The sequence below is a fragment of the Neomonachus schauinslandi genome, chromosome 6 (assembly GCF_002201575.2).
Source record: "Neomonachus schauinslandi chromosome 6, ASM220157v2, whole genome shotgun sequence".
In the NCBI taxonomy this organism is placed as follows: domain Eukaryota; kingdom Metazoa; phylum Chordata; class Mammalia; order Carnivora; family Phocidae; genus Neomonachus; species Neomonachus schauinslandi.
Window position 1 is genome coordinate 25,633,630 of NC_058408.1, and position 64,179 is coordinate 25,697,808.

Here is a 64,179-nt window from a genome sequence, read left to right on the forward strand (position 1 = left end):
GGGCGCCTGGGTGGCTCAGTTGGTTAAGCGACTGCCTTCGGCTCAGGTCATGATCCTGGAGTCCCTGGATCGAGTCCCGCATCGGGCTCCCTGCTCGGCAGGGAGTCTGCTTCTCCCTCTGACCCTCCTGCCTCTCATTGGCTCTCTCTCATTCTCTCTCTCTCAAATGAATAAATAAAATCTTTAAAAAAAAAAAAAACGAACAAAAAAAAAACTTTTTATTTTAAAATATGCATAGGTTCACTGGAACTGCAAAGAAATGTCCAAGGAAGTGCTGAGTACCTTTCATCCAGCCCTTCTGGTATTAACACCGCACCGTACATAACTACAGTGCAATATCAAAACCAGGACACTGACATTGATGTAGATCATAGAGCTCATCCAGATTTCCCCGGTCATACATGCATTCGTGTGTGTGTGTGTGTGTGTGTGTGTAGCTTTGTGTACCCACCACCACAATCAAGGTTACTTACCTAGACCATCACCAGGCTCCCTGTGCCAACGTTTAGAGCAACACACCCTCATCCCTAACCCCCGGCAGCCCCTCATCCACCCTCCGTGTCTACAATTGCGTTAATTCACAAATGTTACATAAATGGAATCACACAGTCTATAATCTTTTATTATTGGCTTTTTTTTTGTCCATCAGCATAATTTCCTGGAGGTTATCCAGGTTGTTGCCTGTATCAGTAGTTTGCTCCTCTCTGTTGCTGAGCAGTATCCTGCGATAGGGAGGTCCTGCAGTTTAACTACTCATGCCCCGCAGCACGTTGGCGTTACCCCAGTTCAAGGGAGGAAACCGACTTGCCCCAGGTCGCACAGCTAGTAAGTGGCACTTAATATACATTTAGTAACAGGCACCCAGTAGTTGTTTATTGTACCAAGCTCAATTCATTGAGGACACTTCCTGCTCTTCTCTGGTGGTTTGCACCGAGGAGGTGCTCCATAGAGGGTTGCCGGTGAGCATGGGGAGGAGATGGCGTCTTACATTTGCACAGGTATCAGCCACGTCTAACGTGTCCCTGTGCCTAGGCATTCGAGAGAGAGGGTGTAGGACCCTCCCAAGGTCTTACAGAAGCGCCCTTCCAGTGTTTCTTGGAATATCAGAAAAGGAAAACTGGGGAAGTAAACATGATCATATACAGGGCTGGCACTTAATTGCCTAAAATGCCCAAAGCTGTTGGTTCCAAATTAATATATGCCATACTTGCACGGTATTTTGCATCTGATTTGCAGGTTGTTCATTTTAGCACAACGCCGAGAAACCCTCTGGGCTCATGCTTCTTGTCGCCACTGGCGTCTCAGCCGTCTCCGGGTCAGGCGTGCTGCTCCTGGGGCAGGCTGTGCTGGGGCAGCCCGCAGACACAGCGGGTTGGGTCCTGAACGTGCCCACCTGAAGCTGGAAGGCCCGCCAGGCTGTTTTCACCTATGGAAGAGAAGCTGCGTTATTGCCACTCGGCAGGGGCCTCCGGAGGCTTAATTAAGGAGGATTTGTGGAGCTGTTGGAAGTCCTCAAGCTCAGGTGTGGAGAGCCAAATGCGATTAAGTGATTGGAAAGGAACCACAAGTCGGACTAGTCTCGCTCTGGGCACAGCGCCCAGGAGATGGGCTTGCTTAAGCACCCCAGCCGTCCCTCCCCCCTTTGGGAGAGGTGAGGTCACAGGGAGCCCGCCCCAGCCTCCAGCGACACATTGTACATAAGTGGAGCGTCCGGGCTGGGACTCTCACAGAGGGTGTTGGGGAAACATGTCGCAGGGCCTCCAAGGGAACCCTCGGTTTTATTCCAATCAGGGCCTTACCAAGGGTCACGCATTAGAGGGACACATAAAGAAGGGTAGGTCCTGCCCTCAAGGAACTGCTAATGGGTTGACCTACCCTCAAAGCAATTAAGAAATCATTAAACACCAAACTAAATGGTACCGGCCCTAAAGCCAGTGGTAGTTGGTGGAAAGGACAGACCAGGTTAATTGGAGAAGGTGTCCTGGAGGACGTGAGACACAGGCCCGAGTGCAGAATAAGCCGGGGAACAGGCTTCTCAGCCGTGCCACCCCCGTGACTCAGATTCAGGGAGGAACTGCAAATACGGAGCTAGGGGGACGTTCACAAAGAGGCATAAAACCAGACTTCAGAGTAATTTTGACCTCTCGGCAGGCCATCTGGGATTGTGTCCTTAGACCCCTGGGAATGCATGACCACTCACTGTTGTCAGAGGCACTTCGGAGGAAGAGCCAAAGAAGAGTGGACCCATGGTTGGGGGTAGTTGGGGCGGTAGAGGGTCTGCTGGGTAAAGGGCAAGTGGAGAAGTGGGGCCAAGGTGCGTGTGATTCAGGACCCGTGTTTTTTTTTTTTTTTAAGATTTTATTTATTTATTTGACAGAGAGAGACACAGCGAAAGAGGGAACACAGGCAGGGGGAGTGGGAGAGGGAAAAGCAGGCTTCCCGCCGAGCAGGGAGCCCGATGCGGGGCTTAATCCCAGGACCCTGGGATCATGACCTGAGCCGAAGGCAGACGCTCAACGACTGAGCCACCCAGGCGCCCCAGGACCCGTGTTCTAAGGACGCAGGCGGAGGTTCGCTACTGCAGGGAGCTAAAGGGGGCGACATTACCCCTGACATGCCAGGGGGACAGGAGGCTACATGAGGCCATAAGGAGAGGTGCCATGAAAGAGTGGGGAGAGGCTGGTCCTAGAGGCGCCCCAGAAGGAAGGGATTTAGCCACGTGGGGTGATTCTCGCCAGAGCTCCAGAGCCCGCCGCTGAGAAATGCTGCTGGATGGAGCATAGCTGGGAGATTGAGAAGCAGCTCACGGGAGTATCTGCAAGAGGCTCTGTGTTTAGAGGGAGTAACAGACAGAAGGGGCATTTTGATGGTGGTTTTCAAAGGTGGGGAGCCAGTAAGAGAAGGAGTAGGTTTCCCGAGGACGGGGGAAGGGAAGTGTTTCCAGGGAGGAAACCTCTCTCCCAAGTCAGAGGGAAGCAAGAGGGAGTGGGCAGCGAGGAGGTGGGCAAAGGAGGTCACGCCTGCCTGGCGCACCGGCCCCATGAGGCCGGCCAGGTGATGTTTGCAGAGGACAGGGTGCGGATGGAGCACGGTGAGCAGCAGATGTAGAAGAGGGCTCTGCAGAGTGCCAGGGCAGCAGTGGGAGAGGAATGAACAGATTGCAGCAGAGTGCGGGTGAAGCGAGAATCCTGAATCTATAGTAGGGCTGGGCTGTCGGCTTCCATACATACTCCTGCAGTGCTTGGGGAGGAGAGGACCAGAGGCGAGTGGGGAGAATTGCTAGGTTCCTCATTGAGGCAGGGCAGCTGTGGCCTGTTTCCCACGCTGCCCAGACTTCTGCAGAGAGACCCAGCCTGGCCTCCTGCTGTGCACAACCCAGCAACACGGTCTGTTTGCCTGGCCTTGCCCTTGCCGTCTGGGGAGCTCTCCACTTCTCAGAGCTTGAAGCCATTTCTTCTTGGCCTGACTTATCAATGGGCCCGGTTCTAAAAGAGTCCCATTTGCCCTCCACGGCTCTCTCTGCGCTGTTCTCATTTTTCTCCCCTCCTCGATCTTGCAGCCGCAGCTTAATAGGCTGCAAGAGGGTCAGACTGGGAAGATGAATGCCAGCCTGTGGGGGACTGCATCCTGCGTCTCCATTAGGGAGGTGATGGAAGGCGGGAAACAGAGAATGGATAATCCAAGGAGACAAATAGGCACAAGGAGCAGCTTGCAGGATAATCCAAACAGTGTTGCCACGCGTGCTTGGTGTGTGCTGTGGTGAGCTCCAGGCCACCGACTTGCTGGTCTAACTAGGTCTGACTTCGAGAACGCTGGTTTCATTTCCCAGGGCAGAGTAGGCCGTGAGAAGAAACCAGGATGGGCAAAGAATGTTTGCTGGACAGAAGCCACCAAGCGAATACTCCTCTAGTGCACACATGAGCAGAATGGAGGGTCCGTGACGGCCACCACTGTAAGACTTGACACCCTGGAGCAGTCCAGATGCTGGCAGGTCACCCCAGAACACAGCGCCCTAAGCAGCGTGTTCCTCGCATGTTGTGTGTCGACCCCTTCGTGGCCACGTTAACGGGGGAGAGTGCCTGGAGAAATCCCTTAGGGGTGGGGTCAGGGCAGCGAACCAGTGTGACATCCCGGTCCCTACCTGTACCTTGCTCAGATGCCCCAGGTCCACGGGCTCCTGCCTCTGGGTGCTTTTTGCCGGAGGGACTGTGAAGACTCCCAGGGGCTACTGCCCTGCCCTCCCCCCTCCCCCCAACATCAGCTGATGCTTCCTTTGCACTTTTGGCATCAGCTAGTTCATGGTCCAAATGAAGGAGGAAGGGGAGGGCCTCTGAGGCAAAGCACGTGAGATCGAAGGGATACCCCAAAAGGCTTCTGGAAATGAACTGGTTGAGCAACAGGGGTTCTGGTTTCCACTCTGGCCTCGGCGTCCTGTATAATCTTGAGCAGCTCACCGAAGCTTCCAGGGTCTCCATGTCCCTGCTAAGGCCAGCTTTCCGTCTCAGTCCCTGGATGGGGGAGGTTAAGAAAACCAGTTTCCAGTCATCATGAAACCAAGCTGTGCCCTAGGCAGTGGCATCCCCAGATCCTCCCAGATGACTTCTGACAGGGCTGGGCTGTGTTTCTCAGGGTCCGGACGAGGGACGGTGGCAAATTTGGAGCCATCTGACCTGTGTTGAAGGCCTTGTTCCCACTATTTATCAGTTGTTTGACCTTGAGCAGGTTAACCTTTACCTGAAGGTCAATTTTTCATCCATAAGACTCATACCCGTCTAACGTAAGATGTTTGTGAAAATCTAATAAGATAATGTGTGAGAAAGCATTTTTGCAAATTCTTACATGTGCTGTCACTCTTAGAGGTTGAAAGGGAGGGATAGCAGGGGACAGGGAAAGATCGAGGGGCTCGGGTCCTACAGACCAGAGTTCACAGTGCAGCTGTTTGGGAATCTGTGGCTTGGATGAGTTGGTGAATGTGTCTTCATCTTGGTTTCATCTTCTGTAAGCCAGGTCAGGGAATTATTGTGAGGGTCAAGTGACATGGTGTTTCTAAAGGATCATGTACATGGTAAATGCTCTCCAAACATGGCTCCCTCCCTGTACCTCAGCCCTCCCAGCCCGTCTGCACCCTCCCCAGGGTCTTCTCTTTAGCCACGTGCCTTCAGGCTTGGGTTCCTTCCTCCTGTCCAGCAGCAGGTGCTTGCTGAGGAATGCACGATGGACCATACCCAGTGCCCAGTCCCTGTAGTCAGTGGGCCATTCCAATGTCCTTGACCTCTGCTTCCCCAGCCACTGCAGCTCCGACGGTGCCCAGGGGGCAGGAGTGCTCGAGAGGGCTCCTTGCTCAGAATAATGCTTTTCCCTGATGAGGGGGCGCACTCCCTGATCTAATCCTTTTTTTAAAGATTTTATTTCTTTGAAAGAGAGTGAGCAAGCGAGAGAGAGAGAACGAGCAAGGGGAGAGGGAGAAGCAGACTCCCCACTGAGCAGGGAGCCCGATGCAGGGCTCGATCCCAGGACCCTGGAATCATGACCTGAGCCGAAGGCAGACGCTTCACCGACTGAGCCACCCAGGCGCCCCTGTCCTGATGCTTCTTAGCCTGGAGAGCTGCCCCACCTTTCCATGACCTGCTTCCTCTATGCGGCAGTGTGGCCAACCCTCCCTTACCCTCCGTGCCAAGGGCATCTGGGAGTCCTTAACCACCAGCCACCCCTCATGGCTCCCAGAAGGATGGCACTTAGGCCATTTGGGCAGATGCCCAAGCCCCTGTGTTGTCTCATCTGTGGACCACCTGTCTCAAAAATCACCCTTGGGGACGATGGGGATGTTAACAATGCACATTCCCAGGCAGCACTCCAGACCAAATAATAGATTCCAGGGCATCTAGCACTCTGCATTTTAAATAAGTACCCGTGTGATTCTTATGCACAGTAAAATTTGAAAACTACTGGTGTCTTTTTTTTCCCTCATTTTTATTGAGGTGGGACTCATACAGCAAAGCCCACAGATCCTTAAGTGTGCAGCTTGATGCATTCGTACACGGGGTTTGTAATAACCCCCCATGTGACCCCAGCCCAGAGGAGGATGCAGAACCCCCACAGGGGCTCCCTCACGCACCCTTACACTCAGTTAACACCTGCAGAGGTGGCCACTATTCACAGTTCCAGTGTCATAGGTTATCTTTGCTGTTTCTGAATTTCATATGACTGGAGTACTTGGCTTCTTTCACTCAGTGTTATTTCATACTACCTACTCCTAAAAGCCCAAACAACTTCTCCTCCATTCCCTGCACTTACCCTTCCCCCGATAGGTAGGTAGGTAGGCCAGCAGATAGATAGGAACAAATGAAAAAAGAAAGAAACCCGCTCTTTCCAGGTCCTCACCTTAAACCCCCTCTTGTTGCAGCTTCCCCCTTCCCCTCCTCCAGCCTTGTGGAGATCACATTTGGTCACCAGCCCTCAAGCATTAGTGCTCCCGGAGGCTGAGCACCCATCGCCCTGTGGCCATGGAAGACCAGGGCCCGTTCCCCTGCCAGGCTCTCTGTTGGCTGCTGGGGCGCCTCATTTGTTGTGTGCGGACTGCCAGAGAGTCCAGGCACATTCCAGATGAAATTGGCCAATTTAAGGTACAAATGAAAAGACAAATGAGATGGAAATTGCACAGAACAAGCCTACTCCTCATCAGGAGGTATCAGTCCTGACATGCTGAGTGGAGCCCCCTCTTCGGGCCTTTCCTGCAGCCGAGGTCAGACAGGCTTCCCGGCCGTGGGAACCCCATCCCCTTGGCACCCGGCCAGGCAGAGCAGCAACCCAAGAGGCTTTGGGGGGCAGCTGGTGGGGGGAGTGGGGGGCAGGGGGGGGGGCAGAGGACACAAAGCAGAAACAGAACAATACAGAAAGAGGGTTCTGTCATCCCAAAAAGAAGGGAAATAAATATTTTGAGCATCTACTATGTGCCAGGCCCTGAGCTGGGTGTTCAGACTACAAAGACTGACAAAGCTCACCCCTAAGGGGCTCCCAGCCCAGGGGAAGGAGAGAGAGAGAAAAGAAGGCGTGAGGAGGACAGAGAAGGCAGGAGAGATGGAGAGGAGTGGGCACACACAGCTGGAAAGGAGAAGCAGAGCATGCCCCCCACCCCCCGGGCAAGCCAAGGCCATTTCAGGACCAGGGATATTCTGGAGCAGTAGGTACAAAGCAGGGAGGAAGGAATTGGAAGGAGGAGCAGCTGGGCCTGCCTCTCACCCCTGCACCAGGGAGGGACAACCATGAGGGCAGCCTGGAGAGAGAGACCTCACAAACAGCTCATTGGTTCTTGGTAAAGTGGCAAGGAGTGAGCTCACTGATCTAGTGAAGGGGACGAACCAATAAGCAAAATATTTGGACGGGGATGTATTCCGTATTGTGTAAAGAGGAGTCAAAACCCATGAATTCTCAATCCCTGGGTCTCATGCATTTTCTGAGTCCAGGGAGTTGCAGAGAGGCAGGGCATGCAAATTTGTTTTCATAGGGATCCAAGCTAAATACAATTTTTGTAATAATAATAATAATAATAATAATAATAATAATAGCAAACACTTATAAAGCACTTACCATGATGCAGGCTGTTCTAATCCCTTAACATGTATTAATTCATTTGCATCATAAATATGTGGGGGGAGGAGGAATAAGAATGCATTTCAAAGCCAAACACAGTGACTTTTGAACTATCTATCTCCTCCCCACCCCACAAAGTCAGCACAGATGAAAGCCGACCACTGAAAGAGCTTTAAGCCCACTCTCCCTCGCTTGGGTGACCATGAAGCAGAAGTCCTGGGGGGGCTAGATTTGGAAGCAGCTCCAGGAGCACTCGAATGATTCCAGATCTTGGGCCAGAGGGTCACCCTCTCCCTCCCTGTCCTCATCCTCATCCCCTGAGCTGAGGTGCTCCAGGCAAGGCCCCACGCTAGGTGCTCAGGGAGAGAGGGACCAGGAGACGTCCTGAAGGCAATGGCTGGTCATGATGGTGAGCATGGCCCTCTCTCTAAGGACTGCTCTCTGCCCATTACCAGAGCCAGAATCCACATGCATCACACCATTGTGGATATCACTAAGCCCCACTGTCACCAGGGAACTAGTTTCCATAGCAACAGAGGTACACTAGACCCTTGACATCTTGAGGGATCCATCACAGCCCTTCATGGATCCATAGAGTAGACACTGCCATGTAATTTTCCCCATAAAATGCAGCCAAGTAGGACTGAGCGCTGCAGTGAGGATGGTTAGCGAGGGCAAAGTCATCAAACTCAGCTCGCTGGGACATTTTTTGGGATCAGGCTCCCGGCCCGTGCAGCTCGGCACTGCGCACTCTTTCATGTCAGGTAGGGTTTGCCTGTTACAGGAGAAGTCACTTTATGAGAAACCTGACCATGCCAACCGTCTGCTGCTTTTCCAATGACAAAGCAAAGAGGGACTTCGATTAAACGCGGTAGACAGAACACGTCCATATTTCCGTCTGCTACCACACCCACATAAGAGCAAAGGAGTAAAAAAGACGCAAGCCTGCAAGGGCAAGGGAGAGAACAATCAGCCACGCCTATACCATTTTGGGAGTTGGGAAACTAACTGACTTGGGTTGATAGAGAAACACTTGGAGACCCCGATGGAGGAACCAGTGAGAAATGGGTAGATTCTTTCCCTCGAACCACAGAAAGGCTCAGAAATTGGTGACATCTGAAAACAGGGTATAGAGTAGGGCCCAAAACAGGAGAGTGCTCCCCCAGAGTGATTCTTCACCCCATTTCACCACAGAACTATCCCTGCTTTAACCCAACAGCCTCCTGGGAAGAACATCAGGGACACTGACCCCAACAAGTGCTGGCTTGGGGACATGGGGACAAGCATGGGTGGAGATGAGACAATATATTGAAAACTGAGCATTTGCTCAAGTTTGCAAGACAATGGGGGAGCCCCTTGCCCATTTCCTCCTGCTGGCTTAGGGAATGCTGGCGGCCAGACAAATGGCCACATCTGGGGGCTCCCCCGAACACCCCCCCACTTGGTGAAACCAGCAGTTAACAGGCTCTGTCCATGCACGCAGAGTTCCGGGCACCTTCGAAATGCCTCACCCATGAATATGAACTGGCGGCTAAGGATTACTAGATTTTTGAGGAAAGCATCAAATATTAAAAAAAAAAAAAGCATAAAGCCAAAGTAAACAGAAAACAACTTGAAGAAGCAAGTCCTATGCAAGGAGCCAAAGAAAACATAAACACCACCACCACCACCACGACCACCACCCTGGACATCCTCAGGGAGAGGAGAGGATTTGATGCCCACAGAACATCCCAGGGGCCTTTTTAAAAATTTGAGAAATAATTTCCAAACCATAAAATTCACTCTTTTAAAATATACGGTTTAGTGGTTTTCCCTCTCTTTACAAGGCTGTGCACCCATCACCACTACCAAATTCCAGAACATTTTCATCATCCCCAAAAGAAACCTCATACCCATAAACAGTCACTCCCCATTCTTTCCTCCCCCCAGCCCGTGGCAACCCCTAATCTACCCTCTATCTCTGGACATTTGCCTATTCCAGACATTTCATAAGTGGAAGCATACAACACGTGGCCTTTGTGACTAGCTTCTTTCACTCGGCACCGTGTTTTCAAGTGGCATTTGTGATATGGCAAGGATCAGCACTTCATTCCCTTTATGGCTGAATGACACTGCATTGTAGGACTATTTCACATGTTATTCATCCATTTATCACTTGATGGACATTTGGGTGATTTTTGTTTTTTAAGGAAAATGCAGAGAACAAGAAGGAGCTCTTATAAATTGAACATATATATTCTGCTTCCTTAAATGAAAATGGTTATTTCCAAATTGCAAGGATCCACTAGGTGCCCAGGACAATTAGTGAAAACAGACCCTCACGAGGACACATTTTGAAATTTCAGAACATCAGGGATAAAGATTCTACAACTATCTAGGAAGAAAGAGACAGGCCTTAGGGTAGCAGCAGACTTCTCCCCAGTACCCTGGAAGTAAGTAGATAGTGGGAAAATGCCTTCCAACCTGCGAGGGGAAGTTATTTTTAGTCTAAAATTATATTTCTAGTCAACCTGTCAATTAATTATGGAGAACAATTAAAGACATTTTCAAACATGCAGATTTTCAAGAAACTTACTTCTTTTTCAAAAGTAACTAAAGGGTGTGCTGCACCAAAATAAGAAAGATGACCTGAAACCCAGGGAGAGAGACAAACAATACTTACCACCATAGGAAAAAGCATGAAAGGATATGCACCAATATAGCAGTGTTTAGCATGAGGAGGTGGAAAAGTAGGTTGTTGGGGGGGAGCCTGGGTGGCTCAATAGGTTGAGCGTCCCCACTCTTGATTTCAGCTCAGGTTGTGATCTCAGGGTCGTGATATCCAGTCCTGCATCAGGCTCCGCACTGAGCAGGGAGTCTGCTTGATATTCTCTCCCTCTCCCTCTGCCCCATCCCATCCCCTCCACCCACCCCCGTACTCTGTCTCTGTCTCTCAAAAAAAAAAAAATATGGTTTACTTCTCCACATGTTTTTCCATATTTCCTAATTTTTCAATAATAGTGCTGTATGGTACCCAAATTACTGTCTATTTGTTGGCAGATGAGGATACAGAGAGCCCGAGCCGGAAGCAGTGCAGGGGAAAGACGTGCTGCCCTGAGGGCCAGCTCTCATTACCGCTACCCTGCCCTGTTGGCGCCCCTCCCAGCTCCCGGGCCGAGTCAGATCTGAGTGTCTATCAGCTCTGCTGGGCTGAGAGCGGCCCCAGGACAGAGCTGGGTCTCGTTCATCTCATTTATCCCCGGCGTGTGGCAGAGAGCAGGTACAGAATCTGTGCTTCAATGAATGGAGAGAGGGAGGGAAGAAGGAGAAAAAAAAAAAAATAGGAAAGAGAAAACCGCCACCAAAAGTAGACCATAAACTGAATGACACCCCCAGGGTCGGGATGCCGTAAATTTTTTATAGACCCCCTGGCTGGGACGTCAGGGTGGCTAGTGATCAAGGAAAGGGACCAGCCTTGGGCTTCCCTCAGGGATCCCCAACCTGGGGCCAGAGGAGCCAACTCCTGCAGTCGATCATCCCCCCAACATAGAACCTGAGAGTTGAGAGGGACTAGTTTTCACATGGCCGAGTCCTTTCACCTTGCGTATCAGAGCCAGAAGCCCAGAGATCCAGTGTGTGACCTTGTACAAGTCACTTCCCTGCTCTGGGCCTCAGTTTCTTCCCTTGTAAAACAAGGTGGATGTGCAGGTGCCCTCCAGCTCTGACCTTCCCAGGCTCTACGACATCCCAGGAAATGGAGGACCACCTCACCCGGCTTAGGTGGGGAAGCCGCTCAAGGCACAGACCCCCGGATGAGGGTAGAAGGTGGGGGGAAGGCTCCGCCTCCCAGCCAGCTCTTTCCAGCAGCTTCTGAAATGGATACCGGAGCAGGACAGCCTGAGGCCGTTTCCCCCCAGGAGGCAGACACCGGCCTGGAACGGCGAGTGTGTACCCACGTGCCTGTGTTACATTCACCTGCTTGGGAACGAGTTCAACCTGCAGCTTTCTGGGCTCAGGGACCAGAGGGGTGGGATGGGTATTTGCATGTTCACAAGCGCTCCAGGTGATCCTGGGGCATGTTGATTTGAGAAGTGTCGGATTAAGGGGGCTGGGATTTGGGAGAGGACGTTCAGTGCTCATAATCGAAATAACTACCATTTATCCAGTACCTGCTCCATGTGGGGCACTTTTTGACATCTCTAATCTTTACAACCACCACCCTGTAAAGTAGGTATTATTACTGTAATTGTACAGAAGAGAAAACTGAGACCCAGAGCAATTAACTTGCCAGACATCACGCAGCTAACCAAAGAGCCAAAAATTTTAACTCCGGTCCTTCTTTGCTCCTCAACACAACCCTGGCTCCTTGCTTCATGCCTAACCAGCTGCTTCTTGCCTGCCTCCAGTGTTTGGAGGTGACCCGCTGAACTGGGGGAGGAGGTGGGGTTCGCGCGAAGGCGGGGCGGCCGAGCTGAGGAGGAGCGGAGTGTCCAGGAGGCCCACTGCCCATCTCTGCTTTTCTCTGTCCCTCTACCTCTCGGGCATTCCTCAGGCTCCTAGGTGCTGTTTTGACAGGGCGTGAGGCATCCACAACCCCCGGCTTCCCTCCTTCTCAGCCTCCTATTGTCTCCCTAATTAAAGACGCGCAGATTCCTTCCCCCTGCTGTGTGGGGCTGGCAGTGCGCTCGCAGCCCGCTGGGGAAGGCGGCACCTGGTATCCTAACTCCGGGAGACACCTGTGCGCCGGCAGAGGCCGCCGCCGAAGGTGGGCGGAGCAGGGGAGCCCCGCATTGGGGATGAGGGGGGTGCCAGGAGTTCTCACCCGCCCCCCACACCTTAGCCAGAACTGCCCAGTCCTCCTTCTAAAGAGTTTTCTGAGTGAGATTCCCCATCAGCCCTGTCACCTGCTCCTGTATTCCACTCTGTGGCGGCTCCCCTGAGAGGCGCCCCCCTCAGCCTCTGCTGGTTGTTCTCTCTGCCTCACCGTGACCAACCCTTTGGCTTGCCCAGGACGGAGGGGGTTTGGGGCGTTTTCAGGATTTAGGTGCTAACACCAGGAAATGGGGATGAATGAGTCAGCTGACCCTGCCTCCTCATTCAGGTCTCTATCCACACGTCCCCTCTTCAAAGAGGGCTTCCCTGGCCCCTCAGAGGAAAATGGCACTCTACCCTAACTCCATGTTTACTTCCTGAACTTGTTTTCTATTGTTGCCATATATTTACCATAAATTTAGCAGCTTAGGGGTGCCTGGGTGGCTCAGCTGTTAAGCGTCTGCCTTTGGCTCAGGTCATGATCCCGGGATCCTGCATCAGGCTCCCTGTTCAGTGGGAAGCCTGCTTCTCCCTCTCCCACTCCCCCTGCTTGTGTTCCCTCTCTTGCTGTGTCTCTCTCTGTCGAATTAAAAAAAAAAAAAATTAGCAGCTTCGAAACAGCACTGACGTGGTGCCTCACAGTGGTGTAGGTCGGAAGTCCGTCCGGATTCGCTCGGCTCGTTTCTCTGCTCCAGGTTTCAGAAGGCCAAAATCCAGTGTCCACTCTGGAGAGAATCTGCTTCCGAGTTGACTCAGGTGGCTGGTGGAAGCGTGTTCCCGGAGGTTATAAGACAGGTCCCTGTTTCCTTGCTGGCTGTCAACTCCTAGAGGCCTCTCTTTGGTCCCTGTGTGTTTCAGAACAAGCAATAGGACATGAAATGCTTGAATGCTCGGAACCCCTCTTCTGCTTCCCCCTGGAGAAAGGTCTCTACTTTTCAGGGCTCGTGTGATTGGATTTCTCCCATCCAGATAATTCAGGACACTCTCCCTAATCTGGAGGTCCTTGACCTTAATTGCATCTGCACTAGTCCTTTTTCTGGGTTAAGGCTAACAAATCCGACAGGTTCCAGGGATGAGGGCATGGACATCTTTGGAGGGCCATGCTGCTTCCCGTGTTCCTTCAGAGCCCTTGGCACTATCTGATGTCATATTTACTTACATGTTGAGTCACCATTCATTGTCCATCCTTCTTCACTATCATAAGCTCCATGAGAGAAGGGATTGTGTCTCTGTTGTTCACTGCTGTGTCCCTAACCCTCCTTAAACAGTACCTGGCACACGGGAGGCCATTGGTGTTTGTTGAATGAAACGTTGCAAGGGCTGTTGAATGCTCAGTAGAAATGAGAACTTCTGGGAAATGGAAGGAGACTTCCCAGAGCCCACCGCTCAGCAGGTCAGATTGCACACCTTAGGTAGGGAGACACCCGAAGGCTAGAGCGCCCCCTCCTGGTAGCTGGAAGCCCTGAGCTCTGGGGCTTCTGAGCCCCTGAACCTTCTGACCAACTGCTTCCCCAGCCCTGCCTTTCTGACATGTTCTCCCCTCCTCCCACCCTCTCTCCCTGCCTGAGGATCCCAGAGGGCAGAAACCCGAGGCTGGGTGGCTACCCTGAGGATGGTGACGAGGTGGAGGACCAGTCCAGGAGGCGGCAGAGATTGCCATGCCTCAGCTGGGTTCAAAGCCAATCCACCTGGGACTTCAGACAATTAATTTCCCCAATCTACAAAACGATCAGCTTCAGAGGGAAAACAATTAGCCCACTGCAAATTGTAATTGTCATCTCACTCCTGATTTTAATTTGGACTAATGAGGGCTAAGTGATTCTGGCTTCCTCCCCTCTGCCCCCCCCCACACTGTCCTGTGGCCCTGGGTCCTCACCTGCGAGGAGGAGGAGGGGCACTTACCCTTAGCTGCCCGCCTTGCACCAGTGGCTGAGGGACATTCTGGGGCTGGCACGGGGCTGGGGCTGGGCTGAGCACGAGAAAGCAGGTCCTGGCAGGAGGAGGGGAAGAAGAGAGCGCCTCCGGCCCACAGGGGAGCTGCCTGTTTACAAGGCGTCTAGGCAATCAAAGTTTTATTGAACAGAATTGACTACTGGCTCGCTCCTCTGTCACAGCCAGTTAACTCTGGCTGCACAGTCTCCAGGGACCCGCTTCCAGGAGCGTCTGGCTGCCTCCCTTGGGCCAGGGCGCCTCTGCCTGGCCTTGCCCTTCCCCACCCTGCCCACAGCTCTGGTGCAGTGAGGCTGTGATTCTCTGCAGCCGGAGAGGGCTCGCAGGCCCGCCATCCGCTAGTCCTGGGGGTCGGGTGGGTGGTCTAATGCCGACTCCCACTGAGCAGACGCAGGCCTCGCAGGCCTCGAGAGGGAAGGGACTTGCTCTAGGTCACACAGAGGTCTGCCATGCTTTGTTATTATTGCTGAATTCCGTCCTCCCTCCCCAGACTCTTCTTTCCTCTCATGTCCCGGGCTTGACACCCAGCACACTGCCTGGCGTGCTGCAGATGCAGGAAAGAAGGAAGAATGCAAAGTCCCGAGTCCTAGTCCGTGTCCTCCTACTACACCTGTCCCCGCACTTTGCCTCCACTCTGGTTAGGCTGATTCAATTCACTCATTCACACATCGTTCATTCTTTGCTCCCTGCGGTAGCAGTGTGCTGGGGGCCATACCAGGTGCTGGGATCCAGAGACCAGTAAGACCCAGCCTGCCCTCAAGGACCTCACAGTCTAGCGGTTCAGCCCTGGGCCCCCAAACCCTCAGCAGATCGCTCTTCGGGGAGAACTGACCCCAGGTCCTGAGCAGCAGCTGGTCAGGGAATCAACCCTAGCTCCTGGCTTCGGCCCCTGGCTGGGGGGCAACCCTCAGTTCGCCCACATCTTCAAGGAGCTGCTGCTTATAAGTTTGGAATCGGGAATCCTGAGCTCTTGTATCGGCTTTCTCGATTTTGCTCTGTGGCCTCACACATGCCCCTTCCCTGGGCTCCCCCATCCCGAAGCCAGGGCCCTGGGCTCTGCATCTTTCCCCTCTGGATCCTGTGACTCTGGCAGAAGCTCCTCCCCAGCCTCACCTGCTAGTGGAGGTCCAGTCCAGGCCTGCAGCCACCACCATGTAGCCTGAAATCCCTGTTCCTCATCTGCTAAGTGGGGAAGGTGGTGACAAAAGTGTGTTGCGTGGTGACAACCCCACGCAAGTGAAAGTGTTTATACAAAGTCGAGAACAAGCCCCAGTGCCCACATGAGCCGGTGAGGAAACCCTGCCATCACACACAGGAGGGTGGTGTTGGCGTGCCCTGGTGGTCCCTACTGCCCCTTGGGCGCCACCCTTCAGCCCAGTGGAGGCAGGTGGAGAGGTGGGAGGCACACGGAATTGGGAACTGGGAGAGGAAGGGCTTTCCTGTCTCTGAGCCTCAGCTTCTGGGGCCACTGGACTGGGTCATGTCTCAGGCTGCTAATCCCGCAGTGCAGACTCCTCTGACGGGGGGGCAGGAGGGGCAGCCTGTGAGAGCTTGCAGCTTCCTCTGGGCCCCTCTTGCTCTCCCCTGGGGGAAAGCTGCGCTTCTCCAACATTCTCCTCCTCTTCACATTTTCTCCATTGTCTTCCCCCTCTACTCCCAGGCCTCGAGCCCTTCAGTTCTAGCCCCTTTGTCTCCCCCATGGCTTGTTGGGCCTTTGGTGACTTCAGTGCCTCGAACTCCCCCCCTCCCCATGCTGCCCCGACCTCTGCTGCAGCAGCGCACCTCCCTCCTGCCCCTCCTTGGCCTGGCCCGAGAGCAGGGTGTTGGGAGGTCAGCTCCACAGCCTCAATACCCAGTCCGCTCAGAGGGAGCTTAGAACCCATCATCATACACCTGTCTCTTGTCACTAAAGAACAACCAGCCACTCCAGTGCGGCTGCCTCCTCATGGCGGGCGTTCTCACGGCGACCCCTGTTGCTGCAGCATGAGCTGTGACCCCCAAGTGTCCGGGTGTGTGGTCACCCCTCCCCCAGCTTTCCCTGCCCTCATAATGCATATCTGGCCTTCCGCTTCTGCTCAAACATCTCACGCCCAGCTGCTGAGGGGGCTGACGGAAAGGAAGCCTGCTCCCTGGAGAAGTGGGTGACGCGCGGGGGATGAGAGGTGAGGGTTCTGTCCTCAGAATCACTAGACCTGGGATCTCCACCTGTGGCTATCCAAGAACACCTCCAGAGTACGTTAAGCACGGAGGTTCCTGGGTCTGACCTCAGAGGATCCAATGCTGGGAGTCTGGGGTGGATTCCAGGAATCTTCATGATTAACGGGCACTCTGGCTGGGTGTTTATGGCTCAGGGGGACCATGGACCACCCTCTGTGAAACATTCATCTGGATCCATCGAGAGGAGCTCTTGTCTCTTACTCTGTAAGGCCTTGGAACTTAGGATCAGAGAGAGAAACCATCAGCTCCCCGCTCTGGCCTTGTCAGAGGCCTCGAGGACTGGCTGACCCTAGGTTTTCCTCATCCTGCCTTGCTCGGCCCTGGTAATCCTGACCTGCATCCCCAATGCACTGGCTGAGGAGTGGGAGCAACAGGGGAGGAGAGGGGCTGGTTGGGGGCGGCAGCTGGGAGCAGGGATAATCTCTGTGGGAAGGATATTTCTTTCCCCAGGGATAAGGCAGTGCTGTCGTGTCCCTGGCTAAAGGTTTGAAGGCCCCTCTCACCTTCTGTAGACATACCTTGTGACCAAAGCACTTTGAATTCTTCACGTGGGCTCGATCGGCTGGTCACAGCCCCGGCGTCAGATACAGATGCTATGGAAGCTTTAGCTACAGCCCCTGGCTGGTTTCAGACCCCAACCCAGGGGGTAGTGGTGTTTTTGCCAGAAGACACCAGCACATCATGTCACCCTAGGACCCACGGGAATACCAGTGCTGCACTCCCTCCCCCGTCCCCGGGCCACCACGGCTGCTTGCCCTTCAAAATGATGCAGGTGAGGAAACAGGCTCCCGGAGGTTAGGTAATTCATATTAAGGGTCTAACTTTCGGGAGGACTCAAGCACATGCCCCAATCCTTTCGTTTTACAGTTGAGAAGATCGAGGTCTACAAAGGGGTAGTGGTTTCCCAGATTCTCACAAAGAGCGGTAGAAGAGCTAAGCGTGCAGCTAATCAGTGACGAGGCTAGAAGAGCATTCAGTCCTGGCCCCCAGGAACGGGGACGGGGAAGCGGGGCACCCGTGTAGCTGGTGTGGTGTCAGGTCACATGTTTTCCACACATGACATGATTCAGTCCTCACACCAAGCTCCCAAGAGCACTCTACCACCGTTTCACGTTTGACGAGATGAGGAAGTTGGGACTTGGAGAGGTCAAACGACTCAACCAAGGATCCTTGAGTAAGGGGTGGAGGTGGGATTTGAACCGAAGTCTTTCTGACCCAGTCCGTGCTAGCGCTGTTGAGTGAACTATAATGCAAACCACATGTGTGATTTTAATATTCCCGTAGCCACGTTAAAAAGTAAGAAGTAGGGCGCCTGGGTGGCTCAGTTGGTTAAGCGACTGCCTTCGGCTCAGGTCATGATCCTGGAGTCCTGGGATCGAGTCCCGCATTGGACTCCCCGCTTGGTGGGGAGTCTGTTTCTCCCTCTGACTCTCCCCCCTCTCATGCTCTCTCTGTCTCATTCTTTCTCTCTCAAATAAATAAATAAAATCTTTAAAAAAAAGTAATAACAGGTGAAATTAATACCGTTATTTAACCCACTATATCCCCAAAATGCTCATTTCAAAATTTTATCGCCATAACTTATTAATGACGTATTTTGCATTCTTTGTCCACATTAAATCTTCTCAAGCTGGTGTGCATTTGCGTGTAGAGCACGTGTCACTTTGGCCACATTCCCAAAGCCGGATGACCACATATGGGGGCTATCATATTGAACAGGGTGACTCGGCATAAAATTCGGAGCCATCTTCCCAGGCGTCTGCTGCCCCTGACTTCCTGCTGTCCTGGGGGAGCAGTCCCCCCTTCCTCTGGGTTCTCTCCGGATTGTGTTCTTCTTCTCTCCCCTCTCCTCCACCCGTCTTCCAGTACACCTTCTGTCCCTCTCATCCCCTCTCCCTCCTAAGCTCTCTCCTGGAGAAGGTCTTGTTGTCAGACAAGAAACCTTTAAATAGGTGAGACAAAGGTAACAAATGTCCCTCATTTACATTGAGGTTCTCTCTGGCATTTTTGGCCCTGTTGAATGGCACCTCTATCAAAACATCTCATTTGGAAACGTTGGAGTGGCCTTTGATAAGTCATCAGTCACCCTGATGGCGGCTGACAGACGGGTAACGGTGTGGTGGCATCTAATACACTGTAGAATGCATCTTTTGCAGTTGCGTCGTATTTTATTTATTCAGCGTGGCACGAAATCTCTCCTGAAGGAAAGAAACTGTTAACCTTGCCACACCAGGCTCCTCAAGGGCTTCTTTTGCCTTTGCTTTCTGGCCTCCTTTCCCACCTGGAGGTAGAATCTTCCAGTTACTGCAGGCCACGCTCTTGGGCACCTCCTCTCCCACTCCCACAGGACTCAAGCCAGCCACCCTCATGCCACCCCTACAGGAAGCTGTCAGAGCTGCCGGCCCCCTGCAGGGCCCTGGCTAGGAATCCAGGTGCTTGGAGTTGTCCGTGAATCTCACCTGGGTCCTGAAGCAGGGAGGAGATGGGGCCCCCTTCTCAGGCACCCACCGTCTTCCTGGATGCAATTGCTGGTCCCTTTTCCCTTCCCCCTCTCCTTCCCACCCTGCCCTGGCTCCTGCAGCCCTGCTCTCCCCAGGGGCTCTACTGCTCCCCAGCTGTGCACTAACCCAAGCACCTAGGGTCCCTACTTTCTTTCATTTCAACGGGAACAGGTGTAGGTTTTTGGAAAGGAACGTTCACTAAAAACTAAAGAAAAACAATAACACACTTGGGGAAAGAAACTCAAAAACCATAGAAATCAGTCCCAAGTTTTTTCAGATCACATATTTCCAATCAAAAGTAAAGGCAGCTCAAGTGCCTGGTGGGATGGGCTAGTTCAGTCCAAGCAGGCTGCTCCTGGCTCTTTCCCCCGTTTCACCCTTGTGTCTGGAGTTCCCCTCCGTTTTCTCACTCTGGAGGGCTTTCTCCCCCACCCTCTCCGCACTTTCTCCCCACCCTTTGGGGGTTAAGGCTTTGGCCAAATAGTGCAAGTAACCAAACATGGTGGGTTAGAAACAGGCAGGACAAAGGCTCCCGAGTTGTCACTGAGTTAGAGGAAGAAATCGCTATGCTGGGCACCTGGGTGGTTCAGTCGGTTAAGGGCTGGACTCTTGGTTTCAGCTGGGGCCATGATCTCAGGTCATGAGATCGAACCCTGTGTGGGGCTCCGCACTCAGTGGGGAGTCTGCTGGAGATTCTCTCTCTCCCTCTTCCTCTGCCCCTACCCCTGCTTGTGCTCTCTCTCTCTCCAAAATAAATAAATACATCTTTAAAAGAAAAGAAAAGAAATCACTATGCTAAAATAGCCATACCTCATGGAGATGGCAATACTTGTTTAGAGCTTTACCTTGTAGACATAAACCCTGGTGTGAAATCCTCTGACCCACAGACATGTTGGATGTCTGTCCAAAACCACATTGGCAACTGATTGAAACCATCCTCCAGCTATTCTCTTTGTCTTCGTCATCGGTGAAGAAGAAACACCACGTGCGTGTCTGTGCGCACACACACACACACGTGCACATGCACACAGACACAGTGTTTCAGTGTGAGCCTTTCCCCCATCCCTGTTTCTTCTGGGTGCTTTGTGATGGTTTCTGCAGAAGACAGCATCTTGTAAAGAAAAGAATGCTCACTCTAGAGCTGAACAAACCTGGCTCTGATTTTGCCCCTTCGTGCATGGCTCTCTGCAAGGAAGCCAGCCTCTCAGCCTCAGTGTCCTCATCTGTGAGATGGGTCAAGGATGGCAGTCTGGTAGAGCTAGACCTAACACTGCCAGTGCTCACGATTGTCAGCCCCCTTCCTCATCCCCTCCCCAGCCTCTCCCTCTTGCATGCAGGTGTGAGGTGGAGAAGATTCCAGCCATCCTCTGCCCTTGCCTTGTGGCTTGGAGTAGCCAACTGCGGAATCCAAATGGGATGCACACATCACCCTCTGTCACCTGCCTACGCGTCTAGCCGGGACACAGGGTTGGGCCCTACGTCAGCAGGACCCAAGCTAGCCACCCTTGAGGGGGTACTGCCTCCTTCACAGGAAGCCTTCTGTTAAGGGGGACCCCACTGCCAGCCGTGGACAAGCACACCATTTGTTATTTTACCCCAGCCCACATTTATTGACCGCGGACCACTTGCCAGATTCTGTGCAAGAGGAAGGGGAGGCCGGGATGGAGCAGGCCCAGCCCATGCTCTGCAGAAGCTCAGCCTAGGGAGGCAGACGGCCACCCCATGGCACCTGCTAAGCCAGGGAAGGTGCTGTGGGAGCAAGAGGAGGGAGAGAATGTGTCACAGAGGCGATGACAATTGAGCTGGCACTTGGAGGATAATTAAGAGCTCCCCAAGCAGAGAATGGAAGGATATTCCAGAACAAGTTCAAAGACCTGAAAGCCCAAAAGAGAGCAGCCAGTCCCTATAGCATTTGGGGAAAGAGAAGAGGAGGGGAGGGTCTGGAGAGGTGGGCAGGGATGGGACTAGGGGGGAGCAGCTATGGCTGGAGGAGCCAAGGGGTCTGCCCTTCAGTCGAGGGGAGAAGCAACCTCTCATCAGAGGGAAAGAGATGGAATGGAGAGACGGGACGTGCACGTGGCAAATGTGGAATGTCAGGACAGAGCACTGTAAGGGACACTTCATGGAAGAGGAAGGGCCCCAGGCAAGCCACGAAGGATCGGAAGATTCTGGTCAACGTGGGGAAAGTGGCCTCTGATTGCCATTCACATGTGACCAGCAGCCACGCGCCTGGGGTGCCCTTTCCTCGGATATTATAGTGACGCAGCAGACGGATGGAGGCACGCAGGTCCCTACCCATGCCTGCTGGGGAAGAGGACTCTCGCTGAGCTCCTTCCATGTGCCCACACCATGCCAGATTGTCAGCAGGACCTCAGTGAATCCTCAAGATAACCCCATGAGGTACTATTCCCATTCTACAGATATGGAAACTGACAGAGAGGCCAAGTAACTTGTTCAAGGTCACACAGCTAGTAAGACACAGAAGTAGGGTATGAACTCAGGTCTTTCCTACACTACAGGCTTTGTTCTTTCCACACTGCTGTGCAGAGCGTTTGGTTCCCAGCTTCCTGAACCTGATCTCCTCTTAGCCATGGGGCTCTGGAGGAATTTATATGACATTGATGCTGCCTTCATCATCAGAAGGCTGTCATGAGAGTGACAGGGAACGGTAGATACGGAGCTGTCACAATGAGAAAAATGAGGTGAGGGGGAAATCACTTCATCATTGCCTCTGGCTTAGAGGCAGCCACGACTCTGCGTGGCAAAGGACTCTGTCATCGGTCTGCATTCGCTGCGTCCCCACACTCATCCCAGCCCCCCTCTTCAAGCAGGTGGAATCCACCTCTGCATTCTGAAAGATGAAGGGACCTTTATGGAAAAGTTAGGCACCCATCACCGTCAGAACTGACCAAGGAAGAGAGCCTCACTTCTTAACATTTTGGGGTCATAGACCCCCCCCCCTGAGAATCTGAGGCAAGTGTTGGCCCTTCCCTCCAGGAAGAAACACGCACACACACACACACACACACACACACACGTGTTTGCACACAGTTGTACGTACTTCCACACTCTTCAGTCCATCTGTGGACTCGAGATTCAGTAGGCTTTCTCTCTGGAGATGCTGGGGAAATATATTCATGATAAACATAGTTCCTGACCGTGTCTGCCCTACTGGCCCCTTCTTTGTCCTGCAGTGTTTGGAGAAAGCAAAGGAAATGGGACTGAGGTCTAGCAATTTCTTTCAAGAGTGTGTATGGCGAGGTTGAAGCCACCAGCCGCATGAGCGCCTTGTCTTCTCTGCGTATTTAAATTACTTGCTGTTCTTGGTGTCCGTCAGGGAGTGGGTAGGCTGCCTGGGCAATCTGTCGTGGGCTCTCTGTCTGAAACTCTGTCCGGCTCCCCGCCACTCGGGACCCTGGGAGCGCCACCTTGCACTGAATTCCCTGGAAATTGCTTTGGAGGAGAAGAGCCCATTGCGGCAAGGTCCCCCCCCACCCTGGCCACCCCTGGAAGCTCCTGTCCCTCCCTGGCTGGAAGTATGTGCGCCCTGAGTAAAGCTGCCTTATCACCTGTTTACAGTAGACATTTGGTGCGTAATGACTCCTGTCTGGGACCAGAGAAAGCCATCAGCCATCCTCTGCAGGGACCGGACCCGCCGGCTGGGTCCCCACGGGCTGTAGGAGCAGGGCAGCAGTCCTCCCCGAGGCGGAACTGGCTGTGTGCGGGAGTCCAGGGGTGGTGATGAGGGCACTTTTGGAGGTTGGGCAAAGACAGCTGACACCTCGCTCCCTCCCTGACCCTCTCTCCTACTCCTGGGCGTGAGGCCATCCCAGAACGCGAGGGGGATGGAGCGGGGAGGCCCGGGGTCATTTCCCAGCCCTGCCGTGGCAGCTAGAGGGACAGGTCAGTCTCGTGTGCACCTGCGCTGGCCTCCGAGCTGGAGGAGTCGGAAAGCGTGGTGATGCTGAGGCTTCCCGGGTCCCAGGGTGGGGCTATAATGCCAGCAGATTTGCTGTAGGCCCAGAGTTTTGAGGTCTGGGGAGAGAGGCGCTGGAGAAATATAAGCTACAGCTGTGTTAATTATTATTATTTTTATCCTTATTACAGAGGAGAATGTTCCCCTGTTAATTCCCTGGGAAAATGGCTATGAAATCAAGTTGGCACCACCCAGGCCTTGTGCCCAGGAGAGCAAGCACTGGCAAAGTACAGCCTCCAGATCCACTCCCCTCCAAGATCCACTCCGCTCCAAGCTGGTGCGCCTAGCTGGGCACACACCTCTCTGCCCGCTGCCTCCCCTGACACACACGCATGCTTGTGTAAGATACACACGTGCTCACACGCACACATACACATGTCTACTGCCCATGCTGCTCCAGCAGAGCGAAGGGTGACTCGCCCCTGGAACACTCATTCTTACTGGAAGAAAGCTGATGAAGCTCTATATAGCAGAGCCATGTGAGGGTCCGCGGGAAGACCCCCTGCTTTCGTTGTTCTGGAGATTTCTGTTCACAAGCACTTTCGCACACGTCATTCTGTAGGCTCCCTCCCAGCCTGGCAGTTGAGGACTTCAGCATCACACAGTGCCTGACTTGAGTCACGGCTTCTCTGTGTCCTAGCTGTGTGATCTTGGGCAAGTTGCTTAACTTCTCTGTGCTGTCACTTCCCTGTCACTCTCATGGCGGCAGGGGGTGGGGGGCAGGTTGTGTGGACTAAGTACGAAATAAGCTTTGTAAAAGGCCCAGCACATGGTAAGCATTCAATAAATGGTACCTATTGAAATGCAAGACAGACATTCTTGTCACCATTTGACAGATGAGAAGAAACAGGGCTCAGTGAGATTGTCCCAAAGTTGGTAAGTGGTGGAGCTGGGATCAAAACCTCTGAATTTCCACCCAGACAAGATCTCTTACTGCCAAACCCTTCAGAGGCGGATTTTTCCCTGGGAGACTTGGTGGTAGTGTGGAACTGAGGTCCCTTGAATGGGCCCTTTGGCCCCCCCGGCAGCCAGCCCTGCCTTCCCTGATGCGCTGCCCCCCCCCCACCGCACACACAGCCACCCCTCCAGGGACTTCTCGGGGGGGGGTCACTGGGGCTAGCACCCACAGCTGTGTCTCAGTTTCTGCTAAGTGGAGTGAGACAGTGGGGACAGATACGGGAGACCCCGGAGTGAGGTGGAAACCTGAGGGTCTGGCAGGGACAGGGAGAGGGTGGTGATGGATAAAGAGCAAGGGTGGGGGAGGGGCAAAGGACACAGGCCTCCAGGAGCAGTGGGGTTCGCTACAGCTCCCAAGGGCCTGTTCCAAGACGATGCAGCCCACATTCACAAAACCTGTGTCCTCCTATCAGACAAGAACATATCTTTAAGCCTGGTGGCAAATCCAGCTATTAAATTTCCTTTTCAGATATAATGTGATTGTGAGTTATGGTACATGAATTATTATCTCAATGCTGTTATTAAAATATATAATCATATAATATATACATGTAGATGCCCATATCCATATCATATGCATGTTTTATATAGATATGCATTGTTAAGAGCACTGGTTCTTGCCCTTGACTAGCTGTATGACCTTGGGAAAGAGGCTTCATTTCTTTTAGCCTCATCCTTGCCATCCGCATAATGGGGATAATAGAGTTACTATGAGGAGTAAGAGACAAGGGCCAAGTCCCTGGCAGCCTTAATGAAATTAACTAGGTTTTTTGCATCTGTTTTAGCCTGCAGGGCATATGTCATTGTCCCCATTTTAGAACTGAGGACACTGAGCCCAAGAGGACTGTCCCCCAGGACAGATCTGGAGAGCAGGCACCGTGTCTCACTCATCTCTGCCACGCCGTGCCCAGGGCAGGGTGCAGGGAATGTCTGCACGGGGAGAGGCTTCCCCCCCCCCACCCCCGGCACAGCTCCTAAGCCTGGGCTCTCCCCTCAGGCCTGGCTGACCAACTGGGCAGGCTAAGGAGGCCCTGGAGGCCCTGGAGTCCCAAGGGCCTACCGGAGCCCAAGTGGACAGTGGGCCTCTCCTGAGCTGCCCAGGGGTCATGCTGGACTCCCCATGCTTGGACTCCCCACACAGGAGGGACTCCCAAAGTTGAGGAGCTGAGGAGGCCCGCCAGAGGAAGGTGTTGTCAGGACGGGGTCCTTTGGTGGGCTCATAGAGCCCCAGAGACCCTTCCCCAGCCCAGGGGCAGGAACCTGGTGGCAGGCCCCCATAGACAGGCCCAAAGCCCTCTCCACTTAGGGCAGATTGGGTGTTGCTGCAGTTTCTTGGCAAGTCACACTTTCTCTCTTACCTGCATCCTAGTGTTCTTCATCTGGTTTCCTGACCTTGGGTCCTAGATGGAGATGGGTGGCCAGGAAGAGGGGTTGGACCCTCTGAGCCTGTCGGCAAGTTCCTGGGGCCTGGGTGTAACTTTCATGAGACAACTTCACACATTCTAGGCCTGATGGGTTAGGAGGTCAGGGTCCTGGAACCCCCACTCCCACCCAGCTTCACCCTGGAACTGTTTTCCTGGCTGGGTGGCTGGAGTGGAACCCATTCTGCAGGGTGAAAGAGGAGAAGACCCCCAACCTTGGGAGGTAGCAGGGGGTCCTGCTTTGAACCATGGCCTCTGCGCTAGGCCTGTCTGGGCTTGCTTCTCCTCCACTCATTGTACTTACGAGATCTTGGGCAAGCTACTTAGCGTCTGTAAACCTCAGTTTCTCCTGCTGTAAAAGGGGAATGCCAGCAGGGCGTACTCCAAGGGTGTGGGAGGACTCAGTGAGATAATGCCTGGGAAGCACAGGGCTTGGTGCAGGCATCGGGAGGCATGTGTGCTGGATCCTGCAGCAGGGTCGGAGGCCTGGCCCCAGAGGTACCGAGTGTGAAGACGCTCTGTGAACGGCGACACTCAGGGTCCGTGCTGCTGATCATGGTCCCCAGACTGCTGCCCGCAGACCTAGGCCAAGGCCCAAAGCTGGGGGGCGGGGGGGGCAGTCACAGCTGGGCCCCCTACGCTCAGTGAATGCTTTCATGAAGCAGAAGGGAGGCCAGGAAAAGCAAAGCAAAGAAAAGAAAACCCCAGCAAATTCTCTGTCCTCCCCCAGCTCTGCAGCTCCTGGGGGATCTGAGCTGCATAATACGGTGGGATTTAATAAAATGCCTTTAACTCACAAAGTTTGTCTGCCGCCAGCTCCTTAATTAAATTGCCTAATGCAGCTTTGCGCGGGTAGCAGAGACTCGCGTGTTTAAAGGGCACGGTGTTGCCATGGCGCTCCCCCGCAGGGCAGGCAGGCTGTGGAGGAGCATGCAGATGAGGCATGAGGCGTGGGGTCGGCCCTGCCTGCAGTGTCCTCCCCACCACTCGCGTGTGCACACACTCACGCATGCACGCACGCACTGCAATAGCCTCTGCTCTGGTTTTTCTGGGATAGCATTGAATCCCTGCTAAGAATGCTGAGCCAGAGCTTTAGAAAGGGGACACTCGGGGGTATTTGAGCAGAGCAGAGCCAGCCGACCAGCGGGGCCACGGTGGATCCCAGGCACAGCCCTGGGCGCTCAGGGCTACCCCATGAGGTGGGGGGAGCAGCCTGGCCCCTCCCCAGCCGCTTCCTCCTGCTGCAGGCAGCCACCTCTGCTTCCCCAGGGACACTGTACAAATACACGTTCCTGTGTGTGCCCCGACCAAAGAAGGGTTGGGGAGTACTGGGCCAGATTCTGATGCAAACGATGAGAACCGGAGGGGCAGGCGGGGTTGGGGGGTGGTGATGATGTTCTTTCACAAAGGGAGGGTGAAGGAAAGAGAAACACACATGGGTATGGATTTTTCCATCAGATGCCGTGGTTCTCAGTCCTGGCTTCCTATTAAACCACTTGGGGATTTTTTTCCCCAATATTTTATTGTGAAACATTTGATATATATGGCAAAGTTGAAGGGATTTTGCAGCGAACAACCATATACCCACCATCTAGATTCTACCCTTAACCTTTTCCTAGACTTGTTCTCACCTCCCTCTCCCATCTATCCATCAATCCATCTTATTTTTGGTGCATTTCAAAGGAAATTGCAGACATCAGTACACTTTTCCCTAAGTACTTCAGCATCAACGACAATGGAGTTCAATTTCGGTTTACAGGGTTTTCTCTTTTGATGTAAGATTTACATACAAAGAAATCCTGGAGAGTTGTTTTGTTTTGTTTTTGTGGGGGTTTTTTGTTTTTAATACCATGCCTGCATCATACCCCCAGAGACTGATTTCACTGGACTGGAGTGAGATGTAGGCATTAGAATATTTTAAAAGATCCCTATATGGGGGCGCCTGGGCGGCTCAGTTAGTTAAGCCTGTGACTCTTAGTCTCAGCTCAGGTCTTGATCTCAGGGTTGTGAGTCCCCCACTTTGGAGAACTTCCCAGTGAGGAGTTACTTTAAAAAAAATTAAAAATAAAAAATAAAAGATCCCTCTATGATTCGATGGTGCAGCCAGAGCTCAGAAATACAGAAATAATAAGAAGCAAAGGACGGTCATTTTTATTTCCCCCAAGCAGAATGTGGAGGTCCCCTGCCTGCTTCCCTTCCCCTGGTGCTCTCCCTGTGTGCATCATACAACCACGCCCATGCTTCGTTTGCGGGGGGGCCTCTGGGTCCACGTGAACCCACTCAGTCTCGTGTTAGCATTATAGAGGTCTTACCATCTAACGTGTATTTCCAGTGGCAAAATCCGTATCTGTTTCAGATTCCATACCTGTCACGGTGATGAAACCATACACACTTTCATATGATGAATAGGGTACTTATGATGTGGCAATAGATGGAGGAGGTGATGGGGTGTGGTGATGGCAGCCAGGGCAGCGCGATGGCTGGTGCTAATGGTGGAGATGGTAGGAGGCAGGTGTGGCAGCCACCATGATGGTGCGGCATCATGGTGGTGAATCTCAGGCCATGGCACGTGGCGATCATTATCACGGTTATGCTGCTGGTGTCACCCATCCTGGGAGGGCCATGTGCAAACAGATGCTCCTTCTCCACACTAATACCATTTGGGAAGAATGTTGGTTGTCACAGGGCCGGAAGGTTGGCCACCCTATTTGAGAACCCCACTGCAGCAAGGTGCAGCTCCTTCCAAGATTCTGAGAAGTTACCTGAGAACCTTATCTGCCCCCAGACACCTGGAAGAGGGCCCAACAGAGGGGCAGCAACTCCGCGCTCAGCCGCCCTGTCCCACCGCACTTTAACAAGACACAGCTCCCGTATTACGTACGAGTGGATCTTTAGAGATGTGTGTTTAAGACGAACAGTCCTGGGAGCCAGCCAGAGTGGGATGCCAGCCATCTCATGATCAATAGAGATTTTATTTGCTGCCTACGTGGTTTCCTGTTCCTTTCATGCCTGGTACGTTCGAGGGAAGACAGAGGAAAAGTGCTCTGGGTCCCCCTCCGTTAACCCAGCAGGAGGGATGCAAAGCCCCAGAACACTCCTGATCTCTTGTTACGGCTCTTAGCTGGCATCCCTCTGAACTGTCCCGGGCTACCAAGGTTGGGCTGTTAAGACATACTATCCTTTTAAAATACATACATAAATAAGCCCAGAGAATGATGCTGGAAAATACCTATAAAATAATGTTGTCCAAGCCTTTCATTTTACAGATGAGAAAACCAGGGCTAAATGGGCAGCAAATAAAATAGTATTGAGAGGCACCTGGGTGGCTCAGTCGGCTGATTGTCTGCCTCCGGCTCAGGTCATGATCCCAGGGTCCTGGGATTGAGCCCCGCATCCGGCTCCCTGTTCAGCGGGGAGTCTTCTTCTCCCTCTGCTCCTCACCCTGCTCGTGTTCTCTCTCTCTCTCTCTCTCACTTTCTCTCACTCTCTCTGTCTCTCTCTCAAATAAATAAGTAAAATCTTTAAAAAAAAAATAGTGTTGAGAACAACAATAAAATCCCCTTCGTGGATATAATATCTCTAACGATGCAGACATCTCACACCTGGGATCTGACTGGGTTTTTAGACCAGGCCAACGAGCTGGCACCATCTGACAGACGGTTCCTGGGCCCCTTCCCAGATTCTTGCCGCCAGCGATGAGCCCTCGTGACATTTGTGTAGCACTGACAGCTCAGGGTGCACCTTTCACACTCATGTATTCATCTCCTCTGTACCATATCTCTGCACAAGAGCCAGAAGGTGCTAGTCTTATCCCTGTTTTTCAGAGGAGAAAACCGAGGCTCCTGGAGGGGAAGCATCTTGCCAAGGCTTGTACAGTTAGTAAATGGAACTGGAATCCAAGTGCCCTGTAGTGTGCTGGGGCTGCCCTCTCAAAGCTCCACAAACTGGGGGCGCTTAAAAATAATAGACATTTATCATCAAAAACTAATGATGTAATGTACGGTGATTAACATAACAATAAAAAATTTTTTAAAAATAATAGACATTTATCATCTCAGTTCTGGAGGCCAGAAGTCTGGAGTCAAGGTGTGGCAGGGCTACGCCCCCTCTGAAGCCCCAGGGGAGACTCCTTGCTCACCTCCTCCTAGCTCCCGGGGCTGGCAGTCGGCCCTTGGTGGTCCTCGGCTCACAGCTGTCAGACTTACATCTCTGTCTCTACCATCACATGGAATTCTCCCTGTGCCTCTTTGCGTCCAAACTCCCCTCTTCTTATAAGGACAACAGTCCCTGGAGGAGGTCCCACCCTAATGCAGTATGAACTCATCTTAACTTGATTACACCTGCAAAGGCCCGATTTCCAGATTAAGGCCACATCCACAGGTACTGGGAGTTAGGACTTAAATATATCTTTTGGGGCTCACAGTTCAACCCATAATGGCCCCTACCCCAAGCCAGTGGCCTTTTACAACATGCTGCTTGCATGCTGTGCCCCATCCCACTCCCCCTCTCTCTTCCCCATGCCACCACGGAGAAGGTTCTCCCCTCTCCTGCAATGCAGAAAGGGGGGCTGGCTGGGGGCACGCTTCGTCTTCTGCTCTTCCCAAAGCATTACAAGCTACTAAGGTAGAATCGTGAAATATAGGTGGGCTTTTCATCTTTTTTATTCCCCAACAGTAAAAATCATTAAGACTTGTTCTTAATTAGTGTAATTTTGAAGCTTCTAAATATTGATTTAACCTACACTCCTTTGTACTTGCCGCAGTCACTGAATTATGCCTGTTATTGATCAGAGACGGAGGCATTTCCATCCTCTGGGCTCTGCGACCCGCGGGGGCCCCCCATCCCCCAGCAGGTGCACTGGGCTCAGAAGGCATGGACGGGCTTGGAGGGGAGAGTGCCTCTGCCGGGTTGGAAAGGGCCTTCCCTTTCCAAGGAAAGGGGGGCTGCTCAGCCCAGGCCAGGGGCCAGTTTCTTTCTCTTGTGTTGGCCCACGCCAAGGGAAGTTGAATAAGAAGTCACTGGAAATCTCCCCCATTGCATTCTGAGTCCTAGGAGAACTGGGCAGTGGGGGATGGAGGAGGAGGATGTGGGGTCAGGGTCTAGAGCACAGGTTTTAGAGCAGGGTTTAGGCTTTGGCACCAGCCAGAACCTCGTCTGAGTCCTCTCTCTACCAGCTGGATGTTCTTGAGCAAGGTCCCTACCCTCTCACATCTGGGAAATAGGGCTCTAACCCCCTCTCATAGCGTGCCTCTGAGCACTCAGCACAGGCTCATGTCAGGCTGCTGGCTGGAGGCCAGGCTCATAATCAGTTTTCAATCAACAGCTGCCGTTAGCAGCATTGCTGTCCCACCGGGAAAATAAGGGCCAGCCTTGGAAGCACAGTGTATCTTCTAGCCCTGGCTCCAGGACTTGTTTGCTGTAGGACCTTGGGCAAGTCATTTAATATCCTTTCCAGTAAAACAGGGTAATGACTCGGGGCGCCTGGGTGGCTCAGTCGGTTAGGCAGCTGACTCTTGATTTCGGCTCAGGTCATGATCTCGGGGTTGTGGGATTGAGCCTGGCGTTGGGCTCCATGCTCAGCAGGGAGTCTGCTTGGGAGTCTCTCTCCCTCTCCTTCGGCCCCTCCGCTGTTCTGGCGCATGCGCGTGCGCTCTCTCTCTTTCAAGTAAATAAATAAAATATTTTTTAAAAATGGGGTAATGACACCTATGACCTCCCAGAGCTTTCGTGAGGATCACATAGGATCACAAACACAGAAGAACTGAAGTTGCAAGGTGCATCCTGTCCTGATAGACTATTATTGATGACAGTGGTAGCCGCTGCCTGGATGCCCCTTTGGCCACACTCTGCATGCAGTATCATGTCCAGACCATTCTGGCTCCAACCGGCTGCTCCAGTCTCTTTGCCACATCACCCACATTCTCGGGCCCTATGGGGGACCACGCAGTTCTTGGAATTCACTTCATCTGCTTTCATTCCAGGACCTTTGCTCCTGGTGTCCCCGATATGCGTAGAATGCCTCCCACCATCTGTGCATCTACTGACCTACTGATGTAGGCAACACTTCCTCTGTGAATTTGCTTTAAAGAACTTTATCGAAATACAACTTGCATACCATCAACTCCACTCACTTCTCTTGTACAATTCATTGACTTTTAGTAAATTTGCCCAGCTTCTCACATGCAGCAGAATCGTGTTCTCTCCTCTAGGCTGTGCCCCTGCTGCCCTCAGTATATACTTCTGTGACCGCTTTTATCAAATGTTAGTAGATCAAGGTGTGTTTTTTTAATCTGTGACTCTCTGCCTGCCCTTCCCATCACCTTGCATCCCTACCCCCTCATAGGGCCAGGATGCAGTCGGGGCTCTATTAATGCTCATTGGGTGAAGCGTTTCCTTGCAGCCGGGACACAAAGGGTGAGGGGGTCTGGGATACCCGAGCCTTCACTGTCAGCATGGTGATGAGAAGCTCATCATCCACGTGGCTGTCACTGAGCGCTCCCAGCTGACACTGTTCCTATTGACGGAGTTCTGATCTCAGCTGGAGGGGCCTTAGAGATGATCTGGCCCGGCGATTCTCAAGCAGGAGCATCTGCCAGAATCACGCAACGGAGGGCTTGTTCAGCCCAGAGCCCACCCTCTGAGCTCCTGATTCTGCAGCCATCCTTGGGCTGGGCTCAAGGACCTGCCTTCCTAGCAGGTTCCCAGGTGACGCTGCCATGGCTGGTCCGGGGACCACAGTTTGAGAGCCGCTGCTCCAGCCCAACCACCTCGTTTCACAGATGAGGAGCCCAGGGCCCAGAGAAGTGAGAGGACATATCCCAGGGTCTGTCCCCAAGCCGAGACTAGAATGCAGCCCAGTCCTCTCCTGTGTCCTCTACCACTGGTTCCCGTGTCCTGACCTCTGCTTCCTGCTCCGGGCCTCAGGGAAGATGGGCCAGGGGCGGAGAAGGCTGGATAGAGCTTCTGAGAAATGCTCTTCCCAGGCCTGACCCAGGCTGCATGGGGAGAGGCCAGCAGCACCGGGAAGGGGACCCTGAGGAGGTGCTGAGGACAGACAGGCCATCGTCACTGCCAGGGCCTCAGCCGCAGCCATTTATCCTGCAGGCTGCCCCGCGCCGGGACCGAGGCTCCTTCCACTGCGTGATTGATCTCCGAGCTTCATCTGGCAAACCTGCTGATGAGACGAGTCTCTTTGTCTCTCCGCCTCATCAATTTTCATTCTGATTTCATCTTCCTTTTCCGTTAGAAGAGGTTTGGCCTTTCTCCTTTCTCCTTGTTTAACTGGTCTGCTCCCCATTCATTCTGCCTCCCTTTCTCCTCCCTTTCTCCAGGCCCCAAACCCTGCCCCCCCCCCGCCCCGGGCATCTCCCCTGACCCCCAGTGTGCCCTGGCGTCCCTCCCTCCACCCCCAACACTGTGGAGAGAGAAACCTCCTCGTCTACCTCCCCATTCACCTCGGACAGCGCTGATTCCCTGTGTTCTTTCTGGGGCCACAGAGCTGTGCCGGGACAGCTCACAGTCTGAGAGGAGGTGTGGGCTCTCAGAGGAGGGGGGAAGGAGCAAGGGATTGATGAATTTGTAGGAGAGGCCACGGTCAGGGAAGACTTCAGGGATAGGAAGGAAGTCCTGAGATACACAGGTGAGGAAGGGGCCTTTTGGGTAAGGACCCTGCTTGTGCAAAGGCTCAGGGGCAGGAGAGAGCATGGCTTGCATCTCTCCGAAATCTACCCCCAAACACACCCCTTCCCCCTGCCCTTGCACCTAGCTTCCAGGGATCTACTGTGTTTGAAGAGACATTCTGGGGCCCTGGCTGCGGGGGAGGGGAGCCTTTCCAGACGATGCAGGAACTGCCCAGCACCCCCACTTGATTGTAGGAGGGCCACAGAGAGTGACAGGGAGGGAGGCCGGAGAGGCTCACGGGTCAGCAGCTGGGCTTGGGAGCATCCACAGCCAGTGTGGAATGACCATGGGCTGTTGGCAGGCTGGGACATCTAGAACTCGGCTACTAGGAGGGGCCCTCTCCCAGCTGCCAGAGAGCATCTGGGGGGAACAGAGCCACTGCTCACCTAAGCCAGGAGGAGCCTCGTTGTTTATTGGGTGAGATTTGTGTCGGACATCAGTGACCTATAAATGAGCTGGGTCCCAGAGCTGTCCTGGAGACTAGAAACAGGACCCCACTTGGAGGTCCCAGGGAGGGCAGCCAGCTGCACAGGGAAGGAGTGGCAGCCTGCGGTGGAAGAGTCCCTAGGAGAGGGTGCCTGCCTTAGAGGCCACACGACCATGGACGGGCCAGTCTGGTGCTGGCTTGCTGCAGAGATGGTCTAGAAGCCAGGGGCTGGGCCTCAGACAAACTGAGGTGGATAAAACAAGAAGAGGGCGCTACTGAACACCAGGCACTTTACAGACATCATCTCTCTCAGGCTCCCCCATGAGGTAGGCTCTCTCCCCATGCCCAGAGGAAGAACCCAAGTGAGGATGCTCAAGGTCACACAGCCACACTAGGATTCAGGCGCAGAGCTGCTTCTAGAGCCCACCCCTGAACCACTAACCTACGCTCTCAGAGGGCTTGGTGGAGTCCACAGGATTTCTGGAGGGGGAGCCTGGGAGAGCTCTAGAAGGGCAAGGATCATCGTAGGATCATGTCGAATCCAGAGGCAGAGAAGCCTGAGTCAGAGAGAAGTGCCTTCTCCACCGGAGGGAAGGCGCAAGCCCGGGCCAGGGGAGCCAGGTGCATGCCTAAGGATACAGACCCCCAGGAGCAGTGTGTGTCTCCTTCCAGGTGCCAAGAAAGGACGCAGAAGGGCCTGAGCGCAGACTCTGACTGGCCTGGTCTCCAGGAGCACTGGCGCAAGCAGCCCCCCTCTCTCCCTGCTCTGCCTCAGCTGCCCTCCCTCTTGCTGTCCTGCAGATGGTCCCCGAGCTCCTACTGTGTGCCAGACTTGGGAGCAGGGCCTCACAGTCTAGGGGGAGAGACAGACTGAAAGGAACCAGCGGTTCATGATGGAGGGATGCTGGGGTGTTGTGGGAGCCGGGAGAGGGGTCAAGGGGTCAGGGCAGGCATCCTGCAGGTGGGCAGATGATCAGCAGAACCTGGCAGGACAGGGCGACGGCAGACTCAGCCTGCACCGCTCCCTGCTCCCCTGCAGCCTTGTGCAGAGCAGTGCAGCCAGAGGGCAATGGCCCTGCGCTCCCTCCTGGCACCCTCCACTGCTCATTAAGAAAGAAAGAGTCAGGCTCCCTTCCAGACACCAGAATTCTAGCATCCTCTGCCCAGGCCAGCCAGGAGACAGGGAATGGAGAGACTTCGATTCAGGACAAGGCCCTGTCCTCCAGGGCCAGGGAGGGGTTTTTCCTGGAACGCTGACTCCTCCCACTGCAGAGGAAAGGGGGCAGGGGTGGAGGAGGGAGCCCTGCATCCTTTCCCCAGGGGATGCCCTCCCGCTTCCCTCCCTATTCTCCTCCAGCCACCCCCCCCCACACCTACTCTCAGAAATCAGCTTCTGGCACCAGAGCCAAGGAAATAGAAAGGGCTGGCAATGACACCCTGGATTCCAGTCTGGGCTTCCCACATGCCAGCTGCGGGCCTTGGTCTGACCCCACAGCTCCACTGAGCTTGAGCTTCCCGCTTTGTCAAGGACCCACCTCTCAGGTGGTTGGGAGCCACCAGAAATCCTGGCACAGAGCAGGCGCTCAGGAATGTCATAGCCTTCTTCCGAGACTCTGCTTTATGTCATCCTTCCAGTAGCATCAACCAGAGCGGAAGGGACTCACCTTACTCAGGAGAGATGCTTGGTAGAATAATGGTTTTCAAGCTTTTATCACAGTGACCCAAGGGCAAAAAAAATGCATGGTTTTGCATCATGTTCCTGACTGTGCACAAGTGTGTATGTGTGCATGTAAAATAGAGAGCTAAAACTTCTCAAAACAGTGCTTAGTGTAGCTGCATTCAATGATATTTTCTATAGTGTTTCATTTTTTTTTAAATGCAGATTGTGACTCACTTTAAATTGTTTTCATGACCCACTACGTGGGTTGAGATAACAGTGCACACAGTAGAACACCTCCAACCCCTACAGGGAAAGTGTGCCCTGCATGGGGCTCTGAGGACACATGAAGCAAAAACAAAGCACCCTTTCCTCCATGAGCTCACAGCCTGGTTGGGAAGACAGACTCACGGACTGACCATGAGGAAGGTGCTATTCGGGAGGAGGTCTGTTCGAAGAGTCTTGGAGACTGCGATGCGGTGGGAGAGACCACCCTTCTCGGAGGGAGTCAAACCTGTAGAAAGTGTCACAGAGGAGGTGGCATAGGGGATGGGCTTTTATGGCTGAAGAGGACCTGACAGTTGGAGTTGGAGAAGGGCTTCACGGAGTGAGGGGCCCCAGGTGTGGAAGGAAATAGCAAGTCCAGTTTCGCGGGAGCATGGGGTGTCTGGGAATGGGATGACCGCAGAGAGGTGAGCGGGAGGCCCCCGAAGAGGCTGATGTAAGGGTCACGACAAGAAATGAGAGGGGAAAGTAAGTGCAAGCACTGTGGTGGGTGTGGGGAGGTGGGAGAGGGACAGGTCAAGGTGGTGGAGATGTCGGGTCTTGGAGACTGCTGGACGGCAGTGCTGCTGATGGACAGACGTGGGAGGGCAGAAGCAAGAGCAGGTGTGGTGGGAGATGTGGGATGTTGGATGTGGGACAAGTCGAGTGGAAGAGCCTCTGACACAGCCGGGTGGAGAGGGCCGGGGACAGTTAGCAGCGAGTCTGGGCCGCTCCTCCCTGGCCACCCCCACATTTTTCCTCGTGCCTGGTGCCCCATTCTCTGTAATGAGAAGACCTGGGGGGTTGGCGGTGGAAAGGAAGCATCAGTGCCACCCCAGGAGGTGGCCAGGACCCCGCAGGGCTTTGGGGAAGGGAGACTGGAGGAGAGACACAGGGCGGCCAGGGGTGCGTGGGGCAGGAGGCCATTCTGCCATCTTTCTGCCCCGGGCACATGGCACTCACAGGCCCGGCCATGAGGACTCAACCAGAGCAGGGGCCTAAGGTGTAGAGCAATTTCCAGATTTGGGAATTGTAGAACAGGAAAGGGGAATAAGAGGAAACAGCCTCCCTGCCCTCCTGGAGATGGCTGATTAAGTGTAAGACCCTGCCACCGCATCGGGCTCTGTGCTGGACATGGAGCCTGCTTGGGATTCTCTCTCTCCCTCTCCCTCTGCCCCTCCCCTGCTCATTCGCATGCACACTCTACGTGCTCTCTCTTAAAAAAAAAAAAAAGAATAGTGTGAGGCCCTGAGAAGTGTAGCCCACTTTGAAGCAGGAAGATGATGTAAGGGAATTTCAAGTCTGAAGTTCTGGAGTTCCCTAAAGCCAGAGTCCACCATTTCCAAAGACCCCGGTCCCAGGTTGTGATGGAAAATGAAGGGGAATTCTGGGTTTAAGAGATGAAACTGATGGATGGTGATGGAAGTCAGGACAATGGGTAAGTGCAGGTGGGGGCTGGATATTGACTGGGAGGGCCCCCTGGGATCCTTCTGGAGTGCTGGAAATCTTTACATCTTGTTCTGATTGGTGGCTGTCCGGGTACCTACTAATGGGGAAATTCATGGAGCCGCCCATTTGGGACGAGTGCCATGGAAGCGCTCTCCTGTACATGTGTTACAGTTCAAAATATTTTTTTAAGTTTATCACAAAAGGTGAGAGCTGAGAAGTAGGTGGTAAGATGGAATGAGAGGCAGCTGTGAGGGGGGCGAATGAAGGGAACGAACAGCACTTCGTACACCTGACCTCCTGCACGCCCCCCAGCGGTGGTTCTGGGAGGAGGGTAATACCCCCTTTCCAGCTCAGGCCTCTGAGGCTCAGAAGGTTGCCTGCTTGGCCCAAGGTCACACTGTAAGCGGCAGAGCCAGGCTCCTTCCGCTCCACCGCTCCTCCTTTGCATAAGTAATTTATGGAACTCAGACTCTGCAAGGCTAGATAAACGCTCAGTCCTCCTCGGCTCTGAGGTCCTGCTTGTCTGTGATTCAGTGAGAGGTGGGAGTGAGGAGCCCGGCTCACCTCCCAGGACGAGCAGGAGGCCAGGTGCGCAGATGGAGGGCTGGCCTCCCTCCCCCTGCGCCCCTCCCACCGCTTATCTGCTGGTGAGGAGGCCGGAGTTTATCAACGCTACACTCAGTCATGCTGCCCATCTGTCTCCGCAGCTCAGGGGGACCTGGCACCGAAGCGGCGAAGGCCAGGCCATCGACCACCACCACCGCTCCTCTCTCCGGACCCTTGGCTCTGGCTCTGGGAGGCTGGGTGGAGGCTGCCTGGAAGGGGAGAGAAGGGAGGGGAGGGGAGGGAGAGACTCCGCATCCACCAAACCACCTGGAGGAGCGCACTGTCACGACCCGCAGGAGCGGAGGGACTGAGCCGGGGACGGGGCGGGGCGGGACTCAGCCGGGGGGCGGGGCGGGGCGGGACTCAGCCGGGGGAGGGGGCCGAGGGAGGGGGCCGGGGGGGCGGGGCGGGAGAAGGAGCCGCCTTTGACAACAGCTTCTCCCAAACACTTCATTCAGAGCTTTGCCAAGGGTCTGAATTTAATAGGGAGTGTAAGGGACCATTCCACACTTAATGCTAAATCCAGAGCAGCTGCCTGGAAGAGGTGGGTCCCACGTAGCTTGCAGAGCCAGCTCTTGCAAAAGAAACTTTGCACCTGGAGTGGACAGCCCTGCTTCCCTGACTGTGGCTCCAGGGCTTTCAGTCTCCCATCACTGAAGGCCGAGGCTGGCCAAGAGCCCCCAGCCCCCAATCAGAAGGCAGGCTGAGGTCCGTGTGCAGCCTGCCGGCTGTTTGTCCCTGTGGTGCCAGGGCCAGCCACACTCACACAGGGACAGTGTCTTCCCTGTGCTGTCCAAGTTGGGGGGGTGTGGTGTCACTCTAGCCCGAAATCAAGGAGGGGTGGCTGTGGGGGAAGAGGAGCTGAGGACCCAGGCCAGCTCTTAGGCAGGCACTCCAGGTCGGCCTGGTGCTGTGCTCCTTTAAGGCAGACTTGGATCCACCAGGCAGCAAGCCTTGGCTGGGCTGGTGGCTCAGGTTCTGGAGTCCAAGACCTAGGTTCGAATTCTAACCCCGCCACATGGAAGCTGTGTAACCTCTGAAAAGTCACGTGAGCCCTCCAAGCCTCAGGTGCTTTCGCTGCAGGACCAGACTGAATAATCCCTTCTCTGCCTACACACGGGGTTGATGGGAGGGTCATCTGTTTCACTGCTGGTGTCCTTTACCAGTACCCTCTTCGTGCCCAGCCCTGCACTCCGAGCTTTGGGTGCACAAAAAGCGTGTAAGACATGGCCCCTGCCTCAAGGAGCTTGAAATCCAGTTGGGGAAAGTGTCCACACAATCATCTGAACTCCTGCTCACCCCGGAGATTATAGATACAAGACAATCAGCTTTCTCTGCAGCTCCCGGCAGAGATCGCTAATCAGCCTGCATGAGTGGGCATGAGTGGGCATGTGCAAGATGGCCTGAACCCGTGTTGGCAGGTGAGTGGGCAGCTCAGTGCTCCTCCCTGGAGGGGGGCTGTGTGCTCAGCAGTGAGGGGGAGGACTTGTCTGGGCCTTTGCCAAGCATTGGGATCAGGGGTGCAGCCAAACGTGTCATCCAGCCCCTACCTCTCTCTGGGTGCCAAACGCCAGCCCTGGGCTCCTGGCTGAGGAGCAGGCACTCTGCCTCACCCACCTGCCCAGCCAGAGGGGGTGAGGAGGAGGGTGCTGCCTGGGGTAGAGGGAAAGGCGAGTCTCAGGAGGTTTTTAATTAAGTTTTAAGTGGTTCCTTCATCCCCTGTACACGGCTGAGCATCTGTAGGACAAAGGTGTCAGAACAAAGGTGTTGGAGGAGAGACACCTGTGTCTCAGTCAGCGGCCAAAGCCAGGAGGATGCTCCACTAGGCCCAGTTGCCCTTCAGAACTGTCTTGGGCTCTTCTTATCATTTTGCATTTTTCAGTCCTGCCAGAGGGTCACTCCATAAAGGTGTGACATTTTATTTATCTCTGCTCATTGTTTCCCCATGCCACCTGGCGGCCATGCTGGGCCACAGTGGGCAAGCTCTGTAGGGGCTTATTGAGCAACAGGATCTGTTGCCCCTAAGAAGTCCTGTAGCTGCAGAGTCTCCCAACCCTGAGGATGACCGGAGCTGGACGAGAACTCACATTTATTGAGCTCTTTCTTTGTGTGCCACACTCAGCTCCCTTAATCCTAATGACAACCTCACTTTAGACATAAGGAGCAGATGCTCTGAGAAGTCAGTATCTTTTCCCAGTGTGCTCTGGTAGGAAGGGGTAAGTAATAGTAAGATCTTTTTGCAGGTGGGTTCTGCTCCCTCATGCCAGGTCTAGGCAGGAGGCAGGGGCCTCTGGTATGTAAGCGCCGGCCTAGGTCCAGCCCCATGACAGGGCCATCCTGGGGCTCAGCTGGTTCCTGCTGCCTCTCCATCCACACAGTAGACTACAGAATCCCCCACCCTCTTCCTGCCCGCCACTCCCTGGCTTGGGTGGCCAAGTTCCCTGGGCTCCCCTCCGCACGTGTATGTGGGCATGTGTCCGTGCGTACATGTGTGTTTGTTTGCTCTGAGTTGTACGTGTCAGGGCACACACACCCCCACACAAAACCTCTGTGCATTTTAAGTCACGGTTGTTTTCCCACCTTCAGAAATAGCTGCAGAGGAAGGTGGGAAGTAGTCAAATGTAAACAGGCGTACTGCTCTCCTGCTCAAGGGAAGGTATCCCTCCTCCGACTGCTCCCCTCCCCAGCCCCAGCATCCGGGAAGCGGAGTGAGATGGGCACAGAGCCCCTCTGGGCAGCTGAGAGGACCCTGCCTAGAGGGTGGTAGTAGACGTCACCCCAGGGGACAAGAATGGGCACTCAGCCTCCTGCAGCCATAGCCAGGCCTGGGGACGAAGAAGGATGGTGTAAGTGGCCCAACCTCTGGACTTGGGTGGATTCCCGTCTCCTGCCGCTTACCGGCTATGTGTCTTGAGCCAAGTTCTTTAACCTCTAATGAACCTCAATTTCTTTATCTGCAAACTAGGGGTATTAATGCTTATCTTGTCGACTCGTTATGACGTTTTAACGGTTAAATGAAATAAGATATTCAGAGTCTTGGAAGGGTCCAGGCAGATCTCAGCTGCCCAGTAAGTGCTGGGGTGCTTCCCTGATACCCGCATTTGGACGACTACCCGAATGGGACCTCTGCTCAGGAGGGGACTGGGCCCAGCAAGGCCCCCTGGTTTTTCTCCCATGTTGGTTGTAGGCCAAGGCTGGACTTGGCTCCAGGATGACGCAGCCTGGCCTTGGGATCTGTGGGAGAGCCTGGATTAGCCATACCTGGGAGGTGGGAAAGAACAGCGGCTTCGATTCTACACTGGGGGTGGGGAGACCCTCCTGAGGGGATGGGGCCCTGGAGCCACAGAGATTGATTCATACAGTAAACATTCACTGGGCACCTGCTGTGTGCTCCAAACACAGTGATGACCAAGACAGGTTCCCAGCTGGGGAGCCATTTCCATGAGATGTGGTCCGGGTTAGGACAGAGGGGAGCATGGGGCACTCTAAGAGCATAAGGCGGGCCCCTTAGGCCAGCCCGGGGTGGGGAGGTTTGGGAGAAGCTTCTGTAGGAGGTGACTGACCTTGAGTTGAGGCTCAAAGGACAAGTAGGCCTTGTCTAGGAGACAGTGAAAAGGAGACATGGGAAGGGGGGCGTGTCAGGGTAACTTCAGCTCAAGAGTGTTGTGCACAGTGGGTAAGCGGGAGAGCCCAGGCCCAGGCTTCTTAACCCCACCTCCTCCTTCCAGGGAGCTCAGCCAGGCTGTTGGGCAGGGAGAGTGGGGAAAACCAAAGCCATACATGAGGAGAGCCCAAGCAGACCCCAGGCAGGACCAGCCACGTCCCCAGCCAGTCTGGGTGTGGGCTCAGGGACCACTGCCTTTCCACTTCCAGAGTCCTGAGAGCCCACCCTGGGATTTAAAATCTGTACTGTTTCCACCACCCCCTACCCACACTGCTCAGGGGGATGCCTGGAAACTCTCACTTTATTTTCCATTTACCCAGTGAGCCAAGGAGGGAGGCAGGGAGATGTGAGAAAGGTAGGAGAATCCATTCCACGTGTCTCGGCTCAGAAGGACTGTGGAGATGACAAGAACTCCAGCATCCCCTCTCCTCTGCAGACACGCACGCACACACACCCCTTCCTGAGTTATCCTGGAAGCTTCCTGGTTCAATCTTTCCCTCCTTCCATGAAGACTCACTCCCCCAGCAGATAATAGAAAAGGACACTGAAGCTTAAGAGTGGGACACCTTGGGGCACCTGGGTGGCTCAGTCATTAGGTGTCTGCCTTCGGCTCAGGTCATGATCCCAGGGTCCTGGGATGGAGCCCCGCATCGGGCTCCCTCTGCCTGCTGCTGCACCTGCTTGTCCTCTCTCTCTCTCTTCTCTCTTCTCTCTCTCTCTCTCTGACAAATAAATCAATTTAAAAAAATAAAATAAAGCCTGAGGGCTGTAGGACAGAACCCAGGAGCCCTGGCTGTGGCCCAGTCCATCTCTCTCAGCTCCTTTGCCCTCTGCAAACAGGGGTGACACGGGCAGAGGGAATGGATTCTGCTTCTCTGCCACCTCCTTACTCTGCATCCTCTTCTTCCAGGGCTGCCCTGATGGGGTGTGGTAATGAATGAGCCGGCCCAGCCCCAGCGGACAAGGATGGAGAGCCACACCCAGAAGGGTAAGAAGCGATGCCCACCCATCCCCACGTAGAATGACTGTCCTGGGAGGGTGGATCCCCAGGCCCTGGCAGGGCTGCTGACCCTCAGCCTGCAAACTGCTAAGAGTGGAGGACTCCAGACTCTTCTTGTGGATGGTCCCCTACCCTGCTGCTCCATCATGAGGCTCCTTGTGGCCCCCCTCTTACTGGCCTGGGTGGCTGGTGCCACTGCCGCCGTGCCCGTGGTACCCTGGCGCGTGCCCTGCCCCCCTCAGTGTGCCTGCCAGATCCGGCCCTGGTATACACCGCGATCGTCCTACCGGGAGGCCACCACCGTGGACTGCAACGACCTGCTCCTGACAGCCGTGCCCCCCGGGCTGCCCGCGGGCACACAGACCCTGCTCCTTCAGAGCAACGGCATCGTCCGTGTGGACCGGAGTGAGCTCAACCACCTGGCCAATCTCACGGAGCTGGACCTGTCCCAGAACAGATTTTCGGACGCTCGAGACTGTGACTTCCGTGCCCTGCCCCAGCTGCTGAGCCTGCACCTGGAGGAGAACCAGCTGACCCGGCTGGAGGACCACAGCTTTGCAGGGCTGACCAGCCTGCAGGAACTCTATCTCAACCACAACCGGCTCTACCGCATCGCCCCCGGGGCCTTCGCTGGCCTCGGCAACCTGCTGCGGCTGCACCTCAACTCCAACCTGCTGCGGGCCATCGACAGCCGCTGGTTTGAGATGCTGCCCAACCTAGAGATCCTCATGATCGGTGGCAACAAGGTAGATGCCATCCTGGACATGAACTTCCGGCCTCTGGCCAATTTGCGCAGCCTGGTGCTAGCAGGCATGAACCTTCGGGAGATCTCCGACTACTCCCTGGAGGGCTTGCAAAGCCTGGAGAGCCTCTCCTTCTATGACAACCAGCTGGCCCGGGTGCCCAGGCGGGCCCTGGAGCAGGTGCCCGGGCTCAAGTTCCTAGACCTGAACAAGAACCCGCTCCAGCGGGTGGGGCCCGGGGACTTTGCCAACATGCTGCACCTCAAGGAGCTGGGGCTGAACAACATGGAGGAGCTGGTTTCCATCGACAAGTTCGCCCTGGTCAACCTCCCCGAGCTGACCAAGCTGGACATCACCAACAACCCCCGGCTGTCCTTCATCCACCCCCGCGCCTTCCACCACCTGCCCCAGATGGAGACCCTCATGCTCAACAACAATGCTCTCAGTGCCTTGCACCAGCAGACGGTGGAGTCCCTGCCCAACCTGCAGGAGGTGGGTCTCCACGGCAACCCCATCCGCTGTGATTGCGTCATCCGCTGGGCCAATGCCACGAGCACCCGTGTCCGCTTCATCGAGCCACAGTCCACCCTGTGTGCCGAGCCGCCAGACCTCCAGCGCCGCCCAGTCCGCGAGGTACCCTTCCGGGAGATGACGGACCACTGCCTGCCCCTCATCTCCCCCCGCAGCTTCCCCCCCAGCCTCCAGGTGGCCAGTGGCGAGAGCCTGGTGCTACACTGCCGGGCCCTGGCCGACCCGGAACCCGAGATCTACTGGGTCACTCCAGCCGGGGTTCGACTAACGGCTGCCCGTGCTGGCAGGAAGTACCGGGTGTACCCCGAGGGGACCCTCGAGCTGCGGAGGGTGACGGCGGAAGAGGCGGGGCTGTACACCTGTGTGGCCCAGAACCTGGTGGGGGCTGACAGTAAGACGGTCAGTGTGGTGGTTGGCCGGGCTCCCCTGCAGCCAGGCCGGGACAAGGGACGGGGGCTGGAGCTCCGGGTGCAGGAGACCCACCCTTATCACATCCTACTGTCTTGGGTCCCCCCACCCAACACAGTCTCTACCAACCTCACCTGGTCCAGCGCCTCTTCCCTCCGGGGCCAGGGCGCCCCTGCTCTGGCCCGCCTGCCGAGGGGCACCCACAGCTACAACATCACCCGCCTCCTTCAGGCCACGGAGTACTGGGCCTGCCTGCAAGTGGCCTTTGCTGATGCCCACACCCAGTTGGCATGCGTATGGACCAGGACTAAGGAGGCCACTCCTTGCCACAGAGCCTTAGGGGACCGGCCCGGGCTCATAGCCATGCTGGCCCTCGCTGTCCTCTTGCTGGCAGCCGGGCTAGCCGCCCACCTTGGCACTGCTCAGCCCAGGCAGGGCGTGGGTGGGCGGCCTCTCCTTCCAGCCTGGGCTTTCTGGGGCTGGAGTGCCCCCGCGGTCCGAGTGGTGTCCGCGCCCCTCATCCTGGCCTGGAATCCAGGAAGGAAGCTGTCCAGGTCTTCAGAAGCAGAAACACTGTCCCCACCATTGCTGCAAAATTCTCGAAGCTCAGCCTGCTCTCCGCAGTAGACACGTAACTAGGACTCCTTTTGACCAAAAGGGAGGCAGTCTGGGCCAGATGCCCTGCCCGGAAAGTGACAGGGACCCGCGTGCTTGAGGCCTGGCAGCCAGACCAAGACAGACGGGGCTTTGCAGCGCCAGGGGCGGCTCCCGCCGCCTCCACGAAGTCCCCGTTACCTTCTGGGGGCCTGTCTGCTGACATTCTGAGGAGCATCTCCGAGGAACAGGAAGGACTCTGGCTAGAGCCTCCCATCTCCCTAGTTGTCTGTGTGCCCAGAGGCTCCTGGGCCTCTGCTTGGATGTCCCCTGCCTGTGTCCCCAGGCCCTTGGCCCACAGGATGCGCCCCCCTCCTCTTCTCTTTCTTTGTACAGTCTCAGTTGCTTGCTCTTTCCCCTCCTGGGCAAGGGCTGAGGGAGGCCTCTCCTCCCCACCTTGGGGGACCGCTCCCACAGTGGGTCCCCGGCTGGATCTGGAAGACATTTGGGGAGGGGGATGCCCAGGAACGCCTCATCTTGGCAAGCCCGGGTTGGCACTGCGAGGTTGACTTTCTATAGGCAATTTTGTACCTTTGTGGAGAAATGTGTCACCTCCCCCCAACCCAGTTCACTCTTTTCTCCTGTTTTGTAAAAAATAAAAATAAATAAGAATAACAATAATAAGGGGGGAAAGGAAACAAAAGGAAGCTCATCTTTGACTACTAAGCGTACCTGCACCTGTAAAGCCCTCTGCTCTGGAATCTCTGCGAGCCCAGGGGCTGGCAGGGGGAGGGGCTGGGACAGGAGGGGAGAGGGAGATGGTGACAGAGGGCACAGGTTCCCTGGAGGGCTGAGTCCAGGCCTGCTCCCCAGAGCCCCTGTGACTGTGAACGGGAGAGCTGGGGGCAGAAGGGCAGAGAGCAGGAGAAGCTGACGGGAAAGGGAGGAGAAGGTGCGAGAAGAAAACGGAGAAAAGCTCAGAGAGATGGAGAGAGTGGAAATTTCCATCACCAAACGTTGTCACCCCTTCTCTTTCCCTGATAAGCAATTAACATGCCAGTGCCTGGGAAGCACTTCCCGGCCTATTTCTAATTAAACAAACCCAAGAGGCAGAGTCATGCAGAGAATTGCAAATCATCAAGACAGCAAGAACTTTGGCTCACTGGGGCAGGAGGGGGTGTGGGGTGATAGAGGATTTGGGGAGGGGAGGACTGTGGGAGAAAGAAATTGCTGCATTGATCTTTCCGGTCCATTTCGGTATCATTCGCAATGAGCCTGGTTTGCTAAGACAGATTGACTTCTTAGGACCAAATGTGAAGAGGAGCATCTGTCCGAAAGGCCATAGACCCCGGGGCGGGGGGGGAGGGGGGGGGCTGCTGTGGCCGGTCAAGGGGGCCGCAGCTCCAGAGCAGAGGCCACTGGGCCACAGCTCTTGTTTCTGGAAGGGGCTAGGAAAGCCACGGGTCTCCTGAGACCGAAGAAGCAACAAGTGAGGCTGAGCACCCCTGCGCTCCAGACACAGAGGGCAGCTCCAAGCCACTGCACCACGGAGATGGCAAATGCATGCGCAGGTGGACACGGAGTGTCGGCCCCACGGAACCTAGAAAGAGGACACTCGCCCCAAGCCCGCCGGCAGGGCTCCCCTCTGCAGCCCTTGGTGGCAGCTGGTCTAGAGGCCTTCTTTCTGTCAGGCAGAGGGCGCCCGCATCGGCCTGCATCACAAGCACCTGAGGGCTTGCAGAACACAGGGGGCTGGGCCCACCGCCAGTTTGGGCTCTAGATCTGGGAGGACCTGGGAATTTGGATTTCTAGGAAGTGTTCAGGTGACGCTGCTGCTCTTGGTCGGGGGACCACACTCTGAGAACCCCGGAGTCTGGCCTGTGGGGGCTAGAATGTTTCACTCCCTCCGCTGCAGGCCCCGGCGTGTATAGGGGTACCTGTCGGTGTACGTTCCCAGGAGAGTCAGGAAAGGGGCTGGAGGACTGTCTGTCCGCCCCTCCCCCTCCTTCCTAATGGCTGCTCAGGCCCCATTAGGAAATGACCACCCTCTGCCCTGAGGTCAGCAGGCCCCATTCATGCCAGCTTTTTCCCATGGGCCAGGCATGTGCTCTTTAGGGGAGGGGGCTGGGAAAGCAGAGACGGGCTCCCCCTCCCCTTTGGGCACCCAGGGCCGACATTCCTAATCTTCCTCATGTTCCTTCCTGATGAGCTTTGGGATCCTGTCACTTACTCCGGGCAGCCCCGCCCACTGACTGGAACTGGCCTCTGGGATCTAGCTTGTTCTCCATAGGTGAGGGTTGGGGCCATACCCCGATCCAGAGCCCTTGGGGAAGACGTGGGGCAGGGCCTGTTGCTGAGCACGAAAGACAGGAGTCGGAAATCGATGCCTCTCCTTTCCTCTAGGACAACGGGCGCTGGCTGTTGTCTGGCCCACGTGGCACGAAGAATCAAAGTGCCGTTCCCCCTAAATCAGCCCCCAGAGTCCCGGGAAGCCTGGGGAGCCCTGCAGCCCCCTCCCGTCAGCCACCTCCACTGCCACCAAGAGCTTTCCTACCAGCCCTGGGCCTGGTCCTAGCAACCCAAAGAGTGGCCGCCTGCCCAGCCGGGGGCCCAGGGCCTTCGACCTGCTAGCTCAGAACACCTGTTCTGAGTCCCCTTTGCTACCCTCCTTTCGCACAGCCTTCTCAGTTGCAGGCAGGAAGCCCTTGGGGAATGGTGGGAGCCGTGAGCCCCCCGGGAAAGGGGATGCGGCCCTGGCTCCTGGGACTCACCGCACTGCTGCCTCCCGGCTGCCATGGGGCTTACACTGCTTCCGCCCTTGACAATGAATCCCTCCTTCTTGGGGGAAGAAACAGTTGTAGTTAGATGAACCTCTCTCTCAGCTGAATCCCCAGTCCTAAACACTGGCTATCCCACAGAACTTAGGTGGAAGAGGAGGGAGGGAGGGGTCTCTTCTCTGTCGCAGAGACACCACCTCAAGGCCACAGCCAGCTGGGGGAAGGAGTAAGAGGCGCTTTGCGGGTGCTGTGTCCTAGAATAGCTAGAAAGCCAGCAAATGAGAGCGAGCAGCCTCTCCTCTGGTACCAAGCTGGGTACTTGGCTCAGGTGTGTGGGGCCCGGCAGGAGGACAGCACCACCACGCCCCTCGAGGTCTGTTTAGACGCTTTAGACACCGTCTCTGGGGGGAGAGTCTCTGCTTTCACACTGGACCGAGCGTGTGGGCAACTAACACAAAACAAAACAGCTATTAAGCCTGGTCTCTTCTGTACATTTCAGATGGTTTTTTTTTTCTTTAACCCTAAATAGAAAGCAGGATTTATTTCCCTTTACATTTTAAGTTGTTACGTAGGGTCTGTCATTTCCATCGATCAAGACGATTTCAAAACCGGGCCCAATTGTTGAGCGTATTAGCTTTCCCTCCCTGGTACATGCCACTTCAAGATTCCCCTGCCTTCCACGTGCTCATCCACAGCTCAGACTGTGGAGCCGGGACACGGTTCCGTGGCTCACCGCACAGCCTTCCCACCATCCTGACTGGCTCCATCAATCAACATGTCTAGTGCGGCCACTCAGCCAACTACACGCTGCTCAAACACACTATCTTGCAGCCCACATTTCTGCATCCTCCCACAGATAGACTTTGTGGAAGGGTGTGAAATGTGGAGATAGTGAGCTGGAGACATTTCTGGGAGCTAGCAGCCTAGTCCCCGCGTCAGAGAAGTAAACACAGTTGGCTAAGTGAGTGTAGGTGACCAGTTAGAATTTTAGTAGTCTCAGCACTGAAAATCCTTTGTTTCAGGAACTCTCCCAGTCCTGGACAAACTGGTATGGTTGGTCACCCTAGTCTAGCAGCCTCTTTCTAACTGTGCCCTCTTCCTTCCTTCCTTCCTTCCTTCCCTCCCTTCTTCCCTCCTATCTTTTCTGTCCCTCCCTCCCAAGCAACAGATAGTTAATGAACATGACTCTGTGGGTGGCACAGTGGTAGGAAACGGGGATGCAGGTACAAATCTCTGAGCCCGTGGACCTTGCATTTTCATGTGCAGAGAAAGTTGATAGGACACACAGTAAGAATCTGTAGTATGTAGGATGGTAATGAGGACTATGGAGAAAAACCTAAGTCAGGGAAGAGGATGGGTGGGAGGGTGGGGCCTTGCATGGGGTGCTCCGGGAAGGCCTCGTGGAGAAGCTGACATTTGAGCAAAGCCTTGGGGGAGGGAACCAAGTAGTTGTCTGGGGGAAGAGTGATCCAGGCAGGAAGCCAAGAGCAAGAAGGTTAGTGTGGCCAGAGCAAGAGAGGAAAGGGAAGGGCAACTGTGAGACTTGAGCTCAGACAAGGTGGGGGGGGGCGGTGTCAGGTGGGGCTTGGACTCTTCCTCCCGGTAGAAGGGAGCCACAGCAGGCTCCTGGGCAGACGTGGCATGCTCGGACTTGAGGGGATCCCTCTGGCTGCTACACTGAGAAGAGCATGGGGTGTGCGGTGGCAGAGGGCAGAAGCAGGTGGGCCAGGTGGGCCTCTCCAATAATTCTCTCCATGTAGTCACCACTTCTAGAACTCTGCCAGGCATGGGCACTAAGTGCACCTCTGTATCTTCTAAATCTATCCTCCTCCCCGTGTTTAAAATCAAAGCCATGCTGGCTCTGTTGCAGACTCCTGACCGCTCAGCCTTCCCGGTGATTCTTCAAGGTAGCTCCTACCATCACATTTGCAGGTTCTATCGGTGTCCTGCCCCGCAACAGCGAGTGAGACTCATTCAAGGGAGTGAGGAATGACCTTGACTGGCCTTCAGTTGCATCCCGTGTTTGTCATCAAGCACGTCCCTCTGAGGGAGAGACTGCAGGGACAGCAGGAGTCCCTGCCCTGTCCTTCCTCTGTTGGCCGCTGACAACTCATTGGCTATTCCAGACTCGACATCCGCCTTCCTTCTTGATGATTTTCCCAGGAGAACCCTGGTGTGTTCCGCAGAGGTTTCCCCAAGTGTCACATCAACCTGTCTTTCACCTTCCCCGTACAATTCCAACCCTTTGGCGTGATCCTTTTGCAGTTGCCCTCTGATTAAGAGCATGTCCAGTATTTTTAATAGAATGCTAATAATGGTGGCTACTGAGCATTTCCTACGTGCCAGCCCCTCTGTTTGGCCCTCACATGCCCCATTTCATTTCATTCCCTTATAGACAGGATACCACTACCCCATTTTACAGATTTAGATATCAGAGCTCAAAAAAGTCAAATGACTTATCCAAGGTCACAGAGCTAGTAGGTGGCAGAGTTGAGAGTCAAACAGGGATTCCAAGGGCTCAGTTTTAACCACCCCACTCAGCTATATTCAAATTCATATACTTTAAACGTATGTCATTAGTTTTTCGAGAACACAAGAACTTCTAAAATTTTCGTGCACTGGAGAGCTCCCCTGTGCAGCCACCTTTATTTTTAGATGCTGCCCTCTTTTCTTTCTTTCTTTTTTTTTTACACTCAGGATAATTTGTGACTTCATTGTCAGGACTTCAGTTTTAAAACCTCTTGAACTCGATTCTCTTGAGAATCACAGTTTTGATTCCTTTCTCTGAATCTTTGAAACATGCTTTGTAGAAGTCCGGGGGTGTGTGTCTGATTTTTGCCCCCTCATCTTTCCCTTCCTTAGATACCGTGAACTCTAGAACTGCGTAGTGGCTTCCTCCAGGGGTCTGATCTCTCCCCTCACCAACCAGTTCTTTGTTGTTGGTCAGAATTACGTCCGGAGCAGCTTTGCCAGTGAGTTTCCATTGCTTCTGAGCCAGACGGCAGCTGGGCAAGTCAGGAGCTCCTCAGAGACTCGACACCGAGCCCAGCAATGCACCAAGCAAGTATCTTCGTGGCAGGAGGACCCGCCGCCACTTCATCTGGACTTCACACCCATGTTATAGCATTGATTAGAAAATGCGGTCCCCATGGCCTCCTTCCGGCCAAGTGGCCCAGATCACTGCCCTAGCACAATACTCGCCTGAGCTATTCTCCTGTTATCTTCATCCAAAAGCTGGTTCTGCTGCTTGTGACCTTCCACAGCCCGGCTACAGTCATGAATCAGCACCCCCACTCTGTCCCGAGCACACCCTCAGCATCTTTGTGTCCCTCCAGGTTCTCTTTCCTGCAGTCCCCAACCAAGGACCCCAGAGTTCCCCCTTGCCTTGTTTGTAGAAATTTCCAATCCCCTCTAGAGCCTTCAGTTTGTTTTTCAGATTCCATAGTTCTAGAGGGGAGGGGCGTGGGAGAATGGGTTAGCTTGGTGATGGGTATTAAAGAGGGCACGTTCTGCATGGAGCACTGGGTGTTATGCACAAACAATGAATCATGGAACACTACATCAAAAACTAATGATGTAATGTATGGTGATTAACATAACATAATAAAAAAAAAGAAGAAGAACATAGCAGGAAGGAAAGAATGAAGGGGGGGGAGTTGGAGGGGGAGACGAACCATGAGAGACGATGGACTCTGAGAAACAAACTGAGGGTTCTAGAGGGGAGGGGGGTGGGGGGATGGGCACATTCTGCATGGAGCACTGGGTGTTATACGCAAACAATGAATCATGGAACACTACATCAAAAACTAATGATGTAATGTATGGTGATTAACATAACATAATAAAAAAAAATTTCCAATCCCCACAGGCCCCCACTCCCACCTTCAGCACCACTCTGCAGACAGAGGTGGTCTTGCTGGTGGATGTCTTAGAACTCTGAAAGAGCCATCATTGAAAAATGGCAGCTCCCTTTGACACAAAAGGACATGAGTAGGTGGACGTTGTGGTAAGGAGCTCTACTTCATCCCCTCATTGCTGTCGTCAGGAATCAAAAAGGGCCAGGCTGTCAGCCTATAAGGAGGGAAGAAGGAACCCAGGCTCAACTTCATGACAAGAATAACATGCGGCCCACTGTAGCCCATTACTAAGCTCCTGGATATCTACTTTCTCATCTGCTCCTAGTAATAACTCAAGAAGTTAGGCAGAACAGATAGGATTATTATCCCCATTTTACAGGTAAGGAGACTGAGGCTTGGGAAATTTAAATAACTGACCCAAGGTCACACAACCAACAAGGGTAGAGCTGGAATTTGAACGCAGGTCTTCTAATTCCAAATTCTCCTGCTCTACCCACCTACCCACACTATCTTCTACATCGAAAACAAGGAAGCAAGCGAGTAGAGTACTCTCGGGGGTCTGGGACGCGAGAGGGCAATAATCGGGCACTAACTCCAGAGGATAAAGAGGAGGTGCTATCACTCCTACAGGCAAGGATTAGAGGGATGGATGTGTGGTGGGCGGGAGTAAGAGCCCCAGGAGGCGCGGGAGTGCAGCTGACCGAGCCGAGGAGCCTCAGTGGCAGGTCCTAGTTTCAGAGCTCAGTGGCCACCGGCCACCGCTTGCTGAAGTCCCAATTCTCGCAGTTGAAACCAGACACAGGGTCCTCTAACTCAGGCCCCTGCCTTCTAATGGCTTCAATGTCATTATCCACAGTGAGGGGTGCAAGGGAACGAGCACTCTAGTGTCCTGGCTCAGGGCAGGGCTGGACTGAGCCCACCTCCTTGGGGCCCTCCACTAGAGCCAGTGGCTCAAAGACGGACTTGGAGAGTCCGTGGGCCTCTGTGAATTGCTGACAGATTTTTCTGTGTATATGATTGTGAAATTTTCTTGAGAGAGGGCACTTTGTATTTAATAAGACTCTGAAATGGGTCCAACACTCAGAAAAATCAAGAACTACCGCATTAGAAGATCCAGGAGTCACACTCACAAGTACAAAGCCTTAAGAGTACAGTTGGGAGTTGCCAAGGGAAACAGAGACAGCCCCAACAGTTTGAGAGTCTGTCAGGGAGGATCCGAGTGATGAACATCCACCATCTCTGCCCCTAATTGGGGTTCGGATTTACACATGTAGACATTTCCTTTAAAATGAGGAAAATGAATTCCCAGTGTTTTCATTTGCAAAGCAAGGGCTCCTGTGTCTGCCCCCTAACCTTCAATCAACTTCGGGCTTTCAACTCATCAAAATCTACAAGGCTCCTGCACTCTGCTGCACCCCCATGTCAACTCCATGGGTTCCCCAACCCCAAGAGCCACATTAGAGATCCCTCGGCCGGTCAACAACATCTTTCTGGCTACCATGTGCAGAGGGCTGGCACAGGATTCACACAAGTGCCTTGGGAAAACCAGTCTCAAGACTTTCTCTTCTTTAATCTTAGGTAGATCAGAGTCATCCATCCTGTTCTACTTCTCCTTCATGTCCCCTTCCACAGTTCTTCAACATCTCTGACAAACCCCCCCAACCCTGCACGTACACACATCAGCTGTGTGCACATGTGCCCATGAGTGTGCTTGCACCAACACACACAACTTTGCAAATGTCATTTGCAGCTCTGCTCCAGTCCCCCATTCTACACACCATCTGCTAGAAGCTATTTTAGGCACCTAATAAAACTGTTTTAGAATGAATCCTGGGGTATTCTACCCTTTGCTTCCCTAGGGGCAAGAGCAACTGGGCTCCAGATGGAGCTACACTTTGGCGCCAAGCGAAGAGGAGAAAGAATCGACCCGGAGCTCACAGGAGACCCCAGTCCCTTCCCCACAAGCAGCGTGGTGTGTCTTGGCTTTGACCATAGAGGACCACCCGTAAAAGGGAGGACATTCGGGTCTGGACAGAGGCATACACCTGGATTCAAATCCCTGCTGTGATCCTTCCTCGTGGCCGTACCTGTCTGCCTCACCTGTGAGGGAGGGAGGGCTGCTGGGGCCTCCCTCTGGTCCTCACGGAGAACTGGAACACACAGCTCAACCAGCGGGAGGATGCTCAAAACCCAGATTGCCTGGCTCCACCCCAGAGCGAGGCTGGAGTGCGGCTGGGAAATCTACATTTCTAACACAGGCTCCCACGGTGCGGCCCAGGATTCGGGAAACCATGGGCTAGGACGCTGTGCCCTGCCCCATGAGGTGTTGTGAGGATTCATGAGAAAACACAGGTAAAGCACCTGGCACTTGGTAACGTAGTGGTTCTCAGCCTTGGCTGCATTAGAATCACCCCGGGAGCTTTAAACACTGAGACCCAATTCCACAGACCAATTAAATCAGAGTCTCTAGGGGTGAGATACAGCCATTAATACTTTTTTTAAAAGCTCCCCAGGTGACTCAAATGTACAGTCAAGGTTGAGAGTCACTGTAGTAGGAGCTCGATACATTCAGAACCACCTTTATGACTGAGCCAGCAACCCCTCTTTTCAGGACCTCTCCTCTTTCCCCAGGGCCCCAGTCGCCCACTCCGGCTTCCACGGGAAGGACTGTGGGGAAGCAACGTTGCCTCTGGCTTCTAGAGCGGCCAGGTGCTAAGGCTCACTGGGAGGATGAGCCCTGGTTCCTGCATCCAGTGAACCTAGTCAGGCATTCACTCAGTCATCAGCCAAGGGGCTAGGGCTGTATTTACGCTGTGTCTGGGGGATGCAGGCGTGAATAAAGCCGGCCCTGTCCTCAGGAGTTCGCACCATGATACAAAAGATAGAGACTAGTCGACTCTCGGATCTGGAAGAGTCCTCCAGCCCCACCCCTCCTCACCCACCAGAGAAGTTCTCTCTACAGCCACCCCATCGTCTCATCCCAGCTTAAATACTGTAAGTGACAGAGAGTTCATGACCTCATAGGGCAGCCCGTCCAGTTTAGTTTGTTGAAAAGTTCTTCCTTGGGGGGCACCTGGGTGACTCAGTCGTTAAGGTCTGCCTTCGGCTCAGGTCATGATCCCGGGGTCCTGGGATCGAGCCCCGCATCGGGCTCCCTGCTCAGCAGGAAGCCTGCTTCTCCCTCTCCCACTCCCCCTGCTTGTGTTCCCTCTCTCGCTGTGTCTCTCTCTGTCAAATAAATAAATAAAATCTTTTAAAAAAAAAAAGTTCTTCCTTGGACTGAACCAAAAGCCCGGCCCTGTAATTCCTACTCATTAGCTCTGAACTTTGGGATCAGCTCAGCCCAGGCTTCCCCTCCCACGTGAGAGAGGGGGCTCCTTCGGTGGTGGGAGGAACTTAGACCCCACAAATCGGGGGTGCATCTGACATCGCCGTCAGAGCGTCAGAAGGGCGAGACGGAGGTCCTTGTGACCCGAGTGCTAACTCTCTGGCTCTCACAGGTTGTGCGGGGACACGAGAGTCAGCATGACACAAAATACTCACCGAGGAACCGACCACACTCTGGCCTTAACCCCCACTCCACTGTTCTTTCCCGTTTATCCACAGCCCCAGGCCAGGCGTCAGAGATCTTCGTCAGTCCATGCTGATGGTGGGTGGTGGTCACCACACAAAAGAAGGCGATACAAGACCACTGCAAAGTGAAATCGCGCATCTCGACCCCCAACGGGAGAGCAGTGTTTCAATCACCCTCAGAGCCACTGAGAAAAATAAGGCTGGGGGATGGCGGGGCGGGGGATCAATAAATAACTGGAGACGGGAAAATCAACAAGGATCATGACACAACAGCTCCGTCAGAAGTCAATGAGCTGGATAGAAAAAATTGAGAGAGGCCCATGGGAAACGGATGAAGCGCTATGATATTTTTACAAAATAAAACCTGTGTTAAGATCCCTCTGCAAAGTCCAAGAAGAAGTGAAGAGCCTTTCCCCCTGGGAGTCTACTGTGATTAGGGAGTCAAGTCTTGCCCAGTGAAAGCATTTCTATACTAGGCCGGTAATACAAGACGGCGACGATCCAGAGGTAGATGGAGGGGAACACAGATGAAGAGCTCGGAAGGGGAGAACCAACCAAGACTGGGGAGGCCAGGGGGGCTTTGCCCTGTTTTTAAGAAAGACACCCTCAGCACTGACTCTTCCTCCTTGCCGACCCCTCAATGGACACCCACCGCATCCTGGTGGAGAGAAGCCCCAAAACTTAGGAAAACTGAGTACCCGGCACATAGAGGAACTCAACCACAGTGTGTGTATGGTCAAGACCCACAAGACAGACATACAATGGGTCAGGCCAAATGGCAGAGCGGGGCTTGGAGCTGGAGAAACCCCTGAGGTGGCAGAGAAGGGTGCATCTGAGAAACCACACAAGCCCCTGGGTGCCTGAGGCCCAGCACATCAGGGTGTGCTGCCAGCAGGCCCAGGCTGGGACCCCCAGTGGGTCCGGCTGCTGTAGCCAGAGGCAGCATGAGGAAGGGTGATGTCGCACTTGAGCAAAAGGGAAATCCGCAGCAGCCTTCCCTCCGTGCTTACTCTTCCCCAGATGGATCAAAGGGGCTGCCCGCCTATCATCCCAGCCATCCCCTGCCTCCAGCTGGACCTCAGCTAGTTTTCTGGAGAGAAACCAGGTGAGAGAAATAGGGAGGGAGAAACACCCCTGGGGGAGTGTGAGACCAAAAGCAATATGGCGTTTCCCCCCTCCCAGCCTGCCCACTATTTTTGCAGAGAAGAAACAGGCTAAGATTAATACAGAGGGGGAAGGAAGCGGTAAATATGTATTTGAGGGGAGAGAGAGAGAGTGTACGTGTAGAAGGGATGCAGTCGAGGACTTGGCAGCTGTGACCCTTGGCCGTGTGGGTCCCAGCTAAAGGCTCAGCTGCTTCTCTGCCTCCTCCAGGTGCCTCTCAGTCCTCGCCAACCCCAGTGAGGACAAGGGGATGTCTGGGGAGGTAACGTCCTCACCTGGGGCAGCCCAGGCGAGGGGAGTCAGAATCTGGGTTGACCTTCTCTCACTCCCTGCTGACCTCAGAAAGGGGAAGCTATTAATACCCCCACCGCCCACCCTTGCCCCTGCTTGGCTTTAAAAAAAAAAAAATACGTAAATGATATGATTTCTTCATTTTAATTTTTAATTGTGGTTAAAAAACACATAACATAAAATTTACTAGCATAACCATTTCTAATCGTGCAGTTCAGAAGTGTTAAGGGTATTCACATGGTTGTGCAATCAGGATCCAGAATTTTCTCATCTCCCAAACCTGAAACTGTTATCCATTAACAAGTCCCCACTGTCCCCTCCCCCAGCCCCTGGTAACCACCCTGCTACTTTCTGTTTCTGGGACTTTGACTTCAAATAAGTGGAATCATACAGTCTTTTTGTGACTGGCTTATTTCACTGAGCATAAAGTCCTCAAGGTTCATCCATGCTGTAGCAGGTCTCAGGATTTCTTTCCTTTTTAACACTGAATATTTCCTTGGATGTAGAGACCACAGTTTGCTTATACATTTCTCCACTGATGGGCACCTGACGTGCTTCCAGCTTTTAGCTCTTGTGCGTAATGCTGCTGGGAACATGGGTGTGCAAACATCTCTTTGAGACCCTGCTTTCTCTTCTTTGGGGTATAGACCCAGAAGTGGAATTGCAGGATCATATGGTAAATCTATTTTCAATGTTTTGAAGAACCGCCATGGCGTTTTCCATTCCCGCACCATTTTCCACTCCCACCCACAGAGCACAAGGGCTCCAGTGTCTCCACCTGCTTTGTTTTTCAGAGGTCACTGAGTACAAGGGGTCCCCAGCACCTCTGGACTTGAAATAAGAACCTCACTTCGAATGAGTGGGGTCCTGTCCTCCCCTGCCTTCTCCTCCGAGCCCCCACGTCCACATCCGGGGCAGTCCCATGGCCATGACCCAGCCCTGTGCTCCGGCAGGCCTGAGAGGAACAAAGGAAACCAGACCGTCCAAGGCAGTGAGTCGAGCAAACGCCCAAGAGCAATGGCGGTCCTATAATCCCTCCGCTGCGGGAGCATTCCGCAATGAGAAAGGTCTGGGGTCGGAACAGGGGACGGGGCCGGTGGTCAGAGCCCAGGGCAAGGGGCTGACCACGGGGGAGGCTGGCCGAGGACACCGGTGTGGAAGGCCAGGACACCGTCAGCTCTCCCCTGCACCACTATGACAGTCTCCAACCTGGCCTCCCCGCCTCCCTTCTGGGGTGTGGCAGGGAATCAGCAGCCAAGAGGCTCCTTCCAAAATTCAAATCCAATCCTATTACTTCCCTCCTTGTCTGAGATCCAGCAATTGCTATCTATCTTGGGACATGGCTTACAGTGTTCTATCGACTTGGAACATTCTCCCCACAACGCTGTCCTTCCTCTCTTCATCTAGCTGGTTCTATTCATCCTTAGGGTCTTAGCTTAGATGTCACTTCCTCCAGGAAGCCTTCCATGGCCTCCGCAATTCTGAGTCAGAGCCTCTTCTCGGCACCACCGTGGGGATCGTGAGAGGATTTGCACACTGGGTGTATTCCCTGGCGACTTGCTTGTATTCCAAAAACACTAGGTTCTGGGAACAGAGCAGAGTCTCGTTCACTTGTTATTCCTGACACCTAGAAAACAGCCTGGTTCAGTGTAGGTGTTCATTATAAGTTTTTGATGAGTGAATGAATGTGTGAGTAAATGCATGAAGTCCTGAATCATGAGGCTAATGAAACACGGGAGGAGTGGGGTGGGGGGTGGGCTGGCCAACTTCCATCCTCCTTCCACCCACGTAGTGTTCTAACGTGCAACCACTAATGTCAAGTTTAAAATTAGCCAGGTTTTTTGACTTCTTTCTTGTCTTCTGGCCTTCAGTACCTTCCCAAAGTTATGGGAAATGAGGGTAGGCAAAAAAGGGCGGGGACCAAGCAATGAAACACGAACGCTGGAGTTCCTTTGGAATCTGATCCAAAGCTCTGGATTACTGATGTATTTGAATTTATCTAGCTGTCCCCTGTCCTGTGACACTGAGGAATGAAGAGTTTATGGTTTCTTCAAGGCCTCCCTGGCCTCCCAGTTTCTGCCCAGTGATCATGTCCTTCACCCTTTGGCCCTCCTGCCCATGGCTGGAAAAACAGCTGTGATCTATGGCCTGTTGCCCAGGGAGCCAACGTGGCCGAGGGGCCCTAGGAGCCAGGTGTGAGGTGATGCATCTCTCCAAGCCTGGCAGTAATTGGCCATTCCCTGCAGAGTGGAGAGACTTAGCACGACAAAAATCTCCCCTACAGCAACTGATAAACGGCAAGTCCCCAAACTGGGAACATTTGGAAGGGAAGAGCAATGATCTGGGGGAGAGGTGTGCAGAGGGGGGTCCATCCCAAAGTGCTGGTACTCTCCCCAGGGCCCCCAGAGCTGTACATTCTGGGAACACAGAGGACTAGGGACTTTTATGTAAATACGGTTGTTGTTATCATGCTAACTAATCCAGCATGCAGGACCCCAAAGAGCTTTCATTTCCATTAGCCCTGTTACTTCCATGCCATCGCTAAGAGGGTGGGAGCGGCAGCAAGGGCTCCTCACAGTGATAGCTACTATTCTTCATCAAGCGTCCCTGTGAGAATGTGCACACATCAAGCGTCCTTGTGAGACAGGTGTTTTGCACACATTCTCTCTGATCCTCCCAGAAATCCCAGGAGGTGAAGAGTATTAACCTCATTTTATAGACAAAAGTCCAGAAAGTTTATGTGACTTACCCAAGATCAGGTCCAGGATTCAAACCAGAGCCCGTCTGCTCCCCAAGCCATCCTCTCATGTGGCAGGTGGGTGAGACGTGGCCCTTTGTCACACAGCTAGCCGAGGGCGATGTTGGGACGGAAGCCCAAGACGCCTGACCTTTCTCAACAGCCATACTGTGGCGGGCAGGGGAGAGCAGAGCCCCACGCACCATCCTCTTCACCCCTGGGTGCAGTTGGTTCTTACCCATCTCACGAATTGGGAGAGTCCAATAGTGTCCAGGAGCTCTTGTGCTCATTCCCTTCTATGCATCAGGAGCCACGTTACACCTTAATGAGGAGGAAATCCAAGGCATTTAGCACGGGGTTGCATGCAAGGAACACATCTACGGAAAACAACCATCACCCACATGCACAGACCCCAGAGGACTCTGCCTGGGCTCAGGTGGAAGGGCAGCATGCTCACTCCTTGCAGCCTTAGATGGGTGGCCAGAACTGGGCTTCTGGACCTCCTGGCTCCCACCCCAGTGTAGCCTCCTAACTTATCTCTTTGCACTGAGGACTGGAGGCACGGGAAGGGGGAAGGTCCAAGGTTATCTCATGTGCAGAGCTCAGCTCGGTCTGGAAGATGCTTTTTCCAGTGAAATGAGATTCAGTCACATCCAAGGTAAGAATGGAAAGGCCCAGGTCGACGAGGCTGAGACAAATGCTCAACAGCTGTTTTCTAGATTACTCCACTACATCACATGCACACACATGCGTGTGTACACACACGCACACACACAGAGTGCAGCTCTGCTCCAGAAGAGACTGTTGCCAAGCATCACCCCCACAAACTCACGTGCAAGCTCCCCTCCCCCTCTCCCTGCCCAGCACTTAGACCCAGAGGCCAGAATCACAGGTGACTCAGACCAGGACCAGGGGAGCTTGTCGTTCCTGCCCTCTCATATTATTTCCTGCTTTGAGCTAAGTTCCATAGTCATTCAGCCAGGCAGGCCAGAGCAGGGGAAGAATTTCTCTTGCCAAAAAAGCTAACGCAAGGTGAAATGGCATTAATAACAGCACAGTGTCTAGACAGGAGGCAATGGTCTGGAAAGTCTCCGCACCGGGCAGACCTCACCTCGCTTTCCTGAGCGCCCCATGCTAATGGCATCCACGACCTGGGCCCCCCCACCCCCGGTCAGCGAGCGCACCGGAAGTGGGGTCAGCTGCGACCCTCGCACACTGCAGCCTGCGAGAGCCAGCTTCAGACCGCAGTAGGACGGTCAGGTGCAGGCAGGAGGAGCGCCGTTCTCAAGAGTCCACAGAGGACACTCAGAACAGGTCACGCGAGTCACAGGGAGGTAGGCTTCAGCCCCACGTAAGGAAGTTTTCCAACAGCCAAAGCTGGCTAAGTGATATATATATATGCCGCACATAAGAGATCGCTCGTATCTGCAGCTGTAGCCAGAGCAGGAGTTACCGTGGGAGGTGGTGAGACCTCTGTCACTGTGCATATTCCAACGGGATGGCAGAGGGTTTACGACCGCAAGCTACCAAGTCAGATCCGTCTGGCTTCAATTCCTGACTCTCTCACTGACTAATTGGGTGACTCTGATGAAGCTACTTGAAACGGTTTCTTCGCTGGTATGTACGCATAACTACCTCCTCAGGTTATGAGGCTTCTATGAGGTTAATGTCTATGCGAGTCCCTCCCAAGGGTAAGAAAGCACTTGATCAGTTGTAGCTAGAACAATCAACCAGCAGACACCAGGGGGCTGCCAGCTGGGGGAGGTCGGCGGAGAGTCTCGGAACGGTGGGGGACGGTGCTGGATCATCTCTGAGATCCCTTCCAACCCGAAGATTTACTCATTTTGTTTTCGGTTCTTTTTTCTCATTCTGTGACAGAACCTATGCTAGCCTCTGAATAAACAAGGATGAGAGACTGCCTCACTCTTCCCTTCCCTCTGAGACCTCTTTAATCATCCCTGGCCTGAAAGCCCTCCCCAGCTGATCAGAAAGATGAGATATTGGCCAAAAAAAAAAAAAAAAAAAAGATGAGATACTGGCATGCAACACACACAAACACACACACACACACACACACACACATACACATACACACCATAGCAATCACTGAACTCTGTGCAAAGCATAAATGTTTTAGGACTTGGCTATTCGCTCACTCCTGTAGCCGGCTCTGGCTCAGGTACCACCTCCCAGTCTGTCTCTGAACCTTCTTGATGATCCACCCATGGCAGCAAAGTCTGTCTGCCACAGCCTGGTTCTATTCGAGGAATCTATTCCTTGGGAAAACAAACAAACAAACAAAGGTCTGTAGACTCCCATCATTACAAATTGACCCTGGAGAGCAGGGAACCCTCATTCCACTAGGAATAATTGTCTGTTTCAGAACAAATCTTAGCCTCTACATGGATGGGATCTGAAATAACCAGCCTGGGCTGAAGCAGCTGACCAGCCCCCATAGGTTATTGTACCAAGTCAGGAGCTCAGGGCTGATTTCTGCTTTTGGAATGGTGGGCATTTAACAATGGCGGGTTAGTCTTGGTGAGACTCCCTGGTTAAGCCTTTGCCAAGCCCTCAGCTTGGTACCGTGGTCACTCAGTTCAGAAACCCACTGAGCAAACCCTGGGGTTGCTGAGGGAAAATTCTAACTAACATCCACAAAGTGGACCTTCTTGTCTGCCCAATTACCAATAGGAGCTTGGTAAATATCCAATGGAATACAAATATTCTCATATTCTGTGCGCATTCTAAGAGGCCCATCCACATATCTTTTACTAAACTTGCTTGTCACCAATTCTTGCATCTTATCCCTTTCAAGTTCTTGACCATCTGGCCAAACCATTAACAAAGCACATGAATTAGTAAGAACCTTACCTCAGGCCATCTTTCCTTCCAAGCAAAGTAGTCAACAGGTTGTACTACTCAAAGTACTCCCACCAGGAGGACATCTGTTCTCTATTTCAGGGCACTTCTGAAGAGCTATAATGCTAAGGTAGTTTACTTTGGGTGGATATCAATACATCATGAAGAATTTTGCAAAGCAATCTTGATCATTCTCCTCCTTGGTCAACTTTGCAGGAATCTATGGAAGTAGATTGAGGATGAGGTGGCAGAGCTCCAGGAGTGGGCACACTAGGGAGTTTGAGTGACTTGTTACTAGAATTTACATGAGTCATTGGTATCTGCTTGGTCAAGTTCCATTGACAGCATTAGGGCTTGATGCTGAGGTGCTGTTGGGCATGCCTGAATTTACGGCTTGGTCCACATGATGAGTAGCTTTGGCTACAAGCTCACATGTTGTCCAGGGGTCAGGGGTTTTGTCTATCAGGGCCAGGACAAAGCCAAAACTATTGCTGAAAAGAACAGTGACCTGAGAGACTGAGCATATGTTTGCTCCTGATGCCTCAGGACCTCCGCTGGGATGCTCCTACTGAGTTTGCCACATGTGACGTCAGCATCATAAAATTGGTCCCCAAAATCCAAAGGGACCAGCTTCCAGTCAAGAGGAAGTAACAGGGCTAGGACTTACCCTCCCACCGAAAACAACCAAAAAACCAGACAAAATATATGAAACAACCATTTACAGGACATGGCTACCAGGCAACGCAGATCCTTTTGAGATGGGAAATAAACAAGACCATTGCTATGACTGCCTAGGCTCACTACCTTCAGAGAGTGTCCAGGCCACAGGTGGGGAGGGGCTCCCAGGTGGAGCCTGGTGGGCTCCTGGAGTTGAGGAGACAGTGCTGAGGGTGCAGGGCAGGTAGAATTCGCAGGAAAGAAAACTGGAGAGAGAGAGTTGCACAGAGTGCGGACCCTAGAGATCCACAAAGAGAATCTCCCTCAGTTACTCAGCTGAGTACTCATCAGCATGTGCGTGTGAAGGGGTGTGGGGGGAAGGAAACCAAAAAGGTTAAGGTGAACAGTGCTCACCACTCACACAAGCGAGGAGTGGTGCCTGCTCCTACAGCCCCCACCGGAAGACCCCTGACCTGTGCAGCATCGAACAGTGCACATCAAAGAGTCTTGTCTCATCAGCTCCAGATTATGGCTTCTCAACTTTCTCAGTTAACATTTGGGGCCTTTATAGTTCTTTATTGTATAACAATTGTAAACATTTATATACCATATAACAGAGCTCCAAAACATGTGAAGCAAAAATTGATAGAACCGTAAGGAGAAACTGACAAAATCACAATTCCAACCAGAGATTTCCATCCCCCACACTCCATACTTGCTAGAACAAGCAGTCAGAACATGAGCCAGGTTATCGACGATTGGAACAACCCTCACCCGACTTCACCTAGTCACCACCACAGAGCACTCTACCCAACAATAGCAAGGGCACACATTCTTTCAAGTAAACACAAAACTTTGATCAAGAAAGATCATCTTCAATCCAAATCAAAACCACATTGAGATACCACCTTACACCAGTTAGAATGGCAAAAATGTACAGGGAAAGAAACAACAAATGTTGGAGAGGTTGTGGAGAAAGGGGAACCCTCTTACACTGTTGGTGGGAATGCAAGTTGGTACAGCCACTTTGGAAAACAGTGTGGAGGTTCCTCAAAAATTTAAAAATAGAGCCACCCTATGACCCAGCAATTGCACTACTGGGTAGAAGAAGGGCCATATGCACCCCATTGTTCATAGCAGCAATGTCCGCAATAGCCAAACTGTGGAAAGAGCCGAGATGCCCTTCAACAGATGAATGGATAAAGAAGATGTGGTCCATATATACAATGGAATATTACTCAGCAATCAGAAAGGATGAATACCCAACTTTTACATCAACATGGATGGGACTGGAGGAGATTATGCTAAGTGAAATAAGTCAAGCAGAGAAAGTCAATTATCATATGGTTTCACTTATTTGTGGAACATAAGGAATAGCATGGAGGACATTAGGAGAAGGAAGGGAAAAATGTGGGGTGGCAATTGGAGGGAGAGATGAACCATGAGAGACTATGGACTCTGAGAAACAAACAGGGTTTTAGAGGGGAGGGGGGAGGGGGGATTGGTTAGCCTGGTGATGGGTATTAAGGAGGGCACGTACTGCATGGAGCACTGGGTGTTATATGAAAACAATGGATCGTGGATCACCGCATCAAAAACCAATGATGGGGCGCCTGGGTGGCTCAGTTGGTTGGGCGACTGCCTTCGGCTCAGGTCGTGATCCTGGAGTCCCGGGATCGAGTCCCGCATCGGGCTCCCTGCTCGGCGGGGAGTCTGCTTCTCCCTCTGACCCCCCTCCCTCTCATGCTCTCTGTCTCTCATTCTCTCTGTCTCAAATAAATAAATAAACTCTTAAAAAAAAAAAAAAAAAAAAAAAAAAAAAAAAAAAAAAAAAAAAA

At 53.6% G+C, this 64,179-nt stretch overlaps 1 protein-coding gene across 1 annotated transcript; it reads left to right on the plus strand.

The window, feature by feature from the left end:
* Window positions 1–42,296: 42,296 nt before the first annotated feature.
* LRRN2 (leucine rich repeat neuronal 2) lies at window positions 42,297–44,459 on the plus strand. The gene has a single exon (XM_021686574.1). The coding sequence runs from the start codon at window positions 42,297–42,299 to the stop codon at window positions 44,457–44,459; it is 2,163 nt and encodes a 720-aa protein (XP_021542249.1).
* The last annotated feature ends 19,720 nt before the right edge of the window (window positions 44,460–64,179 follow it).

Bases quoted from the DNA above. Each gene is read 5' to 3' on its own strand.
- LRRN2 (XM_021686574.1), top strand. From the start codon at position 42,297: ATGAGGCTCCTTGTGGCCCCCCTCTTACTGGCCTGGGTGGCTGGTGCC.